Source organism: Trifolium pratense, linkage group LG3, assembly GCF_020283565.1.
Source record: "Trifolium pratense cultivar HEN17-A07 linkage group LG3, ARS_RC_1.1, whole genome shotgun sequence".
Lineage (NCBI taxonomy): Eukaryota > Viridiplantae > Streptophyta > Magnoliopsida > Fabales > Fabaceae > Trifolium > Trifolium pratense.
In genome coordinates this window covers 19,780,103-19,852,191 of record NC_060061.1, presented here as the reverse complement: position 1 = coordinate 19,852,191, position 72,089 = coordinate 19,780,103, and the positions used below count along the sequence as shown (strand labels likewise).

General features: G+C 35.2%; 6 protein-coding genes across 7 annotated transcripts; 4 read left to right on the top strand and 2 right to left on the bottom strand.

Moving 5' to 3' along the window:
• The first annotated feature begins 4,335 nt into the window (after positions 1-4,335).
• On the top strand, positions 4,336-7,794 carry LOC123918660. Of its 2 annotated transcripts, XM_045970749.1 has the most exons (5): positions 4,336-4,894; positions 5,789-5,830; positions 6,274-6,342; positions 6,850-7,005; positions 7,540-7,794. In XM_045970749.1, exons 2-5 carry the CDS (start codon positions 5,813-5,815, stop codon positions 7,624-7,626), a joined length of 330 nt encoding a protein of 109 aa, XP_045826705.1. In that variant the 5' UTR covers positions 4,336-4,894; positions 5,789-5,812; the 3' UTR covers positions 7,627-7,794. The 2 variants fall into 2 exon arrangements, with proteins under 2 accessions (XP_045826705.1, XP_045826704.1); XM_045970748.1 differs by having other exon boundaries at positions 4,336-6,342.
• A 20,128-nt stretch (positions 7,795-27,922) lies between these two features.
• LOC123918659 (serine/threonine-protein kinase UCNL-like) lies at positions 27,923-29,658 on the bottom strand. Its single transcript, XM_045970747.1, has one exon. It carries the CDS (start codon positions 29,581-29,583, stop codon positions 28,291-28,293), a length of 1,293 nt encoding a protein of 430 aa, XP_045826703.1. The 5' UTR covers positions 29,584-29,658; the 3' UTR covers positions 27,923-28,290.
• A 6,603-nt stretch (positions 29,659-36,261) lies between these two features.
• Positions 36,262-37,299, top strand: LOC123914732 (zinc finger BED domain-containing protein RICESLEEPER 2-like). Its single transcript, XM_045965910.1, has 3 exons — positions 36,262-36,990; positions 37,081-37,149; positions 37,250-37,299. Exons 1-3 carry the CDS (start codon positions 36,315-36,317, stop codon positions 37,297-37,299), a joined length of 795 nt encoding a protein of 264 aa, XP_045821866.1. The 5' UTR covers positions 36,262-36,314.
• A 9,990-nt stretch (positions 37,300-47,289) lies between these two features.
• On the top strand, positions 47,290-47,613 carry LOC123914731 (endo-1,4-beta-xylanase 1-like). Its single transcript, XM_045965909.1, has one exon. The coding sequence runs from the start codon at positions 47,290-47,292 to the stop codon at positions 47,611-47,613; it is 324 nt and encodes a 107-aa protein (XP_045821865.1).
• A 685-nt stretch (positions 47,614-48,298) lies between these two features.
• On the bottom strand, positions 48,299-48,652 carry LOC123914729 (endo-1,4-beta-xylanase 3-like). Its single transcript, XM_045965908.1, has one exon. The coding sequence runs from the start codon at positions 48,650-48,652 to the stop codon at positions 48,299-48,301; it is 354 nt and encodes a 117-aa protein (XP_045821864.1).
• An 18,978-nt stretch (positions 48,653-67,630) lies between these two features.
• LOC123918658 (AP2-like ethylene-responsive transcription factor PLT2) lies at positions 67,631-71,168 on the top strand. Its single transcript, XM_045970745.1, has 10 exons — positions 67,631-67,719; positions 67,798-67,991; positions 68,327-68,708; positions 68,803-68,885; positions 69,152-69,160; positions 69,258-69,346; positions 69,445-69,518; positions 69,796-69,846; positions 69,956-70,032; positions 70,247-71,168. Exons 2-10 carry the CDS (start codon positions 67,853-67,855, stop codon positions 71,020-71,022), a joined length of 1,680 nt encoding a protein of 559 aa, XP_045826701.1. The 5' UTR covers positions 67,631-67,719; positions 67,798-67,852; the 3' UTR covers positions 71,023-71,168.
• The last annotated feature ends 921 nt before the right edge of the window (positions 71,169-72,089 follow it).

The following is a 72,089-nucleotide window of genomic DNA, read 5'->3' as shown; positions in this document are numbered from 1 at the left end:
ATGAGTATCCGTATCGAGTACGTATCGGACACGATACTTTGCTATTTTTGAAATATCGGAGCTTCATAGATTTGTATATACCAAAAAAAAAAAAAAAACTTATTCGTTAACACCTCTAAAACTCTATTTGGTAGGAGAAAAAAAGAGAAGAAAGAAATAAAACCATACATGTACTTAGACTAATGTTAGTCCAAATACATGTATTGGTTTTCGTGTTTTTATTTCTCTCTTCTTTTTTTTCTCAACTACCAAACACACCCTAAATGTTAACAAACAATTAACTCAATTTTTTTGTACAGTAGCAGTCAATTTAACTTAGTGAATAATTGGTATCACAGTGGACATGTTAAAATTATACGGTGATTCACCATAATTTTTAAAAGGTATATCATGCTACAAAATCATAATTACTGTAATTCTAATATAATTAACGTGGTATCAAATATATGCTTAAAAATATAGTTAATAATATTAAGGTTAATGGATGGATCAATTATTAACTAAAACAAGCAGCTTTTTATCCCTTGTGTGCCTTGTTTTTTTAAGTATGTTGGGTGCCTAACTATATCTTGTGAGTTGCGATTGTACACGTTCCTTTATTATTATTCTTTAATTTAGAAGATTTTTTTTTTTTGGTTTTATTTTATTGAAGTCAAATTGTTTGCTACCCTTTTTCCATCCTTTTTTCTTGATGAAGCATTTTCCTTCCTTTCTATTCTTCACAATAGTTTTCTAAACAATTTATTTATTGCAAATTGCTTTACCAAGATATTTAATATAATAATTTATGAACTTTGTTTATGTTACAAAAAATTATGTGTTATAGTTAATTACTCCTTTAGTAGTGGCCCAAAGCCTAAGGGGGTGTTTGTTTCACTTCTTAAAATAATATTCCTAGGATACTGAGGCTGGAAATAAATAAACCCACGTTTGGTATATTGGAACAAAAAAAAAAGCCTTGGAATAAAAAGTACCCAGGAACCTCAAACTACCCACTTTCTCCCCACGTTCTTCTCCAATTTATTCCCATGAGATGAGGGCTGGAAAATTTTGTTCCCAGGAACCATGAACCCATGTTCTACTATGAAAACCCATTTTTACCCTTTGATTTACCAGCTCAATCTTCCCTCCAAAACAATTTCCACGTTGAAACAATTGCTTTATATTCTACTAAATTGTTTGTTCATCACCAACTTTTGCAATTTTTTCCTGGTTCTGGTTTCTCCTTGTTGTTCCAGGTAATATGATCTACTTCTTTTAAACTCTTTCAATTTTTCCACTCTCAGATTTGTATGTTGTTGTTTGCTACTTTTTTTTCTCGATAATTTGCTACTTTTTCCACTCTCACGTTGATTTTTTTTTTTAATATAAATTAGTGTGGGAGTATGGTGAAAGAAGCAAGGAGTGGAATAAGGGAAATATGGTTTTAGTTGATTATTGATATATTTTTCTTGGAACAGAGATGACTATCATTTGTTTGTTTGAATTTTTTTATGAGATAAAGATACCAATAAATTACACAATTTTAGGCTAGAAAAAAGCAAAAAATCAAACAAATTTTAGACATTGATACAAACAGATTTTGAAAATAAGGTGATAATCACGAATAGATTTTGTAGATCCCCAAGGTAATATGGTTGGTTTCATTGTATATACAGCAGGGGTATTTTGATAATTTTAATATTCATTCCCAGGAATATACATCCAAAACCAAACATAGTTTAGTTATTCCTTGAAATTTTTTAACAAAAAATGTCCAGGAATAAAATTACTAACCAAACACTTTTTTCCCTATTTTCCTGGGAATAAGGTTCCCACTTTCATATTCCAGGGAAAGTTAAACCTGGGAATCAATTGTGTATCCATGAAACAAACGCCCCCTAATACTCCTTAAGTAGTAATAATTTTACCAAATTACTCTTAAATATGTAGTATTGAGTTGAGAGTAATGAAATAATATTAATTAGGAAAAAAATTACAGCTGTGCTATTTGGTACGAACCGTGATGTAAACGAAGTGCAAGAATTACACATTAAAGAAAAAATAAAAAAGAACATGGATATAATATTTGGTTGGAGCGGAAATCATGGTGCAGTTGGTATACAAATTCAATGACCATGATCATTCTCATGTTTCTTTTCGTACTAAGAAGCATTTTTCAAAAAATTAATATTATGTTGAAAATTTAAAAAAAGTCATTTATTTTGAGACAAATTTACCAATGAATAATTTGGATACTGAATAGACAATATAAACTAGCTAGCTACTCTTTGGAGAAGGGAAGTAATTTTGCCCAAATATAAGGTGCTTATTGCTTAATATTAATTAAGGCATGCTTCATTACTAAGACTTGTACGTAGGGTAGATATTTCTTACAAAAATGTCACAACTCTAAAGTTCTTAAACAAAATTATGAATAGACCTCTATCTTGTTCTTAAATGAATTCCATTCAAGAAATTAAATGATGAAGAATATGACTTATTGAGGTTTTGGTTATTGTTCTGGACTAGACTAGGACTAGTCCACTTCATACCCCCTAAAGTCCACATGACTTGCCCCATCATATCCATGTCAGCAGAACATGGTGGAACTTCTCCAAGATATGAGCAAATTACTGTTCTACCCACTATCTAAGGGTGATATCTTGGCAGTCCATCTTATTGGGCCTTGGCAAGTCCAACCCAATAAGAGGACCTTTGGCCTAGAGTTGGGGGCTATATAAGCTCTCCTATACAGGAGAGCTAGGTAACATTATTCATTCTCTCATTTACTTTCTCTCTCTAGTATCTCTCTTGCTCTCTTTCCTTGTCTGACTTTGGCATCGGAGCACCTGCAGGTACAACCCCCCTCCGTGGATCAGCTGCTCGACCCGCCGTCAACCACCTGCTCAACGGACTGCTAACTGGCCATCTACCTGTTCTGATCAACAGTTAAGATCAGTGGCGCCGTCTGCGGAAAACTGAGTTCTCCCCTTCTTTATTTCGAGCACGAAACTAAAGAACAAAACCAATCAATCACTCATGGCCAGTTCATCACAATTCAACAACAATGACATTGAGGACGTGAATACTGCCGTCCAGACATCTCCCCGGAACACTGTTTTGTCCCCCGTTCGCATTACTGACCTCCAGGCCCTCCCCGAGACTGACTCCAGGGACGGGCAGGACCTTTCATGGGCTTCCGAGGACGGAGACCTGGTCGTCTTAACGGAGAAACAGTTGGGGAAGCAACCACAGTCCGCGTAGGGAAAAACAGCAGATACTGATCTATCCACAGCTTCAGTGACCAACGCTGATCTAGCAGCACTCGTCGCTGCTCTAAAACAGACTACCGAGGCTCTGCAAGGACAAAATCGCAGGATGGATGAACAAAACAAAAGACTTGAACGCTTGGAAAGAAACCAACATAACTCAAGGAAAAGCTCTCACCCGCGGAGACCACCTGCTTCCCAATCCCCTCCCCGACAGGAGCTTGTCAAACAACGACGCCCTGCCTTGGAACGAATTGAGCAGCCCAGCAAAAAAAGAGACTATGTTTCTCCTCCTCGCGAGGGCATTGCCTCCCCAAATGGCAAAAAAGGAAAAATTGTTGACCGAGCAGAACCACACCGTCACTCCCCTCAAGGACTTACTACAATGGCTAGACGAGGACAGTCTACAAGTCGAGGATATCAATCTGGTCATTATTCTCGCAGCCCAACTCCTACCCACCATGACAATTCCCCTGCACGGAGATCTCAGGAAAGTGACGAGGAGGACCCTCGCTGTCCCTTAACTCGTGATATCCTGCGAGCACCTATTCCAAAGGGATTTGAAAGACCTCCTGCCCTTCCTGCTTATGACGGACTAACTGATCATGACGACCACATTGCATCCATCAATGCTACTCTGGACTTCCTTAGAGTCAGCGGAGCAATCAGGTGCAGGCTCTTCCCAACTTCCCTAAGAAAAGGAGCTATGGCATGGTACCACAGTCTAGCTCCTCAATCTGTATCTTCGTGGAGAGATCTAGCCGATCAATTTTCACTACAACATTTTAGACCTACCGCAACACCTAAAATTTGCAATGTAAAAAAACCGTTCTCGTAGAGCATTATAAGCAACGGTTTTCATATTTTGTTGCAATAGTGAATCAAAATTTTGTAAACCTATCGCAACAGCGCTAAACCGTTCCTGTATATCCAAAAAGAACGGTTTTTTCTTAGTTATCTCCGGCAACACTTGAAAACCGTTCTGGTATAGTATTATTATTTTTTTAAATTTTGAAAGACCATAAAATTTTCATTCCCTCTTTTAAAAGACAATAAAAACCGTTCTGGTTTTATTTTTATTTTTAAAAGACCATAAAATAAAATAATTCAACGAAAGCTAATTTTATCCCCAAATTTTCATTCCTTTTTTTTTTTTTTTTTCTTTAACCTACTCAAAATCTCTTTCAATTCATCGTGTTTCAATTCTCAAATTTGAGGGATGAGATTTCAATTAACATCCCCAATTGATCGTATATTCAATTCATTCACTCTTCCATCAATAGATCTTGCTTCAAATCCATCGTGACCTTGCAATCGATCGCAACCTCTTCAAAACTTTCAGAACCTGCTTCTTCTCTACTTATGAACAAGAACCAGGAACGCGCTTCTTCTCCAAAAATTCCTTCGAGACTCGCAAACCCTTCTATACCCCTTGAAACCCTAAATTTCCAAAAAGCACAGACACTTCTCTACTACTTAAAACCCTAAAGTTCTCAAACGCGACTGCGACAATATGTTTGCTGCGATTGACGAGGGTACCGGTGATTCACAAGGTATATAATTTTCTTGCATGTTCAAGAAAGGAAAAACTAGAGTAGCACGTCCCTGGAGAAGAAGAGTAACAACTAGTTACTTGATACAAGGTGAGTAGAATTACCCAGTTTAATCATCTTAGATAGTTCCACGTGGCAAATTTGAGTAGAATTACTAATATCATATATAAGATACACGAAAATTGACCTTACTAATATTTCCTCTTTGATATTGTAAAGTTATGCTACAAGGTTTTGGTACTGTTAATACCCTGCTAAATAACAAAACGGAGGTTATAGAGATTCCTAGAAGTGATATATGGATCAATTTGGGTTATACAATTTAATGGTAGTTGGGTTGTAAGAAAGTATTAGGTGGACATGAGGGATTAGTCACAACATTTGATCACACAACATATTTGATAAAAGGTAGAAAAAGAAAATAATCAAGTAATGTGTATTTTTTTTTAAATGATTAAATGATATGTATTTTTCTGTGAATGTGATCAAATATTGTACCTAAATGCTTATGATCATATAAATAACTCTTTTACTTTCTTTGAATCATATCATAATAGTTTTACATGTAAATATAAGTGTGACATTGATGTGGTACACTGGTGGTAGTAATTTCTCTACAACACAAAATTGGCACTATCTAAATTGGATTTTTATGTGAATAATTATGGTTCCATTAGACAACGTTACCCCTAGCTTTTGGAAATATGAAGCTTATGATGATGATGATATTAGTAATTAATTAATAGAGCAATTGATTTGATACTGAAATGGAACTTGGTTGATTGATACTGGTGAGTCCCTACATGTATACCAATAGATATATGTTAATTAAGTTAGTTGTCATGGATATCAAGTCTATTTATATGATATTTATTTTCGTATGAGAATAGCACTGCTATGAGAATGTAGCACTACTATTTATATGATATTTATAAATTATGATTTTGGGTTTTAGGGTGTCACATGTCTGATTTATGATTTCAGGAAAGTTGATTGAACCTACTATATATGGTTCAGCATCAGCAGGTATGTTATACTTTTCTATGATATATGAAACTATGAACAATATGTGAAGTGGAGTTGGTTCTGATGCAATAGGGATTTTGTATGTGCAGTAGGGATTTTGTGCGGAGTGTATGTTGATCTTAAATATGATACTTTAAGATGCATTTTATAGATTGAGTACCCACTAGTTTAGTTGTGTCATATGAAATGATGGATGACAAATGTCTCAAATATCATAACTTAGTATACTCTGTTGTTTCTCTTTGGAAGGGAGTGGCATTTATTCTTTGAAATAGCAAAATTTTATCACACAAAACACTCCAATGCATATGAGGCCTCATGTATCTTTTTCGTGGCGTTTCAATAGTGATAGCCTAGCTATATTATTGTTTAATGAAAATGACCATTATTGTCTATGTAGAATTTCCTTGTTTTATTTCTTATATGGTCTTACATTTGTGAAGGAATCAGTAGGTAACCATGAAGCAGACTCATTACAAGGTGTGTTTACTTCACATAACACTAGTAACAAGGTAATCAATCACCTTTGTCCAACATAGTGATTTACCTACCCGGTTGTGTTGAGCATTTTTAAAAAGATGGAAACACTGTTTCATCAAAGGTAGCAGATTGACATACTTTTCATTTAACGATTACTTCCTATAATGGCTATCATCAGTTCATCACTATTAGATCTTCATTTAAAATTGTTGTCAAGACAGTTTTGAGACCAAAGCATATATATGATGGAAGATTGTGTGTTTGTACTACAAGTTTCTTGTGAAGCTTCTCTTATCTTTGCAGTTTCATTCAGTTCATTGTTAAAATGGATTTAATGGGTTACAAATTACAATGCAAAGAAACACTTTAAAGTCTAGTTGAAATCAATGTTAATGAAAAGGCAAAATTGGCTTGACTACTTTGAACTTGACTGTAATGTGGATTTAACCCTTTATGTTATTAAGAGGCTCTCATAAATAAATACCAGCTTAGAAGTAACATGTATAATTAAAAGAGAGCATGCTGATGTGGTTGAACAGTTAAAACAAGCGATGGAGGAGAAACGTCGTCAGGATAAGGAAGCAACGGAAACAAAAATTCAGCAGGAAAAGGAAGCAATAGAAAGAAAACTTCAGATTCTTCTTAAAGCCATTGTGAACCAAAACACCGCAACTGATGCTCCTAATGATAATGAAGTAAGATTGAACTATACTTTGTGCTTGATATACAATATATTATAGTTTATATTATTCTAGCTATGTTTGTGGGCTGATACGAAATCTTATTTGTTTCTGTTCAGTTGTCTTCATAGACATTGGTTAGTGTTTGAAGTGTCTTTGTCTTCGAGAGTTTTGAAAAATCGATATAAAGGATTTAGTTTTCCTCTTTAACTGTGAATAAAAAATCCATTAGCTTGTATGGGGTGATTAGGCAATAGTCAAGGAAGCTCCGGTTAATATAATTATGTGAGTTGTGAGACTGTGATGCTTAGGACTGTTCATTCAAAACCTTGAACTGAACCGATAATTTAGGACTGTAATGGTAATATTCAGAATATTTTTGTATTGAAAAGTTGCTTATTTAGGACTGACTCTGTTAGTCACACATCTGAATGTCTAATTCATTGGATTTTTTACAAAAAAAAATGTATTGACTTCTAGATAGTTGATCTGCTCATTGTTTCTTTTCTTTTTCCATAGAATTTTAATTATAATACTTTTATTTTGCAGAAGATAAATAATGATGATATCGAAGAAGAAATGCAAGATCATGGAGAAGAGGAAGAAGAAGAAGAAGAGCTAGATGTTTATGTTTGATGGTGAATGCACATAATTATTAAGATGTTAGTTTCATTTTGAAGATGCATGGTCTATTTCATTTTGAAGATGTTAGTTTGATTGTGAATGATTGACAATATTAGGAAAACGTTATGTTGATCGATGTTATTATTTTGATATATATAAATGATAATCATTTTAGTTTAATTTGTATGTCTTTTATTATATTGAAATTATTGTTCTTTAGGTCTACTAATTAATATAATAATAATAATAATAATAATAATAATAATAATAATAATAATAATAATAATAATAATTACTTATAAGATTGATAAAATTAAATTGAAAATATTACTTCATTAAAATAAAATGTTAGTTTTTGCAACGTGCGAAAGCGTTCTTGTAGCTAAGAAACTGTTGCTGTGTTAGAAAAACAAGAACGCTTTTTGATTTGGCAACGGTGAGAAGGCGTTGTTGTAAAAACAAACCAGCACGGTTTACATATTGGCAACTGTGAGAAAGCGTTGCTGTATCCAAACAACCAGAACGGTTAACGATTTGGCAACGCCGAGAAAGCGTTGCTGTATCAGAAAAACAAGAACGGTTTTTGATTTGCACACGACGACAAAGCGTTGCTGTATAAAAACAATCCAGAACGGTTTTACGTTGAACAACGGTATAAAACCGTTGTGGTAGATAAAAGAAAACCGTTCTCTATATTAGACCATTGGCAACGGTTTTAGTTGAGAACAGAGAGAAACCGTTGCGGTTGGGAACTTTAAGAACCGTTCTGTTAGGGACTCTAAGAAAACGGTTGTTTTGAAGGGGTTGCCGTTGAAAGAAAAAACCGTTTCGAAAGGCTAAGAGAACCCCTCAGTGTAGAACGCCAGGAAAACCGTTCTCGTAGCCTATGGCAACGGTTTTTTAACATTACAGAACACTTTTTTAGCGTTCTTGTAGAATGAAAATGTTGTAGTGTTTGCAGGCACTTCACTGCCTCTCGGAAGCAACCAAAAACCGAGGCAGTGTTGGACGCCATTTTCCAAGGTGATAATGAATCCCTTCGCAACTTTATTGAGAGATTCAACAAAGAAGCCGTTCAGGTGGACACAACTGACGATATGAAGAAGTACCTGCTCCAACGCGGTCTTCGCCCGAACAGTGACTTCGCAAAAGCTGTTGGAATTGAAAAACCACGTACTTTAGATGACCTCCTCGTCAAATCTCAAGCTTACATACAATATGAGGAGCAGCAGGCAGCAGATGCAGCTCGTTATGGGCGAGCAGGCAATACCCATTCTGCTCCTCAATCTCATCAAGAGCAGTCAAACCGAGGAGGAGGAGGAGGAGGAAGAAGAAGAAACGAAAGGCCAAGAGAGCCCCGAGGACCTCCAAGTACATTCAGCAACTATATTCCCCTTAGCAGAACCAGGGATGAAATATTCAAGGAATGTAACTCAGCCGAATTCACAAAAGCGGGAATTAAGTTCCCAAGACAAGCACCTCTCAAACCTGGTCAAGACAAGAATAGATATTGCAAGTACCACAAGGGCTATGGCCACTTGACTGAGGACTGCATTCAGCTGAAGGATGCCATCGAAATATTGGTCAGAAACGGACAATTGAAGCAATACGTCAAAAAGAGCAACACTCCTCGACCAGAAGCTGCTGGAACCAGCACAGTTGAAGAAGCTCCACCTGAAAAAACCGGGCACAAGCCAGTCGCCCTCTCCATTTCCCGTCCAGAGGATTTTTCCATCCCTGATTATCTAGAAGACAATTACATTGCTCCCACTCTGCATGAAGGGGAAACTTTTGTTGAAGCCATGGTCATATCCGCTGGAGGATTTGACAAGCACACCGTTGGCTCAATTAAAAGAAAATTTGAAGAACTCATTGATGCCTCTTCCAACATGAGTGCAACCCTGGACAAAGCAAAAGGGCAATCAAAGCCCCTATCATTCTACATGGAAGAGCTGCCCGGAGGAGCTGCAAACTCCCAGATTCCCCTGCTCATTAGGGTCGATATGGCAAATATGGATGTTCAGCGAGTATTGGTCGACCAGGGAAGCTCCTGCGACATCATGTACGCCCAGCTCTTCAAAACTTTACAGTTGGACGAAACTTACTTGACTCCTTACTTGGGATCTGATCTGACAGGGTTCAACGGAGCAACTACCAAACCGTGGGGGTATGTCGACCTCTTGGTCACCTTCGGTTCCCAGGAAACAGCTAAGACAATTAAGGTCAAATTCCTGGTCGTCGACTGCCCTTCACTATACCAATGCATCCTAGGCAGGACTGCCATAGCAGACTTGGTAGCTGTGCCCTCCACTGCTCACCTAAAGATGAAGTACTACACCCACAAGGGGCAGGTCGCCACTTTGCATGGGGACATCGAAGCTGCAAGGAGATGCTTCAATGCATCCTCCAAGGGAAACGAGTACATTGGAGAAGCTCCCGAAGCCAAGAAAACCAAAACTCCAACATCGTCACCCGCACCAAACATCAGCTCAATCGACCTGGACAGCCGCCTCTCCAAGAAAGAAAACAAGGAGGAGAAGAAACTACGCAAGGAAAACAAAGAAGAGGACGAAGCTAGCAAAGAGCACCATCGTCCAATTCCCGATGGCGAATTCGAGCTAGTCCCATTCGGCGAAGATCCGAGCAAGGGTGTGAAGATTGGGACAGGGCTCCCCGACCTGACTAGGAAGCAGCTGAAGGCCTGCCTGAGAGAGAACGCTGACCTGTTCGCCTGGCACGCCTCTGAAATGCCCGGGCTCGACCCCAATGTGGCCTGTCACCAGCTGACCATTGACCCTTCTGCTAGGGCTGTAGTACAACGTAGGCGTAGGCAGTCTCCCGAGAAAGCGGAGGCTGCAGAAAAAGCTGTAAAAGACCTCCTAGAGGCAAATTTTATTTTTGAGGCCAGATATACTACCTGGTTGTCCAATGTTGTACTCGTTAAAAAATCTAATGGAAAATGGAGAATGTGTTGTGACTATACCGACCTCAATAGGGCCTGCCCTAAAGATTCTTATCCTTTACCCTACATTGATAAATTAATTGATAATTCTTCTGGCTTTAAATTATTATCTTTTATGGATGCATATTCAGGATACAACCAAATTCCAATGGCAGTGGCGGACAGGGAAAAAACAGCCTTCATGACTGAGTCGGGCAACTATTACTACAACGTAATGCCCTTCGGTCTGAAGAATGCTGGAGCAACATACCAGCGAATGATGAACAAAGTATTCCGAGGACAAATCGGCGACATGCTCGAAGTTTACATGGACGACATGATCGTCAAATCCCCCGAGGAAAACGATCATGTCGAGCACCTACGAAAGGTCTTCGAGCAGGCCAGAAAATATAATATGAGATTCAATCCAGAGAAGTGCACCTTCGGAGTCCGAGCAGGAAAATTCCTTGGATTTTACCTGACCGAGCGAGGAATTGAGGCAAATCCCGACAAATGTCGTGCCTTCGCTGAGTTCCCAACTCCTAGTGACAAAAAATCAATACAAACTCTCAACGGAATGCTAACGTCCTTATCTCGCTTCGTAGCCAAATCCGCACAACACGCGCTCCCACTTTTCAAGTTAATAAAGAAAGAGGCTATTTTTGAATGGTCTAACGAGTGCGAGCAGGCTCTTCAACATCTGAAGAAAGCTCTATCCGAGCCACCTGTTCTCTCACGACCAAATGACGAGGAGGTACTATACTTATACCTCTCCGTCGCGTCAGAATCCGTAAGTGCAGCTCTCGTCCGTGAAACGAACGAAGGACAAAAGCCAGTGTACTTCACGAGCAAAGCCTTACAAGGCCCAGAACTTAGATACCAGCAAATTGAAAAAATAGCTCTCTCCTTAATCTACGCTGCAAGGAGATTGAGGCATTACTTCTTGGCTCATACTATTGTGGTCCGAACAGACCAGCCCATCAAATCACTACTTGGTCGACCAGATATGGCGGGCAGGATGCTGAAATGGTCCCTCGAACTTTCAGAGTTTGACATTCGTTACGAAAGCAGAAAAGCATTAAAAGCTTAAGTCCTAGCCGACTTCGTAGCAGAGATGACGAGCCTTTCCCCCTCAACTGACGGGGCAGATAAGTGGACGATCTTTGTGGACGGAGTGTCAAGCGCAACAGGAGCAGGTGCAGGTATCATACTCGAAAATGAGGATGGTATACTGATCGAAGTATCACTAGCACTGTCTTTCCCAACCTCAAACAACCAGGCAGAATATGAAGCTTTCCTCGCTGGCCTACGTTTAGCCGAGGACATCCATGCCAAGGAGATTAAAATCTATACAGATTCACAACTAGTTGCTTCTCAAGTACTAGGAGAATATCAAACCAAAAACGATAACCTCTCAGAATACTTAACTCTAGTGAAAGAAAAAATTACTATGTTTGATTCTGTGGAGATATTACATGTACCTCGCGAGCATAACAAACGGGCAGACATACTGTCCAAACTGGCAAGCACAAAAAGGAAGGGCGGAAACAAATCCGTGATCCAAGAAATACTCCCTCATCCAAGCATAGAAAAACCGACCAGGGTCCTCGACATCAATGTCATCAGCGACAAAGACTGTTGGATGACACCAGTATACAACTTCCTCGAGCACGGAACTCTCCCTCCCGAGAAGAAAGAGGCAGCAGTGATAAGACGAAGAGCATGTGCATATGTAATTCTCGATGGAAAGTTGTACAAGAGAGGATTTTCCATTCCCCTTCTAAAATGTGTTGACGAGGACACAGTCGACTACATCCTGCGTGAGATTCACGAAGGAATCAATTCACAACACTTGGGAGGCAGATCACTGGCCAGAAAAGCATTACGAGCAGGATATTACTGGCCTACCATGCAACAAGATGCTAAGGACCACGTAAAGAAGTGTGACAAATGCCAACGACACGGGGACATGCACTTAGCTCCCCCTCGCGAGCTCAAATCTTTGTCCTCACCATGGCCGTTTGCCTGGTGGGGCATGGACATACTTGGTCCCTTCACAAGAGGACTTCATCAAAATAGATTTTTAATAGTCGCAGTCGACTACTTCACCAAATGGGTGGAAGCGGAACCCCTCTCTGACATAACATCATTTAGAATCCTTCGTTTCTTCAAACGAGATGTGCTATCCAGATTTGGAATACCACAAGCTGTGGTCACAGACAATGGAACACAGTTTACAGACAAAGGCTTCCAAGAATTCCTTGCTGCCCTGGGCACCAAGCAACATTTCACATCAGTCGAGCACCCCCAAACTAACGGGCAGGCCGAAGCCGCGAACAGAGTAATCCTACGTGGCTTACGGCGAAGGTTCGACCAGAACAAAAAGAAATGGGTCGAGGAGCTCGAAAGCGTGCTTTGGGCTTATCGAACAACCCCACACTCCACAACCGGGGAAACCCCATTCCGGATGGTATACGGAACAGAGGCAGTTATCCCCGTAGAAGTCGGGGAACCCTCCCGACGAACTGAGCAACCCCTTGAGGAAGAATTGAACGACGAGGCACTCCGAGAAGAGCTCGACCTCGTCGAAGAAATTCGAACAAAGGCATCCCTACGAGAAGCCACTCTTAAACAAAAAATAGCTGCTCGACATGACACCAAAGTCATCAAGAGAGAATTTGAAGTCGGCAGCCTCGTCTTGAGACGAAATGCCAAAGACTCCCAAGATGGAAAACTTGCAGCCAATTGGGAAGGACCATACCGGGTCCGCAACAAAACAGAAAACGGGGCATACTACCTCGAGGACCTTCAAGGGAAAGAGATCCTCCGACCATGGAATGCCCAGAAATTGAAACAATATTACAGCTAAGTTTTTGCCACACCAAAACGCAAAAGGCTGTTCGAACTCAAAACACAACGAGTCGAACACCTAAACAACGGAGGGCACCTAGGCACACGTGCTCATCTAAAAACCAGAGCAAGGGAACCAATCTACCATAAGGGGAGAGGAACCCGTGCTCGACGAGGAAATCTCTCGAAACGAGCTCCATCGTCTCCGTGCCATGACCTAACACCCAGCTCGCGATGGGAGGTTCAGGTCGCGAAGAAAGGCACATATCAACGTGCTCGTATTCGCATTAACTTAGAAACAACTCTAAGTGCTTATACAGTTCCACAAACTGTTTAAGTTTAAACCGAGGAAACCAACCTCAACAAAACGCGCTCGACATAAAAATTAGCGAAACGGGATAATTCCGAGCAGGGATAATAAATCCAAAATAACCAATATTTTCGCTAAGTTAAAAACGAGGACAAGCTCCCCGGTGAAATAAAAACGAGCAAAGCATTCATACATGCAAAAGTTTAAACATACATTCAAATAGGCAAACTTAGCAGAAACTTAAACATTCACACGAGCAGGGGTGAAATAAAAATAACTACGAGCAGAATATTTACTAGCATGAATAAAATGCGAGCACAATTAATAAACGGGAACGCACCCGAAATCGTCATAGAAAGTAAATTGGGACAAAAGCCCACTTGTTCAAATATTACAAACCATGGCACATAGGCCCCAAAAGATTACCAAAGAAAAATAAGATACAAAGAGCATTAAAGAGCGGAAGTGGAGCGAAAATAGACCCAGCTGACTGCACCCTCCTATGTGCTTCGTATCTTTCATTGACTGCGGCCTTCAACATACGATCAGCAATGGACTCCATCTTATCTGCAAGAAAAAATAAGACAAAGTCAAAAATAAAGCAAAGACAGATAAAATATTTTAAGAAAAGCAACTGAAATACGAGCATGTTATACCCAAGTAGATCCTCACTTCCTCGGCATTCCTACATTCAAGGAGTTCCCGGATATTGATAGACCTCTTGGAGGTCCTCGGGTTCCCATCCTCATCTACAATAATTTCACCTCCCCTGTTCACCCACACAGCAGGGGTGAAACCTTCAACAAAACTCTTCAAATCTTCAAAACTAGCCCTGTCCTCAGTGGATAAATCAGCATCCCTTATCATATACTGACGAGGATCCTTATGAAAATGGACATATGTCCAACTTAAAGGAAACTTGGGTTCCATCCTAGTCAAAACCCTCCCGGCAGCATCCCTACGAACAACCCCGTATTCATCCAAATCGGGTCTAGGCTCCAACAGATTATCCAGGGCAGCAGGAGACTCTGGTCGGACAACGTAATACCTCTCCTTAAAATTCCGCACGGAATCAGTGAATAACTTAAAAAGCTTCACGTCATCTTGTTGCTTCAGCGATACCCAATTCTGCCGAGGAACCGCTCGACCTTCACTCCTCGTGGTCTTTCGTTGGACCTTAAAAATTCGGAAGAAAAGGGGAAGAGTAGGTCGAACACCCCTATACTCACATAGGCGCTCAAAAGCCAAAATAAACGCCCACGAATTTGGATGAAGCTGGGAAGGGGCAACCCTTAATGTCCTAAGTACTCCTATCATAAGAGGGCTGAACGACAATCGAAGTCTTAGCTCCTTAAAAACAAACTCATACATGGCAAAGCCATATCCGTCAAAAGAAGAGCACACTCTTTGATCCTCGTCGAGCATATAAATTAGCCAGTTAACCGGATCATTCCTCCTCCTCCGCTCGACCACTGTGTGCAATTTCGGATCATTGGGAGTAAGCACAGAAGCTATCCCCCGGGGCCCAGGACCGACCCAATCTAGTTCAGGATCAGTAATCGTATCAAGTAATCCATACCTCACGACCCCTTGACTCTCCACTACCTCCTCGTTATCTGACATATGGAACCTGAAAAGCAGTGAAAACAAAGTGAATTCGACAGTCAATCAAATCCACCCTTTCACCGCAATTCAAGTGAAAGAGCGCAGAATAGGCCGAGGACGCTGTCCCCAACCAAAGCCCTTACCAAGTGGCAACACACAAACCGGGGAGGAGGCTCCCCATCACGAATTTTTCAACAACAAAATTCGTTTGAAAATTTTTTCTAAGTTAAAACCGGGGAGGAGGCTCCCCATCAAAAAACCGGGGAGGAGGCTCCCCATCACGAATTTTTCAACAACAAAATTCGTTTGAAAAATTTTTCTAAATTAAAACCGGGGAGGAGGCTCCCCATCAAAAAACCGGGGAGGAGGCTCCCCATCACGAATTTTTCACAACAAAATTCGTTTGAAAAATTTTTCTAAGTTAAAACCGGGGAGGAGGCTCCCCATCAAAAAACTGGGGAGGAGGCTCCCCATCACGAATTTTTCACAACAAAATTCGTTTGAAAAATTTTTCTAAATTAAAACCGGGGAGGAGGCTCCCCATCAAAAAACCGGGGAGGAGGCTCCCCATCACGAATTTTTCACAACAAAATTCGTTTGAAAAATTTTTCTAAGTTAAAACCGGGGAGGAGGCTCCCCATCAAAAAACTGGGGAGGAGGCTCCCCATCACGAATTTTTCACAACAAAATTCGTTTGAAAATTTTTTCTAAGTTAAAACCGGGGAGGAGGCTCCCCATCACGAATTTTTCACAACAAAAATATTAACATAAATCCGAGCACGGAGGACTGTAAATCCGAGCACGGGACTGTAAATCCGAGCACGGAGGACTGTTATGCCGAGCACGGCGAATCCGAGCAAGGAGATTTACCAGATTTACTTCCCAATGATTCCGAGCACGGAGGACTGTTATGCCGAGCACGACGAATCCGAGCACGGCGGACTGTTATGCCAAGCACGGCGAATCCGAGCAAGGAGATTTACCAGATTTACTTCCCAATGATTCCGAGCACGGAGGAATTATTTCCGAGCAAAATTAACTTAAAGGGGACAAGGTTCCCCGACCAAATGAATACTCCTAAATCTACCCAGAAATCTATCCTTCGCTAATCTAGTGCTCGGAAATTTCATATAGTGCCCGGAAAATTCATCCTATGTTCATCATGTTCTTCATAGCAGAACCCAGAAAAACACCCAAACTGAGCAAAAAACAATAAAAACTAGATCTAAACAAGCAAATCATAAGAAGAAATTTGAGGAATACCTTGAATTCGAAGAGGATTCAAAGAACGAGATTTGACACTTGAGCAAAGCTCCCAGAGAATCCTAACGGCAGCAAACGAAGAGAGAGAGAGTGAAATGTAAAAAATAAATTCACTCCCCACTATTTAAAGAAATCAAAGGCCACTACAACAAGAGGGCACTTTGATCCAACGGTTTATACACCCCCTCGTAAAAACAAAAAGCAGATACACCTCTTCACAAACACCCCCTCGTCGCCACAGGCACGAGCAATAGATACACCTCTTTCATGAGCAGCTGCTCGTACGAAAGCAGCTCCTCGTGAACGTAACGAGCACGTCCCTCTTTAATCAATTATGATCTTCAACCTCCTCGTGAACATCACGAGCAGGATTACGCCAGGTGACGAGCACGTCCTCATACAAAAACTGAACTACACAAAATCAATAGAGGTAACGAGGACATCCCTCCTCGACATTGGGCTTAGCATAAAAGTCATTACTCTTATATCTAAGAGCAACGACTTGGGGGGCTCCTGTTCTGGACTAGACTAGGACTAGTCCACTTCATACCCCCTAAAGTCCACATGGCTTGCCCCATCATATCCATGTCAGCAGAACATGGTGGAACTTCTCCAAGATATGAGCAAATTACTGTTCTACCCACTATCTAAGGGTGATATCTTGGCAGTCCATCTTATTGGGCCTTGGCAAGTCCAACCCAATAAGAAGACCTTTGGCCCAGAGCTGGGGGCTATATAAGCTCTCCTATACAGGAGAGCTAGGTAACATTATTCATTCTCTCATTTACTTTCTCTCTCTAGTATCTCTCTTGCTCTCTTTCCTTGTCTGACTTTGGCATCGGAGCACCTGCAGGTACAACCCCCCCTCCGTGGATCAGCTGCTCGACCCGCCGTCAACCACCTGCTCAACGGACTGCTAACTGGCCATCTACCTGTTCTGATCAACAGTTAAGATCAGTTATATATATATATATATATGACATTAGAAAACTGATGGAATACACAAGGACATATACCTTATGCATATCTAATTGGCCGGTTTCAAGTTTTGAGCTTATTGCTTTTTTGATTGATCCTTGCAAGATTAAGGTTGCTTAATTATAGGCTCTTGCAAATAAAACCCCATAGGTTAAGAATCACTTACCATGTATAGGTTATATATTGGTTAATAAGCAAAAAACATATGCAGTCATATTCATAGTCATAAATCATGTGGATTGTATTACAACAAGTGGTTAAGTTATACTTCTTTGGTCATATATACGGACATGATTCATTTTTGGGAATCTTGTAGTTAGCCCTATATAAAGGGTATGCCTTAGCCTTATATGCTACTTGTTCTGGGCCGAGCATGGACGCTCGAGCATCAGAGGGTGTCGAACAAATACGTCTCGAGCAAGCCTACCATGAAGAGCCCGCAAGACGTGCTCGACCTTCCAACGGTCTGATACTCTTACGTATCGTAACGGCCGTAAACCGGAATGATGGGCATTTACTGCACATCAAGGCCTCCAAGCCGTTTTCCGGCAGCCACTTGATGGCCATTAATGCCATCAAGGGCCTTGGCCCTGCGCTGGGGGCTATATATATGTGACTCCACTTCATTTGCAAGGGACGCATTATTTAGCTAAGAAAACCTTCACAAACACAAACTGACTTGAGCGTCGGAGTGCCTGCAGGTACACAACCCCCCTCCGCTTCAACAGGGGGCTCAACGCTCTCAACCACCGCAAACGCCGGCGAAGTCGCATCATTCTGGTCAACACGATCAGTGGCGCCGTCTATGGGGACCATTAGTTTCCCTGTTTAACCAAACCAAAAACTAAACTTCCTTCAAAACACCTTCTTCATGACCAATGGTTGGCGTTAACAACCATCAAATCCCGGAGCACGTGGCGGAGAACAACGCTCAACCAATGGACTACGCGCCGTACCACCCGCTGGACGGCCAGTTCGCCTCCGTAACGGAAGATGGCCAAGAGGGGCAAGACGCACACTACGAGCCCTACAACCCAGAAGAACCGCAGATCCCTGTGGCTACCCCGCCACAGGCGACTCCGACAGTAGCTGTCCCTCCGGGCGTTCCCATGCAGGAAATGATGGCTGCGCTGGTCAATGCAATCAACCGCCAGTCGGACTTATTACAGCGCAAGCTCGCCCGACTCGCCGTTCACCCACACCTATGAGGAGCAGAACCTACTCCAGGTCACGCTCACCACCTCGCCGTAGGAGCGAGAGGAGGTCGAGCCCAAGGAGAAACGAGGCAATATCTCGAAACTCCACCCCACCGAGGAGGCATTCCCCTAGAAGGGATAATCCTCCTCCTCCTCGCCACCAAAGGAACCGATCCCCCGAGGGAAGGGACATCCACCAAGGCCCCCTATCCCGAAGGATCCGGGAACTCCCTTTACCAGTCGGTCTTGAGAAACCACCGGCAATGGATACTTACGATGGCTCGACAGACCCAGACGAGCACATCGAGAATCTGGAAGCTCTCCTCGAGTACAGAAATGTACGAGGCTCTATCAAGTGTAAACTCTTTCCCACGACTCTGAGGAAAGGCGCTATGGCTTGGTACAAGAGCTTGGCGCCAGGATCCGTAGACTCCTGGTCGGACCTATGCGCCCGTTTCCGGGCTCACTTCACTTCCTCGAGGCGTCATCCAAAAACTGAAGCAACCCTCGAAGCCATCATTCAAGGCGAAAACGAGCCTCTAAGGTCCTACCTCGAACGGTTCAACAAAGCAGCCGTAGAAGTAAAGGTCGAGGAGAGCATGAAGCTGTATCTCCTCGACATGGGACTACATCGGGACAGCGACTTTGCTAAAGCTGTCGGTATCGAAGAGCCGAAGACGTTGGATGCATTCTTCGAAAAGGCAAAGAAGTACATCGCCTACGAGGAGAAACAGAGGGCCATAGATCTAAGGAGGCCGTAATTCCAGTAGAAACCGGAGCATCCTCCTTCCGAACGGAAGTACCCCTCGAAGGGGAAGACAACCACGAAATGCTCAGAGAGGAGCTTGACTTCTTAGAGGAACTCCGAGACGGCGCAGCCCTCCGAGAAGCTACTTTGAAACAAAAAATAGCAAAACGACATGATAAAAAGGTCATCAAGCGAGAATTCGACGTTGGGACACTAGTGCTCCGACGTAACCAAAAGGATTCCCGCGAGGGTAAACTTGCGGCAAATTGGGAAGGACCTTATCGTGTCCGAGCCAAAACCGAAAACGGTGCTTATTATTTGGAAGATCTTTACGGAAAAGAAATTCCTCGACCTTGGAATGCCGAAAAGCTCAAACAATACTACAGTTGAGGGAAGCTCAAAGCCATCCCTCGACGAAGGCTGTGTCTTCGCCCATGAGAAGCACGCCTATACAACGGAGGAGTGCTTAGGTACGAGCATGAATCTTAAAATATAAAACAAAGTCGAGACATTAGGAGCTCGATGATGTTGGCGAGGAAAAGTTCTAGACCACGGAACACCATCGTCGTAGTACACGCCCGGTAGAACCCCAGCTCGCGATGGGATGTTCACACCCCGAGGAGGAAAGCTTAACAACAGCCCCTCTCCTCGTTACTAGTTTGGATAAACATCTCCAAACACTTAGAATGGTTCCCCGCACCTTCTAAGCTCGGCATCGATGATACCAGCTATCATAACGATGACCACCGTCCAAATACACACTAGCGCGAAGGCACAAATAGCTCGGCGTATAGAATATTTGGAAAATTGCTTAAGTTAAAGTTACAAGCAAACATTCAAGGCTAGAAACAAAAACGTCGCACAAAAATCGCCGCATAAAACCTAATTCTAAGTGCGAAGATAAAGGTAAAAGGGTGAGCGAATAAATAAAAGTGCAAGGAAGAAAAACATGGCGAGCAAGCTCGAGATAATTATGTTCGACAAAACCGAAAGATCTCCTAAGACACGAGATGAATCGCTCAAGCTTCAAAGTTATTATCCTCATCAATGAGCATAACAACTTGGGGGGCTCCTGTTCTGGGCCGAGCATGGACGCTCGAGCATCAGAGGGTGTCGAACAAATACGTCTCGAGCAAGCCTACCATGAAGAGCCCGCAAGACGTGCTCGACCTTCCAACGGTCTGATACTCTTACGTATCGTAACGGCCGTAAACCGGAATGATGGGCATTTACTGCACATCAAGGCCTCCAAGCCGTTTTCCGGCAGCCACTTGATGGCCATTAATGCCATCAAGGGCCGCGCTGGGGGCTATATATATGTGACTCCACTTCATTTGCAAGGGACGCATTATTTAGCTAAGAAAACCTTCACAAACACAAACTGACTTGAGCGTCGGAGTGCCTGCAGGTACACAACCCCTCTCCGCTTCAACAGGGGGCTCAACGCTCTCAACCACCGCAAACGCCGGCGAAGTCGCATCATTCTGGTCAACACGATCACTACTATTGCTTTTACATTAATTAATACGCTAACATATATTTTTGGTATTTAAGCTAACATATATTGCTTTTTTTTTTTTTTTTATATATCCAGTGTACAATATTTATGATTTATGAATGAAAATACTTAAAGAACTAAATTGTATAATGTTTAATTATAATTGGATGAAAGGGCCGGATACCGAGTTTTCATAAAAAAAAATATAACTAGATGAAAGAAAAATACTTAAGGAGGAATCATATATGTAATTTTTTTTTACACTAACTAAAATATATGTAATTTTTTGTTGATATTAATGCTCAATTTCTTAAGAAAATGAGGCCCTAGTAATCTAGAATTTGGCCACAAAGAATTATTATGTAATTTAGCCTAATTAATATCGTGCATTGCTTTCGCATAATTAATATCTTGATGTGGATATGCATGTGTGGTTACCAGTCACACCCAAATTTTGTAGAGAAATTAGTTCTCATAAATTGAGCATTAACTAAAACGGTTTTTGAAATTGTGCAAATTGACATAATATTTTTTATTTTTTTTTAGAAATTGTAACTCATCAGGAATGTTTATCTATTTTTTATTTTTATTATAAAAAATTTAAGGTCAAGGGATGATACCATAATCTAAGTTAGAGAAGACTTTAGGGCTCTTAAAACACTTACAAAGTAATTATTTTTATATTCCTCGAAAAATACTAGTGAATGTCGAACCTGGAACCTCCGGAATTCAAAATCTGGCTTTTTACAACTAAACTAAACTCTCGGAGTTGATGTTTATCTATCTATGTTGTTAGAGGATTGACGTGATAACTTCAATGAAGATGATTCAAAAGGATTCCACATCAATGTGATGCTATCACATCACCCTTGATTTTTCTTTATCAAAAGAATTAAATCGATTGAAAAAGAAAAAACAGTACACCATTAGAGGTTAATGCGAGCTAAACTTTTAACTATTTCTATAATTGATAGAGAGCTTATAGTCAGTGTTTTGGACCGGGCCGAAAAACCTAGCAACTGAGGAATCGTAAGAGACTGCTCGCAAGCTACGTTTGACAAGCCAACAGTCTCAATACCAACGCGTATTGTAACGGCCGTTCACTGGAATGATGAGCATTAACTGCTCATCATGACTTTTCTAGCCGTTTTCCGACAGTCACTTGATGATCATTAATGTCATCAAGGGCCTTGGCCCAGCGCTGAGGCTATATATACAAGACTTCTTGCCATTCACGAGGTACGTATCATTTAGCACAGAAAACCTTCACTCCACACTTAACTGACTTGAGCGTCGGAGTGTCTGCAGGTACACAACCCCCTCCATTTCACCAAGGGCTTCAACGGAGCAAACGCCGGCGTGGTGGTCTCTTCTAATCAGTATGATCAGTTAGTTAATCAAATCTATATAGTCGAGTTGGAGAGTCCATCTGTAAATAATTTCACTCAAGTTAGTAAGAGAGTCAATAATGAGATTTTATAAGATTTAAAGTGGAGCTATATGAAAAGTCATATTTATAAGGTTCAAAGTGGAGCTGTTGGAGAGTAATATATGAGTTGTTACAAACTCGGGATGGCAACGGAACGGGCGCCTATGGGTGCGGGTTTGACACTTACCAAACCCACACCCGAAATCATCACCCAAACCCAAAGGCTGTTCGGGTGGCAAAACAACACCCACGCCCACACCCATTGGGTTCGGGTTTTTTCCACCCAAACCCAAACCCGCAGCACATTTGAAAATAATTTGTAAATTTAAGAAATTAAATTCCAACATAGACTTTGAATTAAATTACAACTAAAATTAAGGTCTTCCAAGGAAATTCAAACATAGACTTTCAAGAAATTACAACATAGACTTTCAAGAAATTAAATTACAACTAAAATTTAAGGTCTTCCAAGGAAATTGAGGAAGACTATGGGGGTAATTAGGTAATTATAAAATATTTCGGGTGGGTGTATGGGTTTCGGGTGTGGGTTTGACTGATACCAAACCCACACCCATATTATCGGGTGTCACCCGAACCCAAACCCAAACCCAGTCAAATCGGGTTTCGCCCGTTGACTTGGGTTTGGGTTCGGGTGGGTCTCTCGGGTTTGGGTTTTTTTGCCATCCCTATTACAAACGGCGCTCTTCCATGTCCAATCTAAAACAACATTATTATGTATATTTTGTGGTTTATGTTTATAGGTAGAATTGGAACCAAGACTCCATATGATTGTAAGGTTGGGTACATTTTGTACTCCATATAATTCAATTTTAATTATAAAAAATTTAAAAAACCTGAGCTCAATTATTTAACAAAAATAATATTTTTAAAATGTTTAATTTTTCAAAAGTATAAGGTTGATTTAAACAGATGATAATATCAACAATGAATTGATCGAAGTAGTAAGGGTCTTGACCCCCTTAAGCATGTGGTCAGAGTTCGATTTCTGACTGCGTATGAAAAAATTCGGTTGGGAGTGCAAAATTCAACTTATGTGTCCCATAAATTTCTCGACGAAGATTAGTCATCGCTGAAACTTCATATCAATATCATGGTAATAAAAAAAAATCCAATATATACGGAAGGTGAAAAAAGTTTCACCCATTTTTTTCTTTTTCAAAACCACTTACACAAGGCCTGGTGATGGAAAAACAGCCCAAGACCTGAAATATTCGGCCCATGATAAATATACTCTTGGACTTTTTATGACATACTTCCATATTTACATAAGAAAATTGCTCTTCTACCGCCTCACATTGTTTTCAGGTCATTCAAAAATTCAATTTTGCCCTCAAAATTTTTTGGAAGATAATTTCCGAATTCACTTAATTTCAGATTTTACATTCCAAATGGTACCAATATAGTGCAAAATCAGTAAAGCAGTGTGCAATTACATTTTTTTGAGTTTGAAATGTTTCGGAGTATAACTTCTAAAAATTTCGCATTGTATATTCAAAATGCATTCATATAGTCTAGGACGAAAAAACAGTGTTCGGTTACATTTTTTTACATTTAACTTAGTTACACTAATTAGGCTTATTCTCCATATTTAAACTCAAACTAAGAAAAATTCTCTTTAGACCCTTCAATATGCTCTAATTCTCCTAAAATGCTTTGAAAACAGACCCATTATATAATATTGTATAACTTCTGTTTGCTTTCTTTGTATATAAAAGTATTGAACATTTTGAAAAAAATAAAAATAAAAATTGACCATAAACTAAAATTTAAGGTGGAATATTTTCTAGAAACATCAACATGTTCTAATTTCCCACGATTACAGCATAATTTGAGTCATTCGATTTCAAATCAGCCGCTGAGATTATTTTAATACAAAAAAATTGAATTTAAAATCTGAGTCGTTTGATCTAAAATTAACAATTGACATTCACTACAATGTGAAACTATATATAAAATTTCAAGATTAACGGCTTGTTTGTTTCACATGAAAGTGGAAGGAAAGATTGAGGAAGGAGGGAAAGTAGAAGGATTGGTAATCTTTCCTTTGTTTGGAACCACCTTAAAAAGGAAAGGAAAGAAAGTATTTTGGTGGAACCCACATAAATTGTGATCACCCCAACTTTGGACGGAAAGGGGAACGAACGGTGCATGGTTTTTGGTTGCAATGACACATGTGTCCAAAATGAATAAAATATTTACACATTTTAAAATTGTTGTCCAATCACTTTTTGTTTTTAGTTGGGGGTATTTTTGTCATTTTAAATTTACACATGTTTCTTTCCTCTCACTTTCTTTTCACTTTCACTCAAACCAAACAACCTAAAAATCATCTCACTTTCCACTTACTTTCTATTCACTTTCATTCCATCAACAAGCATTCCTCTTACTTTCTTTCTACTTTCTTTTCGCAACCAAACGAATCCTAAAATTAAACTTTTCTCAATATAAATCGAACGATTCACACAAAAGGTGTTATATATTATAAATCGTTTCAGACAACCTCTGTCTTAATTTGCCTCATACATCATGCTCAAACACGCAGAGATCTAATATAAAAGAGGCATCACGAAGCTTTGGATCTATCACAGCTTGTGAAAGTTCACATGTAGCATGGGTACTCCTAAAATGGTGAAGTACCCGTACTGGGTACGTACCAGTACCGAATATTTCATGATACTCGTATGGTACACACCGATTCCGTACCCACTTTTAGTTGGTTGATTTATAATGATGAATACGGAAAAAACATATCGGCTGTTGAAAAATCTCTTAAAATATTATAATTTTTTATTATATTTCAAATATCTCTCAATTTTGATGAAAATAGTTGAGACGCTGGACCAAAAAAAATTAAATCTTCAAAACATGATGATAATAATTCACTTAAAAATAATTTTTCTAATATTTTATATTAACGTATCCGTACCTTAAATTTTCTAAAAATATCGTATCGTGTACTAGTACCCATACCGGATACCGGTACCGTACCCGTACCCGTACCTAAGCATCATAAGTTCACACTAAGCCAGAAAAACTAAACTACAAGGATGTTATAAGATGAGAGAGTACACATACTATGCGGATAATGGCCACAACACACCAAAATATCACTCCAGGTAGCATACCAGCATGATCAATGAACACCAAGCATCACTTTTACCATTTCTTATTCAAGATGATTTGGCAGTGTAACCTTTTACAAGTACATCGGTCCACATAATGACGCCCGCAGCTGCCGTATTTCACACTACCTGCAAATAATATGTGAAGCAAAGCAAGAACAACAAAGCATTATCACCATGACACGCTCCAAATTGCAACCTAATAAGCTATGAAGCACGAACACGGACACGAACACCAGACCCAACATAGATACTGACAAGTCAACACTGATAATACTTTGAATTTGAAAAATGACATAATTCAATGTAATAATTATACACGTTAGTGTCATGTATGTCGGTGTCGGACATCGTCGCTTGTCCAACACTGAGACATGCCTAATCCAAGCAGTGTATATGCTCCATAGCTAATAACAATGTAGTACAACATCACTCCAATATGTCAAACTAATTCCAATGTCTTAACTCATCAAATATGCTCCTCATATATCAAAGTTTGACATGCCTTTCTTAGTAATTAAACCCTGCATAAAATAATTAACACCAAATTCACATATCAACTTTAAAACAATCTGTTCTCCATCTTTACAATCAACCCATATTACTCAAGTGTTCTGTTAATATCTTTATCTCAGATCAAGCATGATACTTCTCTGCCCTCTATAGTTGATCCTTTTTTTGCTAGCTAGCAAGTCTACTTCATAATTTGCTTCTCTATTGGTATGAATAAACATCACATTTTCAGTACTAGCAGGATATTTTGCAGTTTATTAATGAAGAAATGTCAGTTCTAGGGGCAAGATTCATCCCGGTTAACCCAAGCTAAGGTCCTTTTGGAATCATATTCAATTACAATATCACCTTGTACTTTTCTTTGGTTATCTAGGTAGAGTTCTAAAGCGAAAACAATTGCCATAAATTCCGCTTCATTAGAGTCTCGAACTCCTACTGATGCTGCAAAATGAGCTAATACACAGCCTCTATTGTTCTGAAGAATCCCTCCTATACATGCTAGCCCTGGCTTACCTCTAGTGGAACCATTGGTGGCCGAGGAGACCAAGATATGTTGATTGGTTCCTGTCCTTTTTGCTTCCAAATACGTACCACATATCTAGTTTTAGAGTACATCTTCCGGAGAGAAAAGACATTCTTTGCTCCACCCTTTATCCAATATCTTAGCCTCAACTTGATCAAAAAGAAAAGTTGCTCCCAATCTGTTTATTCATTTTCAAACACTATCCTATCCTTTGATGCTATAAGTTCCAGAAGATAACATAGCATAGCCCTACCCATAGGTCTCTCTGAAAGCCAAGGCAACTCTCCCCATCCAACAATCAAACCATTGCAATGTTATGAAAGGCGCATGTCTTTGTGTTTTTCACAATTCCAACACTTTCATCCATATTCTCCATCTATAGAGCCAAACGCTTTCATCCATATTTCTTGGCTCCCAATTTCTTTTATTACTGACTTGAATGTCAGAACATTTGCAGGCAAGGTTTTAAATTGCGGTTGCGGTCGTGGATGCGGTTGTGGTTGCAGGTGTTGCGATTGCGATTAATGCGGACACTGCGATGCAATTGCGGCCGTTGCGGCGTGAAATAATTTTTCATCCGCACAAACACAATTTCATCACCCAATTCTTTTATTAAAAGTAAAATATATCCTCAGATCCATAATTTTCATCTTCACATAGCCAAACACAATATGAGTGAAGGGAAGGGAAGAGTTACATAATATAGTGATGCAAAGAGGACGGGATCAAAGGAAGCTGAAATTGATGAATATTGATATTCAGGGAAACAACTAATTGAACTCACACAACAACTCATCTAGTCATCTACTCGACAACTCATTGAGACATAAGAAGATAGAAACTCTAAAATGAAAGGACATAAAGGAAAAAATAAAGGTGAGATTCTCTGAATTTTTACGAAAAGGAATATTGGATAGAACCGTTGCGGTCGTTGCGGTCAAAACTCCGTTGTGTTGCAGTGAAATGCTGTTGCGTTGCGGCATCACGTGTGATTTGAGTTCACACCGCAATTGCGGTCCGATGCGGTTGCAGTGCCTACCGCATCCGCAATATTGCGGCCGCATCAGGTGATGCGGTCCGCAATTTAAAACCTTGTTTGCAGGTATATGCCCTAACTCGCATATTGACAGTTGTTACTTGATATCAAGCCAACATTGATCTTGAGCATGTAAAGCAAACATATTTGTGTTTGGAAAAAAATTGTTTCTAAATTATTTATTCTCTCATTTTTTTTCAGGTCGACAAATCCTCACTCTTAAACTAGCTTTTCCTTTTTTCCTATCTCTTTTCGACAAAATCAAGCGCTTAAAATTAATTGAACTCTCGTGTGACATAAGAGAATCATTTTCCATGTGACTTTGTGTTAATTACATTTCTATTCCAATAAAAAAAAAAAAGAGCAACAATGCAATCATTAACTCAAATTTTAAACAGAGTTAAGTAATGTCTAATCTAGAAGCAAAAGATTGAACTATCCATACTAGATTTCTACAAGTCTTGATTACACATGTACATATGATATTGCCATTGCCATAGTTCAAACTTTAAAGCATAAACCAACTAATTTTGCTTTTCCCTTTTTTCACGATCTACCATTATTCTATGTGCATAGAAATTACAATTATTACAATAATAATTCTAAAAAAAAAAATAAAAAATAACTAACTCTTACACGTGCATCAGAATTCCGTTAACGAAACATTTTTCTTGTTAAACCTATTGGGAGACGGCGACATTAACGGCGAAGGATGCAACGACTGCGGCGTTTTCAACCGCTGAAAATACTCCTTAATATCCACCCCGCCATTGGAATACTTCTCCGACGACAATTCTACGTTACCGTCATCTCTCGCCGGAATAAATGGCGGCCGCATCACCTCCAACAACATTTCCCAATTAACCCCTCTGAAAAACCCATGCTCTTTGATCTCAACAGCACCACGCGAATAACCCAATCTCTTCGTCGGATTCTTCGCCAACAACTTCTCTATCAAATCCGTCAACTCCGACCGTTTTCCAACAAACTCCGGCGACTTCGTCAGAACATTTTTAAACGTTTCCTTCCTATTCTTCCCCTTAAACGGCGTCGTACCGTACATCATTTCGTACATAAGAATCCCTAACGCCCACCAATCAACAGCAAATTCATGACCGTCACCACGAACAACCTCCGGCGAAACATACTCCTCCGTTCCAACAAACGAGTTAGATCGTTCACCGTTTGAGAAACTCGTTTTCCGACGACTCACCGGACTAACTCGTGCTGATTTCGCTTTCTTCAAATTCAAACCATTCATCTTGTGCTGAATTTGATGAGAAGTTTCCGACGAAAGAGGGATCCACCGTGAGAAATTCCGTCGGTGTTTTCTAGAAGATTCTGGAAGATTTCTATCATGTGAAGGTAAATTAGGATCAACGGTTTTATTATTATTATTATTTGTAACGGTTTTTGGGTTAAGTTTTCGAGAGAGATCAAAATCGGTTAACGTGACGTGGCCGGAATGTTGAATGAGGACATTTTCGGGTTTTAAGTCACGATAAGCGATGCCCATGGAATGAAGGTGGTCGAGAGCGCAGAGGATTTCAGCTATATAGAAACGAATGACACATGGAGAGAAAACGCGGTCGTTTTGATGGTAACGGAGGACATTAAGGTCACCACCAGGACAATAAGGTAGGGCCCACGCTAAGAATTGTGGGGACTCGTATGTTCCAAGAATGGAAGGGAGGAATGGATGGGAGAGGGATGAGAGGACTTGGATTTCCCAACGGGCGCGGCGTACGGCGTCGAGTTTGGCGTGGATGGAGGTTTTGTCGACGACTTTGAGGGCCAATGTTGTGGCGGTTGTGGTGGTTGATGTGGCGGTGGAGTTGTGGATGAGGAAGACAGTGCCCATGGCACCTTTGCCTAGGATTTTGAGTGCTTTAAGGTTGTCAAGGTCTAGCTCCAATGAGGGTGGAGCTGGTTCCATTTTAGTTTCAAAGTTTCAATATGGAAAATGAGAGGAGAGGAGAGAATAAAGGTGTAAAGGGTTATGAAGAAATATGGTTTTGTTTTGTTGGTTGGTTATATGGTTTTTTATAGGCTTTACTTTGTTTTTGGGTTTTACTTTTTTATGCTTTTTTATTGTATTTGTTTAATGATAATCTTTTTGCCTTAGGATTTCTTTCTTATCTTACTTTTACTTCTTAACTACAAAACATTGCGTACCACACTATTATTTTGTTAGACAAACATTAATTCAACGTAGTATTTTTTATTTTATGGAATTTGAGCATTGCTTGGTGTTAGGGTGGAAATAGTTTGAACCAAATTCAAGATAGTATTTATGGAATTTGAATATTGGCTTGGTTAAAAATTCTATGATTTAATTATATTTTTTTTTTGTCTTTTTAGTCTTATTTATTCACTAAATTGATTTTCCATTTTATAATCACACAATTTTGATATTTTTTTTAGATTTTTGGACTTAAAAATAATAATATAATTTATTATATTTTAATTGACGTGACATATATATACACGACTTGTTAATGTGAAATAAACAACATCCATTAAATTACAAGAAAACTCTCCACAAACTTATAAAAAAAATTGGGGAGGGGAGAAACTTTTATTAATCATCGACACTAATGATCATTTTACAAATGCCCTTGAAATGATTTGAACTTGGTACCTTGAGATTACAAGGTTAATCTTTTACCATTGAGCTATCGTCTCAATATGATTTAGTTTTATTTCGATATTTAATATGATATTTTAGAGAATCTAACTATATATGATAATTATTTTCAATTATAATTTATAATAGTGTATTTTAAATATATAAGATTAATGTATTAACGTGATTCCTTTACACTCAAATATATATATATATATATATATATATATATATATATATATATATATATATATATATATATATATATATATATATATATATATATATATATATATATATATATACTTTATCTATCTGAGGACATGGAGTCCTCTTGATCTTCCCAACCCGAAGCACACCTAATCCAAAACCATTTTGCCTGAAAGGTGTTTTCACTAGACACAAGAATCACCACCTACATATAGTGTCTATATTTTGATGTTTTAATAAAACAATTAGGCTGCGATTCTATTTTTAATAAAACAAATTCAACTCATATAATTTATTAATAGTTCTAGATATAAATGAGGAAAAAATCGTAACTCTATCAACTAACATGAAAAATGACCACCTTAACTAATCTATAAACAATCATAGTATTTGCTTAATGACGAACAAACTTAACGTCAAAATCGTGACTTAAACAACAAAACTCTAATGTTAGCAAGAATAACATAAAATTCAGAAATTCTTATGGAAGTAGACAAAATGGCCGCGACTTTTATTGTTTGCCGAAAATCAAGCAAAAAGGAATGGAGGGGCACTAGGGCAAGACAAATAGGAAAAAGACGTATGCATAGCAATTAGAATTGATCTAAACAAAATGACAAAACAAATTGGTTATGTGATTATTGATCACATGGGGGTTCCCCTAATCTTAAGGTGAACGTGACTACACTTCTTGCAACTTTGTCGTTTTCTATTAAGAAATAAATATATCTCCACTCTCTATGTTTTTTAATTGCTAGCTTCTAATTAATTAACTAGCTTTCCAACCAACATTTTTTATTTGGAATTAAGATGCAAAATATATTATTATTAATACCAACTAACTCATGATATAAAAGATAGGGTTAAATATGTTTTTAATCCCTACATTTTATCATATAGTTAAGAATAGTCCCTACATTTTTCTTATGGTTAAAAAAAATCCTACACTTTTTTTCGTTATCAAAATTGGTCCCATTAATTTCTTTTAACAGAATGCAGATGTGATGCAACTGACCAATAACATAATGACACGTGTCTTTTTCCACAAGAGCTATTGTGCACATTTTTATACCAAATCATCTTTTATTTGTATTCATAACCCCAAACCAACGAATTGTAAATATTTCTACAAGGATTAGAAAGTTATACCTTTCAATTATTTGAATTGTCCTATTTGTTGTATTAAGTGTTAATAAAGTATTCAAGAATATTGTTTAGTTTCTTTCAACTTAATACTTAATTAGTGATTTTGAGTTCAAATTCAAAGAATGCATTTCACTTCATTGATTGAAGCACTTGAGATATATGAGTCCTTTTAGCAATGATATTCTTTCTTATTTGTAACTATGTACTAGATGCAAAATATTTTACTATTCATGCACAATACTTAATTTATATTTGAGATTTTTTTAAGAGATCAAAGTTCAATCTCACTTAAATTTAAATGTTGGTTATTGAAATGAAATGTAGGTGCATATTATTATTTGCTGCGATCAATTTTAGATTTTTTTGGTATACGAGATATCACCTTATTGGTAAGAGCTTATATGTGTGACAAAGTTCAAACTTCAAATTCTATATAAATCACAGTCGTAAAATAACTATTAGTGTCAATTTTTTTTTTATAAAAATTAGTGTCACTTTTATTAATAATAACTTTTTTTCTCGATTTATTATAGATAATTGCTAATATAATAGAATTTGTCGGTTTGTTCCATAAATTTAGCCATTTAGATACCACAAATATACAACCAAGGGGAGGTGCTTTTTGGAAAAGAGTTCATCATGAACCCCATATAACACAACTTTAGGTTACATGAAATACTTGTATACTAAATTGCTTTTGGGCTATCTTTTGGTCCTATATATGTTGGAGACATAATAACCCCACCCCCACATGAGATCTTTGCATACTATTTTGCTTTTGGCCAAACCTTTGAGTCTCTATATATTGGAGACATAATAACCCCACTCCAAATTTTGAAATATGACTTTACTTTACCTTTGAAGTTTTACCATATGCTTTTCTGTTGGTCATCATTTGCTTGGATAAAATATAAGCTCCCACCTTAACCCAAGTAAGGGGAAGCTGGTAGAAGGAATGTACTGGTTTGTTATTAATTATATTCTCCACCCATGACAAAGTTTGGAACATTTATGCACTTTAAAGTGAAAAGCCCTTTAGACTTTTGTTGATGTCCTTGTCAGCCATGATCCCTCCCACACCATAGAATTCCTTTATTAATATTTATCTAAATGAATTAATTGAAAATAAAATAAAATTAAGAGCATTTGAATGAAGTGATATGATCTCTTCTAATTTAATAACGTCTCAAGTTCGAACAATGAGACACAAGAGGGATATGGATTCTATGCAGTTAGGAATGGTGCAGTCATGCAGTCAATTCGTTCTGTATCCTTTGAATGAAATCAAATGCTCCAGATTTAACACTATAAAATATATCAAATTGTATTGATCAAATCTAATAATTGTGATTGCAGGGAATCCATATCCACACAAGAGTGTTAAGACTATTGAGAGAATGTATCTAATTAATAAGGTCTCGAGAGTTCAAACCAAAAGATTGACGCGCATAGTACCCAATCTATGTTTTGATGAATATATACGTGTTTGTCGCTAATTAGAGCAAAAAACATCCCTAGCTAAATATCATCTCTTCCCAAAATACTGAAAATATGGTGCTAGCTATGATGAGCGTACCATTTTAATCTCTATATGGCCCCATGTCAATGACTATCGAGCATGCATATAGCATATATTATATAATATGATCATCACATTGTTATTTTCGTAAGTGCAGCACACGGGTGAGGGATGCTTACTCTAGCTATGCTCTTTTATTATTTTTTCTCATAAAGTTTTTTATTTGGGATACATTTTTCTTACATAAAGTTAACCACTAAGTTTTCTTCACAGGCGTCCTCAATTATGATCTTTGATGAAATTTTGAATTAATTAACAACACTATTTAGTGGGCCACTTCTCTATCATTTATATTTGTGATGGTTGCATCCATCTGGAAATTTTCATGATGGAAAAGATACACTGCTTTTTGTTGCAAATAGCACTAGCTAGTGAAAATGGATGAAGTTTTGATTTCCATATTGTATTGTAATCAGCTTTCTTTGATTCTTCTGAATTTGGGCTCTTGATTATTATTGTTGGCATTGATCACATAAACTAATTTCAAGTATACTATCATTGCAAAGGGATTTGCAAAAGGCAACGAGCATAATGAGACTAGCTATATGTATTTCATGATAATAATACAATAATTAAGCTATTTTTCTTGTGTAACTTAATCGTACAAAAATTAACTAATTGTATATTGTTTTGGACTGCGTCAAAGCCCAACACATGCATGCAGGGCTCTAAGTCGAGTCCAATTCCACTTTATTTTGGTAGCTTCTTGCCTAAGCAATGGTAACAGAAGACACCAACGTTCTTGTACACCTTCTGTAGCTAATATGTTAGATCACAATGGGACAGCCGGGGATCATCCACATTAGGCTTAAGAACAACTCTACAAGTGAGTTGAACATCACACTTTAACTCAAAACCTTAAGGTGTTAGGTTTGTAGGTCCTCTCACTTATAAAGTGTTTAACCTCCACTTTTCTAAGAAATGTGAGACTTAACTCCCACTTACAATCTCCCCCTCAAGTGTGAGTCCTTCAATTCATTATATTCCCCCTCAAGCGGAAGCTTTCTTTTCATCCTATACTTACTTGTATCGCCGTTAGCCACACTGCTCAACGGGACTCGCCGCCTGACCACATTTGTCAGGAAGACTTTCGATACAAGGAGCCGGTCAAATTCTTCGTCGAACCAACGGTTCTGATACCACTGTTAGATCACAAGGGGGCAGTCGAAGATCATCCACATTGGGCTCAAGAACAACTCTACAATTGAACTGTACACCACACTTTAATCCAAAACCTTAAGGTGTTAGTTTTATGGGTCCTCTCATTTATAAAGTGTTCAACCTCCACTTTTTTAAACAATGTGAGACTTAACTCACACTTACCACAACAGAAGTAGGCATGGCAACAGAACCCGTACCCGTGGGTACCCGCCCGAACCCACCCCGAGTTTGACGGGGAAAAACCGATTTGACTGGGTTTGAGTTTTCCCCGATTTCAAAACATGGGGATGGGGCGGGTAACAGAGATATTGGTACCCACCCCGAACCCTCCCGTTTATATAAAATTACTATATTACCCCTATTTATTTATAATGTCACAAATCATATAACTCATCTTCTCGCTTCCCAATTCCCACTTCACGTCTTTGCCACTTCCCACTTCCACCTAATTCTCTTTCTCACTTCCAATAATTTCACTTCCCAACAAGCAGTAATGATTCCTTCTCTCTCAAATCCATTCCAAACTTTTCAAGTTCTACACATCTTATATTGCTATGTTTCATTTTCTTATATATATTACCCCTTCAAGGCTTCGACTCCTTCATCTCCTTCAACGGAAAGTCCAGAACGAATTACAACCTTCAAGGCTTCAACTCCTCATCAGTATGGCAGCATTTTACAAAGATGAAAGTTAATGGTTTGGATAAGGCTCAATGCAATTATTGCAAGAAATTTCTTGGTGGAAAATCGGCTAATGGAACGAAGCATTTGCTTGTACATATGGAGACATGCCTTCATAAAAAGCTTCATGAGAACAAGACAAAAAAAGGGCAAACATTTCTCATGCCAAAGAGCTTGCAAGGAAAGCAAGAAATAGGAGTTGACACTTATAATGCTGAAAATTCAAGGAAAGAGCTTGCTTGTGCTATAATTATGCATGAATATCCACTTTCAATTGTCGATCATATTGGTTTTCGACGATTTGTTGGTTCTCTACAACCAGTGTTTCAAGTTCCTTGTAGAAACACCATCAAGAAGGAGATATTTAAAGTGTATGAGTTTGAAATGACAAAAACTTTAAAATTGTTAGATAGCCTTCAGTCAAGAGTGGCCATTACTTAGGACATGTGGACTGCAAGTAATCAAAAAAAGGGGTATATGGCTGTTACTGCACATTATATTGATGGATCTTGAAATTTGCAGAGTTGTATTTTGAGGTAATTACAAATTCTTATATTATTATATTATTTTTATTAGGATGTTTGATGTTACTACAAATACTATTCTTATATATATAATTTTCTAAACTGATTATGTGACATAATTATTAAATATGAATCTTTTTACATGTTAGGTTCATTTATGTACCTGCTCCTCATTCAAGTGATATACTTTGTGCTGCCTTAGTTAAATGTTTAATGGAATGGAACATTGACACAAAATTATCAACTATCACTTTAGATAATTGTAGCACAAATGATGCTATGATAGATAAAATTAAGGAGAAGTTGAGTTTAAATACTTTGTTGAGGGATGGATCCTTACTCCATATGCGATGTGTTGCACACATATTAAATTTGATAGTGAAGGATGGTTTAGAAGTATTGAAAGATGGGATTGAAAGGATCCGTGATAGTGTAGCTTATTGGACTGCAACTGCTAAAAGGAAGGAAAAATTTGAGAAGATAGCTAGACAATTGCGAAATTCTCACACTAAGAATTTATGTTTAGATTGTCCAACTAGATGGAACTCCACATACAAGATGCTTGACACTGCCATTTTGTATGAGGATGTTTTTAGTCGGTTAAGACAATGTGACACTCAATACACTTGTGTTCCAACTAGTTTGCATTGGAAATTTGCAAAGGATATGTTTGTCAAAGATTGAAATTGTTCAATAGTATCACTGAACTCATTTCTGGCACTAAGTATCCCACTGCCAACATGTTTTTTCCTGAGATTTGTAAGATCAAATTGGCAATATCTAATTGGATTGGCTCCTCCAATAAATCAATTGCAGAAATGGCTAAAAAGATGTTGCAAAAATTTGATAAATATTGGAGTGTCACCCATGATATAATGGGAGTTGCTACTGTTTTGGATCCAAGATACAAAATGGAGTTACTTGAATACTATTATGAAAAATTGTATGGACAAGACTCTCTTGAGCAAGTTAGCAGGATCCAACAATTGTGTTATGACTTAATTGCTGATTATCAATTGAAGTTCAATCAAGACATTTGTGCTGACTCGGCCATGTTGGAAGCTAGTTGTGCAGCTGATGATGGTTTAGATGATTATGATGCATTTGTTCGGAAGAAAAAAAGAGCTAAAACTTCTTTAGTAAGAACAGAGTTGGATCATTACTTGGATGAGGAAGTTTTACCACGAAGTCCCGGTTTTGATATTCTATTGTGGTGGAAGTTGAATGGCATCAAGTATCCAACACTCCAAGCAATTGCAAAAGATATTTTAGCAATTCCTATTTCTACTGTAGCTTCTGAATCCGCATTCAGTACTAGCGGCCAAATCTTAAGCCCGCATCGCAGTCGACTTCATTGGACAACTTTAGAGGCTTTGATGTGTGCTAGAAGCTGGTTATGGAGTGCCGAAAACAGTGGTATGCTTTTATATTTGCTCTTTCTATATATATTATGAAATAACAAAAAGTTTTGTATTTGTTAACAAATTATTATTTATATATTTGTAGGTAATATGAGTTCTAAATTAAGCAATGAGTATGCTACTTTACTCGATGAAATAGAGCCCGATGATGAAGGTGAGATTTTCCTTCCATTTATATATAAGAATTCTGGATTTTTTTAATAAATTTGTTTTTGCCTTTCAAAAAAAAATTATAACTTGTATTATTTATATAGGTGAAATATTGACTAGTGGTGTTGCATCCTTCTTTGAAGATGGTGACTAGAATTTAGAGAAAGAGAAAGGAAGAAGACTACATTGGTGTTGGCTATTTATCTACTTGAGTTATGATTTTTTTTTTAGCAATTTCAGTGAACAGTGATGTAGAACATTCTTGGTTATGTGGTTGTTTTGATGGTATTTTGGAATATTGGTTTGTACCGGTACTATTTTATGGTTTTGATAATTTTGGTTTGATATTTTGGAATATCATTTCATTTGTATGTTTAATGCATTGAAATTTTGGTTTGTACTTTATTATTTGAAATTTTTTTTATTGTATGTATGTCAGCGTTCGGAAAAAATTTGAGTTCGGGTAAGGTTCAGCAGGACAGGGCAAGGTTCGGGGATACCCGAACCCATTTGGGACGGGGTTTGGGTTCAATTTTTCATCCCCGTCGGGTAATGGGCGGGGAACGGATATTTATCAATGATTCGGGTATGGGGAACGGGGAAGGTAAAAACCGTACCCGCGAGTACCCATTGCCATGCCTAAACAGAAGTCAAAGAAAAGTAGATAAACCATTAATCTGCTTTGGTCGAGCTCCTACCACAACATATTCTGATCACAATCGCTTGTTCTTAAATCTTAAAATTCTTATTCTAAGTCAAAGAGTATTAAATCTAACATTTTTTCCATTAGTCATCATGAATCTCTCAGCATGACCATGACTATGCCTTTAAGCCTTTTATGTATTTTGTTTGGAATAGTTCTAGTACTCTGTTTGGAATAGTTCTAGTACTCGTAAGAAGTACTTTGTAATAATTAATAATTTAGAGATGGATATATTATATGAAATTAGAACACACTTACTTGAATCGACAATCATGTTTACCGAAATAGCCGATATCGGAATCACCGATACATTAGACAAGGTCTTCCTCTGCCTGATCACATGCTCCAGTCTTTGAGGTCTTTGATGGGGAAGACAACAAATGAGCTTATTGTGTTTGTCCGTGACGGCAAAGGGGACCTAGCCTATCTATTTATAAGATAACAACCCTAGTACCACCCATCATGGACTCTAGAGTTGGGCCTACACTTTGTTTCTACACAAATCAAAATTAGTGTTCAAGCCCATTATTACTGATCACAATTATCGGGCTTAAGCATCATCAATGGATCAAAACAACATCAACCCGTTTTTATTAAAACCAAAACTCACAATTGATTGCAGCCCACATAATATTAGAAAATATTCTAACATTCTCCCACTTGGGCAAAATCAATTGTGTATATTTAATTTGAATAAAACATTTTGAAAAACGACTCTCGGGTTGATAACATATTTTAACGTGGCCACAATGATCCCAAGATGCAACATCTAATTAAGACTCCATCCAACAAAAATTAAATGATATTGAATCATAGCGGTAATTATATCATTATCGATACAACACCTTCCATGGTTACAAATACCACCAAACTCCGTCGACTAGTCATCTGCGTAGAGTGTAGCGAGAAAATGATATGTCTGTGATCTCAACCATACTATCATTTTCTTCGTCAGTCCTCAATTTCTCTCAAATGCCTTAAAGCCAGAGAAATTCTATGGTTCATAAGATACCACAAGTCTAAGCTCCTAAATGATATTGACTACTGCAGTATAATGATCTAATCAACATCGAGCTCCAATATTTTAGACATAATTTCTCTCAATTGCATCAAAGCCAGAGAAATTACATGGTCCTTAAGATACCATAATGCCTCAGCTCCAAAATAGTGTTGATCACCGGCTAAGTGATCCCGACAACACTGAGCTTATTTATTTATGTTTTCACATAATGCCTCAGCTCCAAAATAGTGTTGATCACCGGCATAGTGATCCCAACAACACTGAGCTATAATATTTATTTATACAATGCCTCAGCTCCAAAATAGTGTTGATCACCGGCTAAGTGATCCTGACAACACTGAGCTTATTTATTTATGTTTTCACATAATGCCTCAGCTCCAAAATAGTGTTGATCACCGGCATAGTGATCCCAACAACACTGAGCTATAATATTTATTTATACAATGCCTCAGCTCCAAAATAGTGTTGATCACCGGCATAGTGATCCCAACAACACTGAGCTATAATATTTATTTATACCACTGAGCTCAAATATTTTTATATTTCAAATTTCAAATAATTTCAAATTTATAAAAGGAGTTAATATAAAATTCAAACTCCCACTAATCAAGCATATCAAGAGAGTATAAGTTATCTCCCACTAATCAAGTGATCTATGATGTTCAACATTTCAATGGAAACATAACTGGAGAAATTCATTTGAATCAAAACCAAATTGGATTAGTATTATCAAAACAGGCCAATATAATAGTACAATCACCTTTGGGCAGAATGCACCAACTAAGGTCAAAACCTTAATCAAAACCTCAGATGAGTTAATCAATGAGTATACATTGAACTTTGAAAGTTGTCACCTTTAGGCAGGCAAATTCCTTCGATCAATACATCCTCCAATAACTTCATCTCAAATTAATTTTTAATCGTAACATATAATAATCACCTTTGGGCAGAAAATTACATGTTATAATTAAAACCATTCCTCAAACTACAAAGAAAATCTCATCAATCAATATAAGCGGTCCCACTTTGGTGGTAACGGCCTATACCAACACACGAAATCTCTTGCATAGGAATCAATAATTAAAAGTTTTCACATATAACTATATGTCTTTAGTTGGGGAGAGAGGTCATTACTGTTAAACAGTCAACTCATAAGAGATCATTATTGTGAAACAATCAACTCAATATAATAATATATGCAAATTTACGCGGCGGAAAAATAAGAGACTTCAATTTTAAATCAATTGAGGATATATATAAAACAAATAGTCCCGAACTATTATAAATACCATAAGACAATATTTCCTCAATTTAAGTCTCAACAAACATTTATAAATAGTTGACATGTAAAACTCTCCCACTTGATTGAGAATTATAGTTGAATTAACAATCCAAAAGTGTTAAAATATTTAAACAAATACTCAACTATTTTCTCTATCACACAATGGACATGTCAAACAATGTCACACTAAATTTATATTTTTCCATAATAGAACTCTCAAAATATTAAACTTGAAATACTCTCACTCATTAGAGTAAAATTTTAAAATCAGAGTATATAACAAAAAATCAATTAATGATTATATAGAGAGAACTCTCAAAATATTAAACTTGAAATACTCCCACTCATTAGAGTAAAATTTTAAAATCGGAGTATATAACAAAAAATCAATTAATGATTATATGGAGAGTTTTTAATTTAAAATATTCTGGAAAAACAATAAAACTTTCATATATAATTGCATATTTACTGTTTCAAAACAAATTTAGAAGCAAATTTCTCCTCATAAGCAATTATATATGCAGTCACAAGAGGACAAGTAATTGCACCACTAACCTCCAAGAGTGTGATTTTCATCCTTGCAAGTAGAGTCAATAAATTTTGTTGACTTGAGAGTATAGTTTTTTTACGGTTTCATCTCAAACATTTCACAAATCATTAGGAAACCGTTATATCGTAATAAAAATACTCTAATAATAAATCAATGCAAGGACAATACAATTTTCAATTGCCTTTAATAATTGCTTAGAAGAATAATTTCAACAATAGTTTGTAAGTGAACATTCAAATAATAACAAGGCAATATATAGAATTTATACGATAACTATAAATTTACATAAATAATATTTGGTGTCATAATTAGCAAAATTGAGCCTAAAATAACACATATGATTCAAAAGAGATTTTCTTAAATAATATTTTAGATTCAAATCTCATATGATTCTCACCTTTAATCAACACCAAATATTTAAAGATTTTACTGAACAAATCAGACATCAGAAAAATAACACCGTGATACTATTACATAAACACTGGAGCACATATGGAAACAACTAATATGGCTACCCAAAATATCTGGTGCATTAGTTCTAGATTTCCAAAAAAGAAACATAAGAATGTCATCATAGAATATATCGTGCTCATATGAATGGAAAATTAATTCAAATGTTCAAAGTTCATTGGAAACCATGACGTCACACAAAACAAAATTGATTATGAAAGAGCCCAAATTAATAGTCAAAAATCTGAATTTGAGCATAACAGAATGATTTGAGCACTTAATCGATTATTCCAATAATCAGTGGTGGTACCAAAAATAAATAAAAAATTCTCACCGAATTTCTCTTAACATACTTCACATGGTTGCTGATCATGTCTTCTTCACATCGTAAATAATAAATAAATAAAAACCAGGTCGAGAATTAATGACCCGCGACTGATCCAATTAAAATTCGTGGCACAATCGTTCAAATGTCATGGTCTCCTGTAAATATGCTCAAAACACAACAAGAGAAACCCTCTACGAATTTTCGATTTCATTCAAGGAAATAGATGAAATTTGAGATTGAAAAACAAATTGGGGTTTATCATCATCAAACATAAAAGGAAATGATACAATGATTCAAATCCCGATAATTCAAGAGTATATTTTCACTCTCCATTATGTAAAACACAACATGAGAGAGTAAAAAAATAATAAACATTAATGTAATGATACAAATACATAACGGCAGCTATCATTGAATCATTGATTTTGGTAGCATCATACAAATTCAGAAAAATAACGCTTATGACACCACGACGTAAAATAGTATATTTCCACATTCATTCATAAAGCTCATAAACCCCAAATCAAAATAATTGGTTGAACAAGATTTTGATTCACGCAAATCAATCGTACACCCCAAATTAAAGTACTATAGAAAAATTGATCACATGTTACCACCATGGAAACCGATTTGCCAAAAGATTAACAATAGCCATGAAACAAGTAATTATTTTTACATAAACCTATGGTTATGTTATGTTCCAAATATATGAAAGTGATCGGCTGGAAAAACAAATGTAGCCGAATAAAATTTCTCAATTGATTAAACATGGCTATGATTCACACTAAAAGAGTTAGGGTTCTAAATCATATAATAGAAGCTCTGATACCACATGTAATAATTAATAATTTAGAGATGGATATATTATATGAAATTAGAACACACTTACTTGAATCGACAATCATGTTTACCGAAATAGCCGATATCGGAATCACCGATACATTAGACAAGGTCTTCCTCTGCCTGATCACATGCTCCAGTCTTTGAGGTCTTTGATGGGGAAGACAACAAATGAGTTTATTGTGTTTGTCCGTGACGGCAAAGGGGACCTAGTCTATCTATTTATAAGATAACAACCCTAGTACCACTCATCATGGACTCTAGAGTTGGGCCTACACTTTGTTTCTACACAAATCAAAATTAGTGTTCAAGCCCATTATTACTGATCACAATTATCGGGCTTAAGCATCATCAATGAATCAAAACAACATCAACCCGTTTTTATTAAAACCAAAACTCACAATTGATTGCAGCCCACATAATATTAGAAAATATTCTAACATCTCTCAGCATGACCATGACTATGCCTTTAAGCCTTTTGTGTATTTTGTTTGGAATAGTTCTAGTACTCGTAAGAAGTCAACAAATTGAAGAAAATTCAGGGTCCATCCATCATCAACAACAATGAATTATTTGTAAATATTTGTAAGAATAAGAAAAAAATTTAGGCTAGGATAAAGTGGTGTTCATAAGCAGCTTAATAATATAAGTCGTTTTCACTGAATCACACAAATTAAGAAATGTAATTAGTGTTGTTTGAGAAAAAGAAATTATGAGTTAGCTTACAAAATTGTTCTTCATTAATGATATAAGAAATATAAATTGAAGAATTGAAAGAAGAGAAAATAATAAATAGTTAAGGGTATAATAACAAAAATAACATTAAATGATTTATTGGTAATGTAAGTGACTTATAATTTGATACAATTTTTTTTCCTTCAAAATGACTTTTAATTTGATACGGAGGTAATATATTTCAATGCTTGGAAAAGATGTTCTGGTACCATAAATCTAGAGAGAATAGATTAAGTATGGCAACAGAAAAACCAAATTCACCATCTCAAATATGGATTTTGATGTTTTGTCAAAAAAAAAAAAGGATTTTGATGTGATTGTGTTGAATGTTTTCTCTCCCCACCTCCGTGATTCTTTTATCCCCTAAATTTCTAATTTTGCTCTTGCAAAAAACTTCGATTTATAGAAACCGAAGTTTTTTTTTTGCCTTGAAAACAAATTTCGGTTTATAAAACCGAAATTTACTCTGAATTTGTACTAGAAAAAATTCGGTTTCTGCGAACCGAAGTTTTTTGCAAGGGCAAAATTGAAATATTAGAGGTATAAAAAAATCACGGAAGGTGGGCAGAGAAAACATCATTGTGTTGTGAGCAAGCCTTCTACTAGCAGACTTGGGCCAGATACAGCTGTTGAGTCCAATGCAAAAGGTCTAGTTCGTGACAAGAGGCCAAGCATTTGAGTTTTTTTTTTTTTTTTTCTCACTCTACCATTTTTCTCGCGTGCCATATAATTTTACCAAAATATCGGATAATTGATTAAATCCATTACTTTAGTAGCGGATAGAAAAAATATTCTTAAAATTTGGACCGGTTTAGCTCTCACGCCCCCCATACACCATATGTGAAATTTAACATTTTTGTCATTCACTACTTAGGTAGTGGATGACCATTCGACAGAAAAAACAGTAAAAACAAAATTATTATAACATACACGAATATTTTATCGAAGTTTTTATCATAACACATAACATAAATAGTATTACATTACATTATAATTCATTACATCCAACAATGAATTTTATATCATAAATTAAAGAAAATTACATTTGAAAGGAAATACAAAAATTACACCGATTAATCATAATGATTAGTCTTCTTGGGGTTTAAAAACCACTTTTGGGCAAAGGAAAGATTTCAATTTATAGGTTTTTTGCTTGAATTTGATTGGTCGAACAAAGTAACAACCTCACGCCCTCACTAATGGTCAATCAAACACCACCACCATGATAGACCAATGACTGTTACCAACCACAAAATTTATGACCACCGTCCATCCACGACTTAATTAGCGAACTATAGGTGTAAAAATCAATTACTTAAGTAGCGGACTTAATCAGAACAGAATTTGTGTGGCCCGGAACCTGTAAAATAGAGTAAATAAAGAGTTTTTTTAATATAAAGAAATTTATTTGTAAAAAAAGTAAATAAGGGAAAAATATTAATGTAGTTTGACTTTTCAGATTATAAGCAAAAATCAAATTTTTAGATTCATTGAATAATTAATGTATTTGACCTATATTATAAACTAAATACATCAGTTTTTGAATGAATCTAAAAAATATATTTTTGCTTATAATTAAGGATGGAAGGAGTGTGTGTATATATATATATATATATATATAACCTAATTGCAAAATAAATAAAAAATAAAAAGAGGCAAAACTCTCACCATCTTCTTCTTAATGGAGCTAACAATAGTCCCTCTTCCCTCACCATTTTCTTCATTTTTCCTCCATATCTTGAGGATCTAATCTATCTAGGAGGCAGATCTATGCATTAGAAACTTCTTTATTCAAAGGTAACTAAAAATTCATCTCTCTAGTTTTTGGCTAAAAATATAGGTTACAAGTGGGAGTTTCAATTTTTGATTTTTTGTGCTTAGTTTATTTGTTAATGTTGTAAATTGAGTATATGTAATAATAGATCTGGAAGAAAAAAAATGATTTTGAGTGTTTTAAAAAAATGTTGAGTAGATCTATTGATGTGTCGAAAAGAATTTTTTTTAAAAAATGACATTTTGATATGAACCGAACTTCCAAAGTCATTTTGGTCAATTTAACTTTGATTTTTTTTTTTTATCATAATTTTAACTTTGAAATTATGTCCTGAAATTTGTGTCATTGGATCTGGTGATTTAGAATTGTGAAAATAAAAAATTGATTTGCGATGATCGGACAGTTATTCATCAAGTTAGAGTCTCATTTTAATTATGTGAGTGTTTTAGCATCGTTTTGTAAATTATAAATGTTTTTTTATTTACCGAGACAAAGTATCAAGATACCACTTTATGAAAAATATTTTGTTTGTGATATTATGTTATTTAAGTCTTAGGTTCAGGTAAATAATATAAACAGAAAGGAGACTTTGCCAAAATTTTGGTAGAAGATTTGTACTTCAAGTTTTTCAAAAAATTTGACAAAATATTTCAGAGAAAATGCTTTTAGAGAAATGTTTTTGTAAATATAATTCTTACATATTTTACGTTGTTAATCTTAAAGTTAAAAGAGAGCTTTCAAGTATTGAAATTTATTTTAATCATTTTTGGAGAAAATTTGTTTTACTAAGTATCATTAAAAATTTTATCCGAGTTTTAAAATTCTTACAATATTATAGAATTTCTTAAAGCTATGTGATTCACAGTTATCTTCTATACTTATTTAGGACACTTAACACCCAGGGTGACGTTGAAGCTGGATTTGGTCAAGAAAATTTGTCGAGGTATGCATTTGTGTTGTATTCATGTTTTCTTGTGTTGATCTGATTATATGTTTATTATCAATGTGTTACTCTACTAAATAAATATGAAAATATTTTATGTGCTAACTTATTTTATTTTTATTTTGCTTAATGGTTAATTTTGGTATATAACAATTTTAAAAATATATTGTATTTTTTCTTTAAATTTGATACCCTCGTAAAAATTATGTTAGTTCCGTCACTGATTACAACAATTGAATATATTATTTTACATCTTAAAATGTTCAACAAATACAATTTAATAAAAATGTATTAAATTGAGCATCTCTTAAATAAAATAGAAAAATCAAGGGTAATTTATATTTTTTGTTTCAATCAATGGTAAATATATAAACCACCATTATGTGTCTGCATAGATTATTAATTATTGATCTATTTATCAATAGTTGGAATTACTCACTCTACTGTCTACTCTATCAGTGATTTGTTCATCTTAAAGGAGTCTAATCTGTCAAATTACATACCTTCTTATAATTTTTTTTGTGAAGTCTCAATCACTAGGGGAAAATAATGAAATCTATGAATGATAAAAGAAAAAATCAAGATTTAGCTCTTTAAGAAAATGGAACTTAATATTGACATCATAGAAAGAAAAAAGGCATTTAAAAAGAATTCTAAACCTATGAAAAGAGAGATAAATAGTAATTAAATAATATTTTAATTAATGAATTTTCGACATAAAATATGATATTTTTTTATTATCTTAACTTATTTAGATAATAACCTTTTTTAGAGATAATAGGCTAACATGTAAAACATATGTTAGAATATAATGTTATAAGGTATTAATTAATATTCCATTAAAATAATAAAATTAATTAATAATTAAGAGTATTCTATAGTTTTTAATAATGTATTGATTTTGAGTAAAAAAAAATGTATTCATTAATGAAGCGGTTTTCTCACTCTAAAAAGTGAAAAACAACATTGAGTGAGCTTTCTCAATCTTATTCTCATTGAGTGAGGTTTCTCAATCTTATTTTATCAAATGCAATGATAAAAAGAAAGTCACACGTTAATTCTTTCATAGCAATATATTTGCTTATAAATTAATAGGTAACACCATTGGAAAATCACATTTATCAAGCACAAATGTTTTAGGAATTTTCTTTGATGGTGTCACAGTTTCCACATTATAAGTTTCATAAAACCCTCTGAAATTGAAATGACCTTGCTCATCAACATGAGCATGACTATGAGATAGTCATTCTTGTTTCAAAGCTAGAAACCTATTTCCAGCTTCATTAATGTCACCTTCTGCATTCACCAAATGTGCATTGTCTCTACTCATAAACAACTCCCAAAATTCCCATAACATTATCCCTTCAACAGCAGGGTGAGCAAAAGTTTCTCTAAGCATAACTTCAAGATCATCAGCTATCACTTATTCATTCATAGAAGATACATTAAGTTTCGTAAACCATATAGGTAAGATACGTCAAGTTATCTATATCGTTTAAGAAACTTGATATATCTTCTATGAATGAATATGTAATAGAGGGTGATTTTGAAGTTATGCTTGGAGAAGTTTTGACTCACCCTGCTATTGAACGGATAATGTTTTGGGGATTTTCGGAGTTGTTTATGAGCAAAGACAATGAACATTTGATGAATGCAAAAGGTGGCATTAATGAATCTGAAAATAGGTTTCTAGCTTTGAAACAAGACTGCCTATCTCATAGTCATGCTCATTTTGATGAGCAATGTCTTTTCAATAAAAGAGGGTTTTATGGAACTTTTAATGTGGAAATTGTGACACCATTAAAGAAAATTGCTAAGACATTTGTGCTTGATAAAATGTGACTTTCCAATGGTGTACCTATTGATTTATAAGCAAGTATATTGCTATGAAAGAATTGATGTGAGACTTTTTGTAATTGCATTTGAGGGAACACAATGGTGTTGTATACTGTAATATTGTTTCGACTGTTGTCTATACTATTTGTTATGTACCTCACATAAACTTGATATAGCAAGCAATGGAGAGTTTAATCCATGATTCCTTCACTTCATTCTCACCTAAAATTGATATACGAAAAGTATTCGCTTGTGTATAAATTGATATTAAAGCAACAAACCCCATTTAACACTGTCAAGCCACTCCATGAAAATTCAGTATCCAAACTACATGCTCCGAAGATATGAGTGTTGTAAGAAATACTCATTGCTTAGGTCAAATGACAACAAAATATAATGCATAATCTTCATAAAAAATTATTCATTTTCATCCCACTAGTGGCCCATTCCATCAAGGAACCTATTTACTCCAGGAATTAGTTCGTAAGCTATATATCTCTCATAAAAAATTGATTTTGAGTAAAAAAAATGTATTCGATGAAGCAATTTTCTCACTCTAAAAAGTGAAAAACAACATCGAGTGAGATTTTTAAATCTTATTTTCATTGAGTGAGCTTTCTCAATCTTATTTTATCAAATGCAATGATAAAAAGAAAGTTGCACGTTAATTCTGTCATAGCAATATATTTGCTTATAAATCAATAGGTACCACCATTGGAGAGTCACCTTTATCAAGCAAAAATGTCTTAGCAATTTTCTTTAATGGCGTCACAGCTTCCACATTATAAGTTTCATAAAACCCTCTAAAATTGAAATGACCTTGCTCATCAACATGAGCATGACTATGAGATAGCCATTTTTGTTTCAAAGCTAGAAACCTATTTTTAGCTTCATTAATGTCACCTTCTGCATTCACCAAATGTGCATTGTCTCTGGTCATAAACAACTCCCAAAATCCCCATAACATTATCCCTTCAACAGCAAGGTGAGCCAAAGCTTCTCTAAGCATAACTTCAAGATCATCCGCTATCACATATTCATTCATTCAAGATACGTTATAAGTTTTGTAAACCATATAGGTATGATACGTCAAGATACGTCAAGTTATCTACATGGTTTAAGAAACTTTATATATCTTATATGAATGAATATGTGATAGTGGATGATCTTGAAGTTATGCTTAGAGAAGCTTTGAATCACCCTGTTGTTGAAGGGATAATGTTGTGGGGATTTTGTGAGTTGTTTATGAGTAGAGACAATGTACATTCGGTGAATGCAGAAGGTCACATTAATGAAACTGAAAATAGGTTTCTAGCTTTGAAACAAGAGTGTATCTCATAGTCATGCTCATTTAGATGAGCAATGTCTTTTCAATTTCAGAGGATTTTATGGCACTTATAATGTGGAAATTGTGACACCATTAAAGAAAATTTCTAAGACATTTGTGCTTGATAAATGTGACTTTCCAATGGTGTACCTATTGATTTATAAGCAAGTATATTCCTATGAAAGAATTAACGTATGACTTTTTGTAATTTCATTTGATGGAACACAATGGTGTTGTATACTATAATATTGTTTCGACTATTGTCTATACTGTTTGTTATGTACCTCATATAAAATTGATATAACAAGCAATGGGGAGTTTAATCCATGATTCCTTCACTTCATTCTCACCTAAAATTGATATATGAGAAATATTTGCTTGCGTATAAATTGATATTAAAGCAACAAATTTCATTTAACATTGTCAAGCCTCTCCATGAAAATTCAGTATCCAAACTATCATCCTCCGAAGGTATGAGTGTTGTAAGAAATATTCATTGCTTAAGTCAAATGACAACAAATATAATGCATAATCTTCATAAAAAATTATTCATTTTCATCCCACTAGTGAGAGCGCCTCCAATGATGCAACCCAACATTGGTATTTTAGGTGAGTCCATACTGCCACATCATCTTAAAGCAATTCATTCAATTTTTCACTCTAATGGTGCAACTCTAAAACTCATATTGGGTCACACAATTTTACCACACATATTAATATTTTATTATATTTAATATTATTGCAACTTGCTATCAGTTTTCAAAAGAATAAAAGTCTCAACAAATATAGTATTTTAATCAAAGCTGTTAGGATTTTTGGGTCACAATAGTAATATTACATGTGTTAGGGCCATTATGTAATTAGCCAAAGCATCGGTGGTCTAATTAATAATATATAAGTCTATGGCTAAAAGCATAAATATCATGAAAGACAATTTATTGTGTAGATACCATAAGTCAATATCTAATTTGATGAGGGGCCAAATTAGAAAATTGAAAAATTAGGAAATAACCCTAAGGTTATTTATAGGGGTTATGGTCCCCAATTGCAGAATAACGTGAAAACGGCGCTCAGTCAAAAAGTTTTCTCTTCATCCCCATCAGAAGAGGTTTCAGGAGCCAATAAGGAATTCTGCGGTTGGAAGATCACACATACCCGTGACCTTTGATCATCACATATGGTGAATTCAAACTCAGGTACGCTTCCGCTTATGATTATGATTATGTTTTATTTCTTAATGATTAACATGATAAACTCTAGGGTTAATGAATCAATTTAAATTCTAACAAGTGGTATCAGAGCCACTCATGTTTGATCATTAAGAAAATAATGTTTTCATGTCTATTTGGTTTTATCGGCATGTATTTTATTCGGAATCTGTATACAGTTTTGGTTTCTATTTTATTCCGGTTACGAATTCAGCGTTTGGTCTATTGTCTTTAATCGGCATGTAATTGTTTTTTCGGGTATTTTTATCGCTCAGTTTGGATATACAGCTTTCGTTTCATGATTAAAAATTGTATGAATTGGCATATTAGTTTTTTTTGGGTTTTGATTGCTCTTTGCAACGTGGCTTTTGGATTCATATGATATATTGGATTTTGGTTGTACTTTGTATGTGCTGTGTATCATACTGCTGATGGTTTCTTTTTTTTTTTTTTGAAACGCAATTTACAGAGAACTTAAAATTTTAAGGCTTCCAGTATTAGGCAAATTTTAAGTTTACGGCATAATACTAACCAGGCACAATGAAATTTTTTTTTCTTAGTTATGTTTCGGTTCCTTCTTTATTTCATACAATGCCACTATGATTTAATTGAATCATGATTTAATAGTATATGCCTTAGTTTCGGTTGCAAATAGCTAGTTTCTTGTGCTGTTTGAATTCAGTTTGGCATTGTGAATCCATGCTTTTGGTTTAAAATTGCTATAGAATTTTTTGTTCCATTCCAAAGTCTGGTCTATGGACAATTTTAGTTTGGTCTCAAATTCAGTTTTGCAGAATGAAACAAATTGATTTTCTTTTAAGTTAAAGCATTCTTTTGGTTTTGTTTCATATATGTTGCAATTTCAGTTTTGTATTTATTTTTGTGGGATTCAATTGTTCTTTTGAATCATGAATTGAGCGCATCTAGTAAATAAAAATAAATATGCACTCTTTTGGAAAATTGCAAGTTCTACTTGCAAATTTGGATACAGTTTTGGTTAAGTAATTCTAAATTCAAATATTTGACAGTTTAAATATATTTTGAAATGAGTTAATTGAAACATTATGTTGCCAAAGTAACCTCTTTTGTGGAGATTAATTTAATTTGAAATATAAAAGGTTGTGTGCTTGTAACTTATGTGAATATTTAACCGGCCTAAAGGAAGGTAACTATTTTACAGAATTATAAGTGCACCTGTGGTGATAAACGCGTGATGATTATTCGGTTTTACGTGTGAATAATAAATTGGCCCAAAGGAAAATTTGTTATTTGACATGTTTTTTATTATCAGTGTTTGATTACTACGCCAAGGTATCACTGAAAAGTTAATATTTTGTCCAAAGATAGAATATTAATGGATTCCCGATATCTTGTAATGGGATTTACCTTTATTTGAATTGAAAATTACTTTTATTTTAAGGCTTATTTGAGCATGTTTTGCTTGTTTTTTGTTCTCTCTTCAGTTATGAATGACATGTTGAAGTTACTTCCAACGTCAATTTAGTTAAATAACTCAAACTTCGAGTTCTAGAAAGTAAATCTTTTGATAGTTCTTGAAGTATGGATCTCGACGTTGCGTTAAGGACTGATTCTCCCTCACCTCGTACGGATGAGAGTACCTCTAAACAAAAGAGGGAAATTGGAAGGTGGGAGAGGTCAAATTGCATATGTTCGATAAATACGGTAACATTTTTCATTAAGGAAATCTGAAAAGAGGTTTCTCAAGAACGAAAAGTCTTATATACCTACGCTTTTGGGAAACCTTAATTCAATAAAGCATAAGGATAAGCTGCGGATACAGTGCCTCAAAAGGAACAGCAACATAAAATTTAAATCATGTAACGATAGTTGTTTCTTTTGTGGAACTAAAGGGTAAAGAAACATTACTTTAATTGTCAAACATGACATGTTAAGGGAAGATATATTTCTTAATTTGGTTTGTTTTGAGGTTGATTTAACTTTGGTATGTATACACACATGTTGGATAGATTCCGGTGTCACAACTAACAACAGTGTGCCTATGTAAAGTTTTATGAATTGTCGGCAACTAAGTGATGGTGAAAGATACATCTATATGTGGTTGAGGACAAGACAGTTTAAGTTGAGGCAATTGAAAAAAATTTACATTATTAATAGAGATTAAGTTTGATCATTGAGAAAATGAGTATTTCTAATTTTCTTGTCGAATTCAGTTTTTGGTGCTCATGATTATCCTGAGCGTGTGGTTTGACATGAATTCAGTTTATATGTGTGTTTACCGCACGTTATTTATTTTTTGGTATTTAATCAAATTGGTATGATTTATTTTTACCCCAAAATTCAATTATGAATTCAGGCTGCCTTTTCCTTTTATCAATGCACATTGTATACAATTTTGGTTCTGTTCAAAGTGCTACGGTCCTAAATGTTATATATGGTCTATGGGCAAATTCAGTTAAGTCTCAAATTTAAATTTGGTTAAACTTTTCGGTTCAATAGCTTCATGGTTTCAGTTAATTATTTTTTTTTAAAGACATGTGGTTTCAGTTATTTCGGTGTGATAATAATTTTATTTGGAATTTTGATCATTGACAAGAATTATTCACTATCTATTTTCATTTGCTCATTTGCTAATGGTTACTCTTGGCTAATATCAATTGAATTTCGGTTTTGTATAATTTACAAGTTTGGGATTATTTAGTTAAAGCAGGGTTTTATAAGGCAAATGAAAATAAATTGGACTTGAGGATTGTAAGTTGCTATTTTATGGTATACTTTAAAGATCTAGGGGTACAAGTTTTATGATCCCACAATTAAATTTCGTTTTTCAATCAGGAAATGTCGGTTCTTTGAGGATGTCGAGTTTGCAGGGGGAGATATGGTTATGGAGGAATATATTGATATTCCCACAGGTGTTTAACTCTCCATACAAGAAATTGTTCCAGATGAACAAACTCTTACACCTCAAGAACATATGTCATTCAGGAGATCCACGAGAGAAAATAGAAATACAATACCAGATGATTATATTGTATTTATCCAGGGACATAAGGTTAACATTGGAATGATGGATGATGATCTAATCAGATTTCATCAAGCAATGGAAAGTTCTAACTCTCAAAGGTGGATCGATGCCCCAAATAAAGTGATAAATTCCATAAATAACAATGACATTTGAGATCTTTTCTCATTGCCATAAGGTGTGAAACTCATTGGTCTTAAATAAAAATTTAAGACCAAGAGGGATTCGATAGGCGATGTGGAGAGGAAAGAAAAAAAAAACTCGTCTTGTCACAAGAGGATTTACACATAAAGAAGGCATTGATTATAAAGAGTCCTTCTTTTCGGTTTTTTCGAAAGACTCTTTTAGGACCATAATGACATTGGTGACACATTTAGAACTTGAGTTACATCTGGTGGATATAAAGACAATGTTTCTAAATGGTAACATTAATGAAACAATGTATATGGTGCAGCCGGAAAATTTTGTTTCAAAAGATTCAAAATATATGGTTTGCAAATTTAAGAAATCCATATATGAACTCAAGCAAGCATCTCAATTATGGTATTTCAAAATTCATCAAATGATCATCTCATTCGGTTTTGAGGTGAATTTGGTTGATGATTGTATATATCATGAGTTGTGTGGGAGCAAATATATTTTCTTGGTTTTGTTTGTCAATGACAAGACGGTAAACCATGTGGCTAAGGGAGACAAGTTTAGTCTCAAACAGTGCCCTATGAATAACTTTAAAGAAAAGTAAATGCAGAAGATTCCTTATGATAAGTAGTAGGGAGTCTAATGTATATTCAGTTTTGTATGCGTTCAAGTATTGCGTACAATTTTTGGGATGTTGGGCCGATATTTAAGAAATTTAAGATTAGACCATTTGAAGCAGCCAAATGGGTCATACAGTATTTAAAGAGAACAAAAGACTACATGCTCATGTATTGGAGGTCAGATCTAGTTTTGAGATCATTTGGTGTACTGACTTCGATTTTGTTGGATGCAAAGATAACATATCATGAGACATCTGATTATAGAACTTTGTCACGGGGCTGCACATAGTGGATAAGGAATTGAAATACCACTAAAGTTATTTGTGACAATAAATTATTAGTTCTATTTTCAAACAAGGAACTCGACAAATTCAAGAATATAGAGATCAAGTTCTTGTTATTAAAGATTAAGTTCAGAGTGAACGGTTGTCTATAAAGCATATCGGTACAAACTCCATATTTGCGGATCCGCTTACTAAAGTTTTTCACCCAAAAGGCTCCATGAGCATATTTCTCGTATGGGTGTCAAGTCATTAAGTGATATTAAGTTTTAGTGGGAGTTTGTTATTTTTAATGCTTTTATAATATAGACACACTTCAGTTCAAATAAGACTTAAGAATATTTTCTGCAGAAATAAAGTTTTGGTATTTTTACACTCTGACTTTGGTTAAGGTTTGATCTCACTAAGGATTAAAGAGGACCAGTTGAAAATCGACATATACAGACCAATTTCATGTGATTTTCATGCTACACATTTCATGATGGATCTATGTCATTTAGTTGTGTCACTATTGGTGATCATTGATGGGTTTAGTTATGATTAATGTAACGAAAATCACCTTGGTTCTATATATTGGCATGACTAATGGACGAGATAATTTGGATATGCTTAAGGAATATAATGGCGAATTTTGAGCTCATAAAGTCTAACACATGTGTATAATTACATATGTGACCAGTGGGAGATTGTTAGGATTTTTGGGTCACAATAGTAATATTACATGTGTTAGGGCCATTATGTAATTAGCCAAAGCATCGGTGGTCTAATTAATAATATATAAGTCTATGGCTAAAAGCATAAATATCATGAAAGACAATTTATTGTGTAGATACCATAAGTCAATATCTAATTTGATGAGGGGCCAAATTAGAAAATTGAAAAATTAGGAAATAACCCTAAGGTTATTTATAGGGGTTATGGTCCCCAATTGCAGAATAACGTGAAAACGGCGCTCAGTCAAAAAGTTTTCTCTTCATCCCCATCAGAAGAGGTTTCAGGAGCCAATAAGGAATTCTGCGGTTGGAAGATCACACATACCCGTGACCTTTGATCATCACATATGGTGAATTCAAACTCAGGTACGCTTCCGCTTATGATTATGATTATGTTTTATTTCTTAATGATTAACATGATAAACTCTAGGGTTAATGAATCAATTTAAATTCTAACAAAAGCAACACAGAAGTTCAGTTGCATGGTGAGAGCATCGTGTTGCCAACATGGTCTACTCCAATGGTCCAATTCCCAAATTTATATATGTTGAGTAACTCCAAGCTGGCGGACGGACACAAAAATCCAGCCACTGGAGATGCTCTGATACATTCCATCAAGGAACACTACTTTTATCTCCATAATTTATAGGGATAACAAATTCAAATTTACTCCAGGAATTAGTTCGCAGGCTATATATACATATCCAAAATGATTCAAATATTTCACAGACAATTATGACTAAATGGAAAAGGCTAAATAATTGGATAAATGATCGCTAACTTTTTTAGTTCGAAGTTTATCTTGCAAAGTTCACTAAATTTTCCATCTCTATAGACTTTAAAATTTATCTTGCAATTATAACTTACACTATAAAAATAAAATTGAGAAAGTTCACTCAACGTCACTTTTCATTTTTTAATTTTTAGAGTGAGAAAACCGCTTCAATCAATTAATACATTATTTTTACTCACAATCAATGCATTTTTAAAAACTATATTCTTATTTATTACTTTAATTATTTAAATACTTTATAACTTTATTGAATATAATTCTTATTTATTAATTCAAGAAAAACTTTATTGGTTGAGAATCTAATAAAAAATTTCTTATTTCATCTTCAATGGTAGTACCTATTAGGTACTTATATAGGTACTTATTAGGTACTACCATTGGAGAAAAACTCATTGAGTACCTAATAGGTACTGCTTCTTAAATAGGTACTCTCTCTCTCCTCGTTATAATATATTTTTATGGAACCTACTTATAAAGATGTAGTATTATTGATGAGATATAGAGTTATTAGTGGAACCGATTTAGAACTTTTTAAGAGGTGCTGGGTTGGAGGGATTGAGTATTTATTAGGTACTATTATTAAAAAATAATAAATGAGTGATGCGTACACGTGGGACCCAGTTAAGTACTCAAATTTGGGGAGCTCCATTGTGAATGCTCTAAAGAATCTTTATTGATTAGCGAAGTTGATTATTTGCAACTTCTATAGGAGGATCCCTTTTATGATTTAAATTTACAGCAAAATCTTCAGGTATTTTTACGAATAAGTTTTTGCAGAAAATTTCACAGGAAAAATATGGCATATTTCTCGTAGTGACTCATTTTTGCATTACATGGGTGGACATGTCTGGGTGACCCGTTCAACATGTTAACCCAAACCAGTTCAACCTCCGCATTTTACCTGAACCTGTTTAAGTTTGGTCCCAACCTGAATAAACTTTCAAACCTAAAGTGGTTTGGTTCGGGTAAGGTTTATGAATTCAAATATGTGTACCCGTGAACACAATCCGTCCAAAAGAATTGTTAAATATTTAATATTTGATAATAAATTTTAAGACTTTTGTAAATTTTAAAGTGTTTCAATTAAATTCAAGTGTTAAAATTTGAAATAGTATTTTTTATATAATTTAAATAGTAAAAGTTAGTTTAATGTTTAAATATTCATGAAGTAAAATGTAATTTTTCCTTTTTTTTAAGAGTTATATTGAGTTTTGTTCACCACAATAACTCTAGTCTTTTGAGTGTAATGCGGTTTGGATAGTTGTGAGTAGGGTTGGGAATAGGCCAGGCGGCCTACAGGGGTCTTCGGCCTGGCCTGTATAAGTCTGGCCTGGCCTGACCTGATTATTAAAAATGTCAGGCTTAGACTTTGAAAACGGCCTGTTTACATAAATAGGTCAGACTTAGGCTTCTAAAAAGCCTACGAAGCTTGATAGGCCAGTCTGTTTATAATAATTATTATTTATATCTTATAAAAAAATATTATTTATATAAATACAAAATATCAGAGAATTTTTTTTATTTTTTTTAACAAAACAGAGAAAATATATTTGTTTTTATATTTCACGCATATAAATTAAAAATAGAAACCCTACCTTCATTCCATCTCTCATTCTCTCGAGCAAGTAGCAACTCATCCTATATTTTGGTTGTTGGCTTGTTGCTGACTACACTTAGCAAACAATTTGTATTATGACGACTTTGTCGTAATCGTATTTGTTATTTTATTAGTTTTTAATTATTGTGCTAATCATATTATTAGTTTTTTCTTAATGTTGTAGAAATTATAAAAATTTAAATGTGAACTTTTTAAGACTTGTTTAGCCTATTTAAAAAGACTATATAGAGAAACTTTAATGTAACACAGACTTTTAAATAGGCTACAAGGTCAGGCCAGACTTTTAAAAGGCTCAGGCCAGGCAAAAAAAAATAACATTTGATAGGCCACAGGCCAGGCTCAGGTAGGGGTGTACGTGGGCCGGATTGGGTTGGGTTTTGCCAAAACCAAAACCCAAACCACATATGGTACTCCGGGTTGGGTTTAGTAAAATAACCACCCGTTATAACATTGGACCGGGTTGGGTAAATCCACTAATTTCCGGGTTGGATTGGGTTGGGTTGTGGGTTACCCAAATTATTTTTCTATTTTTTTATATTAAATATCTAAATGTTGAATCATCGTATTTTTTCATAAAAAATAACTCAATCAATGTATTTTCTTGAAAAATATGGTAACTTTTTTTCACTATAAAAAATAATCACCCATTTTTTTGTGTAAATCTACTAATTTACGGGTTGGATAGCGTGTTATCCAAATGATTTTTTTGTTTTTTTTTTTATATCAGATGACTAAACCATGAATCACTATATTTGTTTATGAAAATTATTCAATTTTTTAAAAATTTTTAAAAATAATGCGAAAAATTATCATATTTGTTCATAAAAATTATTCAATCTTTTTGATTTTCGTAAAAAATAGTATAACTCATTTTCAATATAAAAATATTTAATAATCAAATGAAAAAATCTTTAGTATTTTCATAAAAAAAATTCAAGAAACATAGCACTAGTGGGTTAGTGGGTTTTTTGGGTTGGGTCCGGTTTTACCCGAAACCCGACTTTTTTAATGGGTTTTTTATTTTTGAAATTCATATCCACCCACTTGCCCGACCCAACCCACTTTTTTGGGTTGGATTGGGTGGGTTTGACCGGGTCGACCGGATTTGCCCAACCCATGTACACCCCTAGGCTCAGGCCTGAAGAAAAATCGTAGGTCTGGCCTGGCCTGGCTTGTTCCCAACCCTAGTTGTGAGTGCTAAAAGGAGGGTTTGCAAGTTTGGCCTTGTAACAAATTGAAATTGCGCCACTATCATTAACCCTTTATAATGTCATTTTTAAGAGTCGTTTTGTTTGCTTGTTGTAGTTTGTTGTAGGGAGTTCTTATATATTGAACTCGTTCCCTATTGACGGTCGGTCCAAAGACTAGTTTCTTTTTGAATTTTTTATAGTCAGGTAACCCAGTGAACTTTCACTTTAAGATGAATAAATGAAGCTTCGAATTTTGGCTCTGCATATAAAATACGATATCCATTCTAACCGGGTTAAGTTTACGGGAAACCGTTGTTTGAATTTACTAATCCAAGAATTCATATTTTTATTTAAGGCAAATGCTAAATAGTGCTCTGGGGCACTCTTTAAGCGCTTAAATAGTAAGTTTTTTATAGAATTTTTATCGGAATGCGTAAAGTCAACGCATTGGAAATTGTAGTATTTAACTTTTTGAATAAAAAGTTTCTTTAAATGGAATGCTTAAAGAGTATTCCGGGGACACTCGTTAGCAAGACCCTTTATTTAAAAGCTTGATCACATACTAGTATTGATTTTTAAAAAATGTTTAATTTGAAGGAAGGCATGTGATGTGGGTGAGTGGGTGATTGCATCAAGAATTGAAGAGGACAACGGTGGTCACTCACTCAGTCACGAGGATCCAGAGACAAAATATAGTAATTGAGAATTTCAAAGAGATGGGAGGAAATGCCGGGAAAGTGCTCGTGTCGCCTCGAAATGAAACACTTTGAAAAAGTTCATGTGTTCTGTTTGTTTGGTGTGAACTCCTCTGCTTCTTCTGTTGTTTGATCCATCAGCATGATCTCTGAACCCTATCCCTTAGCTATAGCTAGAGTTTGGTAGGTTTGTTTGTAAGTGGAAATGAGTTACTCTGAGAATGACAAATTATGAGACATTAATAAATTCCCTATGTATAAAAAGCAAGCATTCTTAATTTAGTATATGCATGTTTTGCTGGGAATCGAGAAACAAAGGAGACAAACTTGGATGCTTTCACTACTGCAAGTCTTCCATTCCAATTGGTGTTAATATTGCAGTTTTTTTTTCTTCTTTTTCTTTTCTAGATTACATTTAAAGAATTGCGGGACTTTATTCAACCATCTTAGCCAAATTGTATGTACTAATGTGACTAAGGTATCGTTTGGGCTGACTTTTTTTCCCTCTTATTTAGAGCTTATGCAAACAACTTATGCAATTTTTATATATTATTATAAGTTTGTCCATGTAGTTTATGATAAAATAGCTTAGAAAATTATAATTTTCACTAATGTGAACTTATAAAATAGCATAAAACTTAATTTATATTGCATAAGCTGTTTGCATAAACTCTAAAAAAGCTTAGCCAAATGGACCCTAATTCGCGTTAGTTGTTGGATAAAATATTTCATCATTCTTTACGGGTACGTAACGTATGTCTCATCATATTGCATTTGCAATGCATATTGTGTTTGCTAGCTAGTCTTCGGACTTGGATTTGACACAATTGTTATTCATCTTAGTTGTCCGATTTAGAATGAACGATCAAAATTATTTATAATTGATTTTTTTTGTCTTATATAAAATGTTAATCCACTGAAATTAAATTGTGTGCTATTTTACAGCAGCCAACTCGGGGCCCTGGTCTTTTTTGTTAGAACTTGGGGAATTTTAGAAAGAATTGAATTGAGAGAGATTTAGGAAGAAAGATTATGATTCCATTAATTTGCAAAAATGAATACAAGTGGCGTTATATACAACAACTCGGGGGCCCTGGTCTTTTTTAATATGTTTGTGTTGTCAGCATGTGCACTAAATGTAGAAGATCATATACATTTCATTTTCTATTTTTGGGTCTTGCTAATGAGTGTTTGATGAATACTCTTTAAGTATTCTATTTAAAGAAACATTTTATTCAAAAAATTAAACACTACAATTTTCATTCATTTAAGTCCATTTCTTCAACTTTCTTCTAAAATCTAACAAAAATAAGTATTCTTTTGCTTACTACTCTAGGAATTGTTCAAGGTTATTTCGTCTGCACATTGTGTAGTTAACTAAACACACTTAGAGTTCATGGTTATTTCTCTAGTATAAAATTCCTTAGTTTATTTCACATCGAAGTTATCTAATGCAGATTACCATATGCAGATTAACTGGCTTACCATATGCAGATTAACTGGCTTCTGCAGGGTACGTGTGATGATTTAGACAAAACTGTTAGGAGGTTTATTTGGAAAGGTTCTGGTGATGTTGGAATGCATCTTGTGAGTTGGAATAAAATCACGCAACCACGTCGCTTTGGTGGTCTAAGTGTGCGTGTTTCCCGGCTGCAAAATATTTCCCTTCTTGGTAAACTCGTTTGGGAAATCCTTAACTCACCCGATAAGTTATGGGTTAAACTCTTGGAAGAAAGATATTTGAAAGAGCATTTTATTTTCAATACTTCTGTGTCAGGTGGCTCAGTTATTTGGAACTCTATTGCAAAAACTATTCACAGGCTGCGAGACGGTTTTAATATTAAAATAGGCGAAGGCAACTCTAACTTTTGGTTTTATCCTTGGGTGTTTAAAGAAATGTTAGGCTCCATGGTGTCGTTTGTAGCAATCCAGAACACTGCAACCAAAATCAAGGATGTGTGGTACGACAGAAATTGGAGAGCTTGTTTACCATTGTTCCGGACTTTGCCCGTAATGAGATCTCCTCCCTTCAACCTCGCATTGTTAATGGCATTTCAGATGTTTGAGTTTGGCATAATGCTAGTTCTGGTATCTACTCCACTAAGGACGCTTATAATTGGCTGCTGGAACCTACTCCATGCAATAACCAACATAATTGGCAGTGGATTTGGCGTCTCACGCTACCAGCAAGCATACAATTTTTTATTTGACAATTAACACATGATTCAATTCCTACCAGATCAGTGTTGCATCATCGGAAGGTATGTTCTTCTGCTATTTGTCATCACTGTTTAGTGATGGATGAAATTGTTAATCACTACCTTTTTTCATGCATTGATGCTTTTGATGTCTGAAAAGCTTGTGGCTTGGAAAATATTCCTTGTTCCACACAGGGATTGATTTGTTCTGTTGATGTAAAACCTTTGGGCTTCCCACAGGAATATTATCTTGGTTGTTATGTGGGTTATTTGGTGCGCGCGGAATGATGTCATCTTTAATAACTCGAGAAACATTGTGCATAAAAGTGTCGCTAAAATACAATCTATGTTTTACTACTGTTCAGTGGCGTTTGCCAAACCGTCACCGGCCTCTGCAAAGACACAGTCTCAGCAGCTAGTGGCTTGGTACAGTCCCCCTGAGGGCTATGTTTGTCTGAATGTTGATGGAAGTTTGTTGGGTTCGCCACAATCTGCAGGTTTTGGTGGTCTTATTCGTAATAATGTTAGATCCTTTCTTGGTGGGTTTTATGGTGTGGCATCGCAGACTAGTATTCTTTATGCTGAGATCATAGCTTTGCTTCATGGTTTATTATGTTGGGAGAAAGGTTTCAGACATGTCATTTGCTTTTCAGATTCTTTACAAACGGCCACTCTTGTTTAGGATGACGTTTCACCTTATCATAAATTTGCAAATGAAGTTATTAGCATCCGTCAGCTTCTAGACAGAGACTGGACTGTTGTTATTAATCACACTCTCCGGGAGGGAATGCGTGCGTTGATTTGTTGGCTAAAATGGAAGCTAACTCGATCGCTCCTCTTGTGAAACTTGTTGTGCCTCTTGCTGAGATGTCTTCCCACCTCCTTGTTGATGCATGGGGTGTTGCTTTTGTTAGAGAGTAGTCTTTATCTTTTGTTTTGCTCTCGTAACAAAATAAAAAACAGTGAAGTTATCTTTCTTATTTGACTATTGTTATTTGATACAAAAGTTTTCTACAAATAATAATAATTGTCTTTATGTTGTTTGGTTGCCAAAGGTACTTTGCCTTATGTTTAAATATCTTGTTTCATTCATGTAGAACCCCTTGATTGTGTAGACTTAAACTTAAATTCTCAAATTCTCTTGTTGTGCTACAAGTTAAACAACTCTTAGAATAAATGTATGATGTTATTTGTGGCATCGATCATTGTCTATATAATTAGGGCGGATGCTAGCGTGAGTTAGTAGAGCATATCTCCCACCAATGAGTCAAGTGTTATGTGGATCAGATTGAATGTGTACGTGATATTATGGTGTACTGTCAGTATTATATTATTTTCTATTTTTGAAAAAAAGTTACCGATTTTTTCGAAAAAAAGTTTTCGATCTTTTTTGTGGAAAAAATTTTCGATTTTTTTTTCGGAAAAAAGTTTCCGATTTTCGGGAGAAAATTTTCGATTTTAGATAAAAACAATTTCGGAGGTTTTGTCTGAACAAAAAAGATTCCGTTCTTTTTTTCGGGAAAAAAGTTCCGATATTTTATTCGGAAAAAAGTTTCGGATATTTTCTGGAAAAAAAGTTTCCGATATTTTTTTGGAAAATTTCTAATATTTTATTCGAAAAAAAAAGTTTTAAATATTTTCTGTTTTTTCACTTTTTTTTGTATCAGCAATACTTTTTCAGATGAACATTTCGAAACTATTTTCCCCAAAAAATCGGGAACTTTTTTCCGGAAAACATCGGAACTTTTTCCAGAAAAAATCGAAATCTTTTTTTCGGAAAAAATCCGAAACTTTTTTCCCGAAAAAAGAACGGAAACTTTTTTTCCAGAAAAACTCCGGAATTGTTTTTATCTGAAATCGAAACTTTTCCCCTAAAAAATCGGGAACTTTTTTCGGGAAAAAAAAATGATAATTTTTTCCCGAAAAAATATCAAAAACTTTTTTTTTCAAAAAAAAAAAAATTAATACTGACAGTACATCATAATATCATGTACACATTCAATCCAAACCACATAACACATCACTCATCGGTGAGAGACCTATCATGGTCTCCCACCCTAGAATCTGCCATTAATTAGTTATTTTATTAGTTCAAATTAAAGTATATATATCCTAGAACTAGATACGTTCTAAAGTTTTTAAAATATTGTTATTCTATTGTAGATGCGGTTGAGTACGCATTATGACTTTTACGATGGAGACGGGTATGATGCATATTTTTGTATTTATGGAAATTATTTCGAAGATAAGGGCTTGAAGAATGGAGGAATTTGTACAAGTCTATGAGATAGTCGTCATTTATTCCTTACCAAAATTTTGTTTGATGTTTTATAAATTATAATGACCATAAATCCATCAGTCAAAAAAATTTGTAAAATAATTTCTTTAAGTTGAAATAAAAATTATGTCAGTAAAATTATTTATTTTTTTGGAGCCTTCAGTAAAATTATTTTATTTTAATGATATGCATGCATACTCATGAAGTTTGTATATATAAGTGAGTTGGTTAGTTTATTTTTGGATGTTTACAATATTATATATATTTTTAAAGCGGTCTACAAATTAGTGATCGAATTAGTAAATGGATATGCATCAACAGTGTAAAATATTTTTACACGATCGTCCAATAAATAACTATTATTTTGTCATGTCATATCAAGAAAGTAAGGTGATGTGATGGAAAACATAGTTGATATTGATTGACAGTGTAAAATTATTTTACAGTGTCAGTGCATATTCATTTTTCTCTTTTTTATCACTAAAATCAATCTTTAAATCGTCACTAAATCAGTGTCTAAAATCGATTTCTAAATCGTTCTCTAAGATTGGTCGCCAAATTAGTCTCTAAAAATTGCTCTCTATGAATTAACGACTAACAATTTATTGACCGATTTAAAGTGGTCGCTAATTGATTCAGTGATTGATTTTCATCAAAATTCATCATCGTAAGCAAACTTTTTAGTAGTGTTTCTTAATAAAGTAATGTTAAAAATCATTATATATGTAGGGGCTGGAGTTCAAATTAAAAATCATTAAAAATCCACTTATCCGTTAAGGGTGGAATTTCTAGCCACTAGGCCACTTGACAAAAACAAAGATTAAAAATGACTTAACTTATCGATACTACTTTTTTTTTTAACGAAAAATATATTATTAATTAATCAAGCATCTACACATGACGAACATATACCCGGAAAGGAGTATCCATCTTTATTACTAGTACTATTTCTTAATTCATACTACTCCATTCCATAATACAAATCGGAAGAAGAAAAAATCACAAAACGTTCAACGTAGTAAGAATGAAGATAATGTTACGAAAGAGTGGTCAAAGATTTTTAGCCATTGGTGTAATTTTAGCAGAGGCATGCAAACAAGACAATTGGTCCGTTTGGGTGCAAAGTTTGAAAATGAAATAATGCAATGCAATGCAGAAGACAAAGAGAACCAATAGAAACTGACACGTGTCAGTCACATTCTCCTGACAGTGTATTTGGCCGCGTAACCTGAAACGGCGTGACAATCAGATTTAATTTTGTTGACTGTATATGGCCGGTGCTATAAATCCCTCTTCTTCCATTCGCCACACTATATTTAAATATTCCTTCTTCATCAATTTTTCACATTTTCCAAAAAAAACACTAATAGATTCTTCTTTCACTTTACTACTACTTGTTTGTTTTCATTTTGATTTCTTTACTCTTCTTGTTTCATTGTTTTGTTCTAGCTTCATATTAAAGGTGAAATTCAAGACAGTGAAGAGGAGTGGAATTTGACTAGAACATTTTGTGCATTTTTGGCAGGTACGTACGTGTTTGAAATAGTAGTTTACTTATGTTGGTAATATGTTACCATATAATTTTAGTTTATATTCTTCTAATTATTCATCTTGTTGGTTTATTTCAAGGTTTATCACTCTTTCGTGCTTTTGCTATTTTTTAAACCGCACTTAAAAGGCTTTATTAAAAAAATACATTGTCTTCGTAAAATATAGTTCAATTTGTATGAATATTGCAATATAAGTTTGACTATGTATATGTTTGAGTGGTATTATTTTTTATAGCCTACTGATTACGCACTTAAATTGTGGAGAAGTATGAAATTCGGATTTGGAACCCTAATCCTTCTAAAACTTATGGGAATGATTTTAAAAATTGAAATTTTAGATAAGAGTTTAAATGTTTATCCTTAACATTATTTTTTTATGTGATTTTTAGTTGTTATTACTAAAAAAGAGTAGAACAACTGAAACATGTCACTACTACTACATACTACATAAGTCGGTTACCAACACACAGGTGTGTGCGTGTGCCTATTGTTACGAGATCCAAGTTTGCGTACCTATTAACCTAATTTGTTCCCTATCTTTACATGTTAAATATTTTATAAATTCTTATTCATCAATACTCCCATGTTATATTAACATCATTAATTTATTTTCGATAAAGGAAGATGCATTTAGTCAAGAATGGTAAGTGTGAGTTATTGTGGACATATGGTTAACAAGATCTTTTTATCAAGATATTTTTAATTAATCTTTACATTTTGCGTGTGTGAGATTTGCTACTAAAATCTTTGAACTTTTTTGTTTAAACAAATAGAATTTAATCTAATTTAAAACAATTTAAAGGTAGGTAGTGTGGCCTTTTGAGTCTTTGATGGTGAGGAAACCAAGTAGATGGTCAACAAACTTAACCCTATAAATATTTAATAGTATTTCTTAATTACTGTTCGATTGAATCACGTTGGTGTAATATTTATAATAGATATAGTTTGCTCTCATATTGAAACAGAAGTGATTCACACTCATTCTTCCAGTCCTTTTAATTTTTAATATGTCGGATTTTTCACATATAATACTTCTTGACGGTATTCATGCATCGTTAACACATGCATGACTCGAGGATCAATATATTGTGTCTTGTGTTTGTTAAATTTATATACAAAATTGGAGATATTCCGCATAATTCATTTCCATTTCTATTTCAATTCTTTATTTTAGTTTTTTTTTTTTTTTTTTTGTTTTTGTAATGTTTAACATAGGGCTACTTAAATGTGTTGTTTGTAGACAATTAGGGTCTAGCAAGTGATTGATGCACATAAGAGAATTCATTAGTTGTATATAACTCAGGTCACTGGTGTCTCATAATCGAATGGTTCAGATGTTTGTCTCAGAATCTGTCTTAAAATATATAAATTGTTTGATTATGATCAAATAATTCTAAAACGCTGACTGCACACAATCCGACTGCACTTAAATCAATTCCCTCTAGCTTCAAATTTATGACATGCTCATAGTTTGATAAGTTTAAAAGTTCTTTAGATAAATTTGATTTTACCCCGACCTTATATATAAGCATGTCATGAACTAAGCTAATAAAAAGAGTCCAACCCTAAAAATTAGTTTATTGGGCAGAAAAGTTTTATAGAATAAATACTACATTAAATATTTTTATCTACTCGATATATGACATTTATAATGTCACTCTTTTATTAACATTAACGCTCAATTTGGCGCTTCTCTTTAGCGATCGACTTCACTCACCAGCTATCTTAATAACTCTTTTATTATATGCTCCAATTTTCAACTAAAGCTTTTCAGAAAAGTACCTTAGTTTGGACTATAAATAAACCTTTATTGTACTTCTACTCTCAAAGAGAGCGCCAATTGTTATAACTTGATTGCATTTCTTGTATTTCTGATACTCATTCGTATTTGAACTCTATCTTATATTATTTCGTATGTTTGTTTTTCAAAAAAAATGAGGACACTACAACTCAAAAAGTAAGTTTATTAAACTATAGATATTACATTGAACATTTTTATTTAAAGCTTAACAAAACATTTTATGTTTCATCTGTTGTTTTTGTATTGATTATTTAAGATTGACTAGAGAGAGATGAAGAAGAAGAAGAAGGTAATGTAACTTTACGTAGAGTCGTAGATTGTAGTGTGTGGGAATGCCGGGCTTTCAGGTGTCACAGTTTTCACAAAACGAGGTAGAGAGAGTTCCAATAAATAAACCAAGTTGTAGAAAGAGAGAAACTAGCATGAGATCATTTTATAGTATTTTCAGTTTGGCCATTGTGTCTGTCCAAAGACAAAAGAAGAAGGATTTGAATTTCAGTCAATAATAGTTTAGTAACACTAACACACTCGTGTCCCCAATAATATATTCTATTCATATATAGTACTAGATATTATTTATTTAATAATCATTTTTTCCTAGTTTTGAAAATGGTTTGAACGTGTCAGAGTACTAAAATACTTATAGTAGCTTCTTCTCTTTGTCTCTCTTCAAACTTCATTGAAACCATTGCTAACCCTTGGTAAACCTTTTTTGTTTCTTTGTGTTTTTTTTTTCTTACTCTTTAAATCTCTATACTCATTTTATGTTATATGTGCAGGTAGTCTTAGATTTGAAAAAGTGAAGCAAGTTGAAAATTTAAAAAGAAAGATTCAATGAACAACAATTGGCTTTCTTTCCCTCTTTCTCCTTCTCATCCTTCCTTACCTTCTAATGATCTTCAAGCAACTCAATATCATCACTTTCCTCTTGGTTTAGTCAATGAACACATCGAAAACCCTTTCCAAAATCATGGTATGTCTAGACTTTACTTACTTTCTGTCCGACCTTCGGATTATCAGAACTCTTTTCATCTAAACACCGGAGGGTTAAGATAAAATAATAGTTCATATGTTTTTTTCTTTTTTTATAACGTTATGTATTATAAGGGTTAAGATAAAAAATAATAATAAATAAAGAGTTCAGTCTCTCTTCTTCTCTCTTGGTAGTGGGTCTCGAACCAAGTTCCTTCAGGTTGAAGATTCACTCCTCAACCAAGTGACCTCTCGGGAGACTGGCAACAAAGAGTTCATTTGTTTGTTTTTTTTTTCTTCAAAAACTTATGTCTTTGTGATATTTGAATTGAACAGATTGGAATCTGATGAACACACATAGCAGCAACGAAGTACCAAAGGTTGCAGATTTTCTAGGTGTGCACAAGTCTGAAAATCACTCAGATCTTGTTGCACAAAACGAAATTCAATCAAATGATTCAGATAGTTATTTGTTTACAAATAACAACAATACTTTCATGGCAATGCAAAACCAAGTGGTAACAACATGCACCAATGAGTATCAAGAAAAGGTTAGTAATAGTAATTTGCAATCATTGACATTATCAATGGGAAGTGGTAAAGATTCAACATGTGAAACTAGTGGTGATACTAGTGCAAACACTCTTGAAGTAGCTGCACCTAAAAGAACTTCAGAAACCTTTGGACAAAGAACTTCAATATATCGTGGTGTAACAAAGTATGATAGCTACTCCTAATTTTTTTTTATATATTTGCATGGTTTATTATTTTCATTATGATTTATTTGTTAAAAAATATATGTATATATATAGACATAGATGGACCGGAAGATATGAAGCTCACCTTTGGGATAACAGTTGTAGAAGGGAAGGACAGTCAAGAAAAGGCCGCCAAGGTAGACTTCAAATTAATATTCCTTCCGGTTAAAATACGAGAAAAAAAGTACATGTATTCAGTCTAAATTTAGACCAAAACAGTTTGGCTTTTTGCTTATATATCCTTCCGGAAGGAGTAACTCTTAGGGTTTTTTTTTTTGTTTATTATGTTAGAAATAGTTTACTATTTTAAGGTTAATTTGATTGTTTTTATCTAATTAATTTATATTATTAACACATTTCTGTTTTCATGTTTTGCTTTTGTTTCTTATCAACTTTTCTTCAGTCTATTTAGGTAAGTGTCTCTCTAATTGTGATTTTTGTTCATCTCATTTTCTGTACTTTTTGTGGTGAAATTAAGTATAAAATTTTATGGTTTTATTTAATGGCAGGTGGATATGATAAAGAAGAGAAAGCTGCTAAGTCCTATGATTTAGCTGCACTTAAGTATTGGGGTACATCCACCACTACTAACTTTCCAGTAAGATTACTGTTTAATTAATTTCTAAGATGATCTTCCAAGACATGCTATATTTATAGTTCAAATAATTGACTTAATGATTATATTTCATTTTGTAGGTTAGCAACTATGAGAAGGAAATAGATGAAATGAAGCACATGACAAGACAAGAATTTGTAGCCTCTATTAGAAGGTGACTATATAAAATATAACATGGTTTTAAATTGTGATCATTTTGCTTGTAAATGTAACAAAAACTTTGTAATCAATTGTGAATTAAGATCTTAGTTCACAATTAATGCAGTATTGATTCTTTTGTAGAGATCTCTTAAACTTTTAGTATTTTACAACTACAATTGCAGATCCACAATTTAAAGCTATGATATATAAGAATTGATTTTAAAATTGAAGTATTAATTTTTCATGTACACATAAATTATTGCTCATTATAAATTTCAATTACATTACAGGAATAGCAGTGGTTTCTCTAGGGGTGCATCTAAGTACCGTGGAGTTACAAGGTGTGACAACAATGTTTCTTAAATTTTCCCTCTAATTCTATAATTTCATTTCATTTGTTTCTATATATACATTTAATTAATAACATTAATATTCTTTTATATATCTTAGGCATCACCAACATGGAAGATGGCAAGCAAGGATTGGCAGGGTTGCCGGAAACAAAGATCTTTACTTGGGAACTTTCAGTAAGCCAAAATCTTTAACTTAAAAGTTTTATTTTCATATTTATCGACCATATAAAATGTTCTATATCAGCGCATCACAACTAATCATATGTGTGACGTTTGTAAGGTTGAGCACCCCTTGTACTCCTTATAATTCAAATTTTGCTTATAAAACAAAATATGTGTGAAGTTTATAACAAATTAACGGTATAAAAAATCTTTGACATTATGACAGGCACCGAAGAAGAGGCTGCAGAAGCATACGACATAGCAGCAATTAAATTCAGAGGACTCAACGCCGTCACAAACTTTGACATGACTCGTTACGATGTGAAAGCCATTCTTGAAAGCAACACACTCCCAATTGGAGGAGGTGCTGCAAAAAGACTAAAAGAAGCACAGGCTCTAGAAACTTCAAGAAAACGCGAAGAAATGCTCGCACTCAACTCATCGTCTTTCCAATACGGAACAACATCAAGCTCAAGCAATAACAGGCTTCAACCTTACCCTCTCATGCATTATCATCATCAATTTGAACAACAACAACAATTACCTCAACCATTGTTAACTTTACAAAACAACCATGAAAACATATCTCATGATCAATTCTCTCAACAACAACAACATCATCAAGGTGGTGGTTATTTTCAAACACAGCTTGAGTTACAGCAACAGAACAACCAAACATCTCAGTATTACAATGGTTATTTTCAGAATCATCCTGGTTTGTTTCAGTTGAATAATATGGGATCATCTTCTTCTTCATCTTCTGTGATGGGAAATAATGTTGGTGGTGGAGGGTCTAGTGGGATTTATAGTAATAGTGGAGGGTTAATTGGTAATAATGGTGTTGATGAGGAATTTGTGCCGGTTAAGGTTGATTATGACATGGCAGCTGTTGATGGAGGTGGTTTTGGCGGCTGGTCGGCGGCAGGAGAGAACATGCAGACGTCAGCTGCTACAGCTGATTTGTTTACAATGTGGAATGACTATGAGCCAAGAGAAAATTAATTAGATTTATGTTTAATGCTTAATTTAATTTAAGTAGTATGAAAACAATTAACCATACAATTTTGCTTTTTTTTTTTAATTTTTATTTTATGCATCATTGTTGTCGTTTTGTTGAAAACAAAGTTGGTTTTCAGTGCACCATTGACTGATTTAGTAGGACTCTAGTTATTATGTGAAATGTTCATGGGCTAGGGTCCACAACTTGAAAGTTACATTTTACAGTATTTTATTTTGTATGATGATTTTTGTTTTTTTTACACGGACTAATGGTAAGTCATTCGAAACTCTCACACACAAAGTAACAGTGTCAATTTAATAATTTTGACATTTCTGTCAGTTGAGCTAGTACTTATTGATATGTTGATGTTGTTTTGAAGATGAGTCAATCGATACAATCTCATAAAAACTTTTAAAATCTTCAAAAATAAATTTGCCAAAATAGTCTTTTGAAATCTCAATCTAATATATCTCCTTAAGTTATTCTCTTTAAGACTCGCCGTAAGTTAAATTTACACAACACTCGCGGTAAGTTTTATGACTTGGTGTCTTAGAATCGATATACAATACCTCTTTAAATTCAAATATCGACAAGAGTTTCCACTTATCATAGGCCTAGTTAACACCAAGCAAACAATATATACAACTAAAAGATCAAGATTGGCTACAATTATTATTGCACACAGTTTCACAATGTTTTGAATCTAAACCTTCAATTATAGATCAGACGGAATATAGATTGAATACGTGTTTTCCATCTAAAATGGTCTCAACCATTAGTTTATGATCGGATGGCTGAATTCGGTTATACATTACTGCAACCAAATGTGTTCCGAAGTTTTTATTCAAATGCAAAGCCCGTCATAATTTACAAAGAATGAATTGGGTCGGGTTTTGATGTTTCTGGTGGACCACGTGGTAGGACATTCAACGAAAGCCCGTCAAATTCCCACGGCATTACTCGATCATCTCGCAAAGTCATGCACCCAACTCCAAGTTGAGAAACGACCAAACTGAAGTAAATGATGACTAGAAATGTGAAAAGGATCCTACTAATGTTATAAGAGAAA

What these genes read in the sequence shown, in the direction of transcription:
- LOC123914732 (XM_045965910.1), top strand. Translation starts at nt 36,315, where the DNA reads ATGTTTTTTCCTGAGATTTGTAAGATCAAATTGGCAATATCTAATTGG. An exon ending in ATGGAGTGCCGAAAACAGTG is followed by an intron (nt 36,991 to 37,080) that starts GTATGCTTTTAT and finishes ATATATTTGTAG; the next exon opens with GTAATATGAGTTCTAAATTA. An exon ending in AATAGAGCCCGATGATGAAG is followed by an intron (nt 37,150 to 37,249) that starts GTGAGATTTTCC and finishes TTATTTATATAG; the next exon opens with GTGAAATATTGACTAGTGGT.
- LOC123914729 (XM_045965908.1), bottom strand. Translation starts at nt 48,652, where the DNA reads ATGAATGAATATGTGATAGCGGATGATCTTGAAGTTATGCTTAGAGAA.
- LOC123918659 (XM_045970747.1), bottom strand. Translation starts at nt 29,583, where the DNA reads ATGGAACCAGCTCCACCCTCATTGGAGCTAGACCTTGACAACCTTAAA.
- LOC123918658 (XM_045970745.1), top strand. Translation starts at nt 67,853, where the DNA reads ATGAACAACAATTGGCTTTCTTTCCCTCTTTCTCCTTCTCATCCTTCC. An exon ending in AAACCCTTTCCAAAATCATG is followed by an intron (nt 67,992 to 68,326) that starts GTATGTCTAGAC and finishes TGAATTGAACAG; the next exon opens with ATTGGAATCTGATGAACACA. An exon ending in ATATATCGTGGTGTAACAAA is followed by an intron (nt 68,709 to 68,802) that starts GTATGATAGCTA and finishes GTATATATATAG; the next exon opens with ACATAGATGGACCGGAAGAT.
- LOC123918660 (XM_045970748.1), top strand. Translation starts at nt 6,133, where the DNA reads ATGCATATGAGGCCTCATGTATCTTTTTCGTGGCGTTTCAATAGTGAT. An exon ending in CACATAACACTAGTAACAAG is followed by an intron (nt 6,343 to 6,849) that starts GTAATCAATCAC and finishes GTGGTTGAACAG; the next exon opens with TTAAAACAAGCGATGGAGGA. An exon ending in ATGCTCCTAATGATAATGAA is followed by an intron (nt 7,006 to 7,539) that starts GTAAGATTGAAC and finishes TTTATTTTGCAG; the next exon opens with AAGATAAATAATGATGATAT.
- LOC123914731 (XM_045965909.1), top strand. Translation starts at nt 47,290, where the DNA reads ATGAATGAATATGTAATAGAGGGTGATTTTGAAGTTATGCTTGGAGAA.